Consider the following 72,089-nt stretch of genomic DNA (forward strand, 5'->3'; position numbering starts at 1 on the left):
AGAGAGAGAGACCCAGCTAGAGAGCCGTGGCTGTTAATTTTCACCTTTATGCACGGGTAAAATCTCACGTTCCATTGTCTCACTGCAAAGCGAACAGGATACCAGAGCATGTGTGCTTAAGAAATGTTCCTCAGCATATTTTCTTGCAACCATATCACCACAAACTTTACATTGTTCTAGATTCCGGGAGCAATGAGCATAGTGCAGATCAATATTTGAAGAAGGAATAGCTCTGTCACAGTGACTGCAGATGCTGGAGGTGGCCTGATCAGAAGCTATAGCCATGTGGAGACTTTAAAGCTTTACAGAATCAAAAGTCACTTTTGATTGAGGGAGAGATTGTGAGTGTTGGTTTGGATGAAGAGAGAGAGATCTGTGTTGTGGTGTGTGTGGATCAATTATAGAGAGAGAGAGCCATCACCCATTCATTTTGGTAAGATGAGAGAGAGTTCAGCCGTGTGTGGTGTGTCCTAGAGAGAGGAGAGAGAGTTGTGTGGTGTGCTCAAATCAAGGGTGGTGTGAGTGTCGATGGCTTTGGCGAGGCAATGGGAATGGCGGAGATGAGTGAAAAATGGAGGCGTGGCTGCCAAAGCTGTTGCGGCATCAATGGTAGCCACAGTTGTAACCGCCGATGGTGTTGACGGAGCGAAGGAGCTGCTCGCGATGAGTGGCAGCATCCAGTGTGTTTCCTGCTCCGGCGCTGTTGGTTCTGTGAACAGGTGATTTGGGCGATGGTGTGCATCTCACGCACTGCATTGCGTGTGGGCAAGGTAGTCTGGGTTATCCCACCCTCTTGGGTTGAGTGTGGTGCATGCGTAGACCCGTGTAGTTGGCTTGATATTTTGCAGGTCCTAGCACGTGGTTGTTGTTTTGGATGGAGTTCAAAATTCTCTCCACTGTGGACGTGATAGAGATGGTGAAGAAGAGTGAAGAAGAAACTGTTATGGAAGAAGAAATTAGGAAATTGGGGTTTGTCCGGCGGGCGGCTAAAGTGAGGTTGCCACCCGCCGGTGAAGCGGAATTATTAAGTTTTTAATCTAGCTCTGATACCATATTAGAATAATGTATAGAGAGGTAGAATAGATTGTATTTATTCATATGGTTAGGGGCTCCTTATATAGGAGACGATTTACAAATTGTAATGATGAAAATCTAAAGCACTAACATTGCACTATACATAAAGTCTAAACCACTAACATAAAGCTAACACACTAATACATAAAGTATAAACCACTAACATAAAGCTAACACACTAACAATCATAATTGAGACTCCATTATTCTGATATACCCATTACCGGACCAATAATATCATAGCTACTTAGTTGAGATATACCCATCCAGATAACGGGCATAATATACTTTTTGATATATCAGAATATTATTTGTACAATATTACTTTGCATTATATCCAAATGCATCAACGTTATGTAGTATACTTTGTATCTCAATCAGTTATTCTCAATACCATGGGTTATGATTTACTTAGTCTCAATTATGGGTATAACCATCCATTATTACTTTGCATTATTCTGATAATTGAGTCTCAATTATCCAATAATGGGTATATCCATACTTAGTTACAATTATACTTTTTTTCAACATAATATATCCTACTCCAATATTCTGATATACCCATTGATATACCCATTATTCTGATAATTGAGTCTCAATTATCCAATAATGGGTATATCTATACTTAGTTACTTAGTTACAATTATACTGATAATGGAGTCTCATAAGACTGTATATATTGGATATACCTTATTCTGATATACCCATATTCTGATATACCCAATATATACAGTCTCTGCCCTACAATTATTACTTTGCATTATTCTGATAATTGAGTCTCAATTTTCCATAATCTATGAAGCACGGGTACTTCAAAAATAGTGCCGTATTGGAGTCTCAATTTTTTATTTCACTATTTGATTCAGTTTCTGAAGATGTTATACTGTGAATGAATAGTACTCATTTTGGAGGGTTTACATAATATAATCAAATAAATTCTCTCTTTAAAATTTAAAAAATAAAAAAGTCTGTCAATCTTATTTTCCAAGAATTTCAGCTCATAACTCTATTTGATTTCAGTTTTCAGAATTCACTTTTCAGAAAATTCTACTTTTTCGTTTTCCATTTTTTTTTTGGTTTTCATTGAATTTTTTTAATATCTTAACTATTTTAATATATTGGAAACTGAACGCATACATGTTTGAGGAACTAAACAATGCATACATAAAAACTTGATAAAATACATAGATTGGCATATATAACATAACTAACAATATGAAAAACCCATTAAAAAACTCTGCAAATAAAGTGGGTGGAGTGGAGGAGATGAGGCCATTATACTTTTGATACAGGGCATCTGCCCTGAGTTGCATATGCATTCTAATGGATTTTCAAACTAAACACATTTGGTTATAGTAATCAGATTTTGTAATATCTAACTTTCATTTATGATACAACCACAAAAAATCATTGTGACTTAGAGATGCATAATCTACGAAGAAAGATGGCCAGTTAAAGGTGGAGTAGTTTCTTATCATTGGAAATATTACATCCAATAGTAAATAATAAAGGCGACTGGTACAAACTGGGATAAAGTCTGGACCATTGTGCCGTTTGAATTCTACGCTCCATTTGTTTCGGCAAAAAGCGTTTTACAAGAAAAAAATTTCAAATTGTTTTCCGTACAAAACATTTTCCTATGGTTGAGACTTTCAAACTAATTTCCGTTGTTATATTAGTGGTAGGATTAGTGGTTGTGGCAGTAGTAGTATAGTAGCATTGGTAAGATTTTCTCCGTCAACTTTTATTTTTCTTCGAACCCAACACCAGAAAATACGAAAAAATGTTTTCCCTTGAAACAAACGGAGCGCTAAAATCAAGAATAATCCACCTTAGGATTGATGCTCAACAAACTATCAAAAGCTCAAGGTTGGACCCTAGATGCAATTAGATGCAATTGAGCAAGTTTTGAAGAACAATGCAATGACAAATTTTGTATAACCCAATAACCACATAAGCAGCAACTAATTAAAAACGTGCAGAAATGTAGGTATTAGTATTTTTTTTCTCACATAATCAATTTGTCAAATAGTTGGTTCACATCACAAAGCAATAAATTGAGCAAGTTTTGAAAAACAATGCAATGTGCAAACCTTTTCAAAAGCAACAACTAATTTAAAAAAGTGCAGAAATGTGGGTATCAGTATTTTTTTTTCTCTCATAATCATTTTGTCAAACAGTTGGTTCACATGACAAAGCAGTGGTGTTCATACACTTAATGATGATCTTCACCACAACCATATAGACAAACCAGTTCAAGAACAGGAAATAAACCTAGATTGAGAGAAAGAATGGCAGCCCAAATTAATAAAGCATTCTAAAAAAAGAGGAAATAAAAATAAACCCCAAATTAAATGACCCACAAAGAATTGAAAATACCAAAAAAGAGGAAGAGAGACCGACCTGAGGAGACTCTGTCTTCAAAATTGAGGAGAATGACAAAAGAATCAAAATGGGTAGCTTTTGCTTTTGAACAATGAAGTAAATACATATATGTGTGTGTATAAACATATGTATAACAAAATTGTATCCAAAATTATGAGAATGACACTCTAAATCGCTCATAACAAACTGTAAGCAACTCAAATCAACGGCTCGTTACTCGTGATTTGACAAAAGAATCAAAATGGGTAGTTTTGCTTTTATATATATGTGTGCATAAACATATGTATAGCAAAATTGTATCCAAAATTATGAGAACAACACTCTAAAATACATCATAACAATAGAATATACAAAACCTCAAACTATATTAAAAAAAACATATCATTCAATTACCATAAGACTTCCAAGCATGCCTTAAAGATATAATTATATGATTGTAGTGATGCATGAAAGTGGATAAAGTAGTAGTTCCTTGAAGAAGCTGGTCAGGAAGTGTAAACATACCTTGGGCAATTATAAGGATTAGAGAAGATGAGCTCGGAGAGTTCACACTGTACGAAATATTTATTTGAGACCCCTCATTCAATATATACACCCAATCCTATAACAAAAAGAAAAAGAAAAGAATTTACTCCACCACCTTTGACTTGAATATCTATGTTGCATAACAAAATTAACTAACTTGCCTTGTAAAGATGAGCTGGGATATAGGTGCTCTGAGTTTCTGACCAAGTAGTTACAACATCACGTGGTGGCTCTTTGTAAAATCCATATAGAATAGGTCCATTGTTTGCTTCATCTAATTGCTCCACCTAGTATATTTAACCAACCCAATTCAGGTACCGATCCCGAAAAACAACCATGAAAGAGAAGAGAATGAATGCTATCAAATTACCTTTATAGACTCCACAAATAGTGGATTAGGTGTTATTAGAAGAGAACAATTAGAGCCAAGTTGTAGATTGACAGCACCGTATACCCCCAAAATCAAAGTCATTGAAACTGAAATAAAAAAAACAGAACCCAACACCAAATTTAAGATCTATCAGACTCTCAAGCTTAACAACACAACCAGCATTCAGAAAATCTATATTTAATAGCATTTCCAATCCTTCATCAAATTTGAAAAAAAACATGCTAAAATCTGATCCACCCATTACATCAAATCTATATCAAAATCGAGGGGGGGGAGGGGGGATTTTTTCACCAAAGCAAGGATGAGCGAAAGTAGGTTGATTTGACAAAGGAATCAAAGTAGGTTGATTTTGCATTTGAAGAATTAAATAAATACAAACATAAAAGTAGAGAAAATTTCAGAGAGAGATGGAGAGACGCAACACAACATTATAATTGATTGGGTGATCTTCAATGGTGGCGAGAGAAGGGCAATTTCAGTGTTTCTTTTTCTGAATGCTGATCTTCAATGGTGATCTTCAATGGCGGCGATCCAACAGCCAAAAACAAACACAGAGAGAGAAGGGGAGACGCAACACAACATTAAAAAACACTGAAATTACCTGAATGATGGGTTTGAAGGGAGCCTAGCGAAGAGGGAGGGGTGCGAGTGCGAGTTCAAAGGAAGCCGAGGAGGGTGGATGTCGAGGAGCTGAGTTCGATCTTCCTCATTCAAATCGCATGTTTCCAACCTTCTCTCAACTCTGCAGCAGTATTTGTCTGACCTTCATTCACATTATATTTTCTACAAAATGGTATAGCCAAGCCAAGCTTCACATCTCATCAGAGAGTAGGAATGGGAAGGTAGATAGAGGGTATGGGAAGACAGAGGGTACGGGGGAGACACAGAAATGTGTTGGGCGGGAAATGTGAGCCATCCAAAGTAAATCTAAACCATTGATATAAACTTGGGATTAATCTCAGCCATTGGATCAAAATGTATTTCACATACATTTTTGACATAAATTCAAAAACGTTTGTGACTTATTATATAGATATATTAATATATATTATGATATTATTAATTTAAAATTATAAATCTCACTTATTATATAAATTATAAAATTTAAAACTTTTAAAATTATGATATATTATCTATTAATATACTAATTGATATACTAATTAATATGTGTGATTTATTCGTCAGGCCATATTGTTCTTCTTATCTATTGGCCTTTGGAGCGTAAAAATGGCCCGCGGTCCGAAGCCTTTTAGAGGCCCGGGGTGGGCCCTGCCCGTTTAGGCCTGAGCCCAGCTCGAGACCCTAGGTCAGGGCCTGGGTCATCATTTTGAAGTCTGGCTTGGCCCATCGGCCCGTTTAAAGTCCACTCAAGGCCCGACTTGCCCGAGGCCTAGTGCCGTCTATTTTTCTAGCCTGTAAACTGGCACAACCTGAATTTTAACGGGAACTTACGAGACCCAACATAGGTCAACTCGGGCCAAATTTACATCCGTAATTGGCCCGTGTTTATTATCTCTCTTGAGCAATCAAATTGTCATTCCTATCTACTGGTCCGTTTCTTCAGCATTTTTTCTCTCTCTCTCTCTCTCTCTCTCTCAACCCTCTTTATCTCTATTCCATATTTATATACAATATAAGTTTGTTTGTTTGTTTTTATTTTTTATTTTTTTTATTTTTATGGATAATGAAATTTTTATTTAGTAAAGATTTTTTTCACATTTAAAAAGATTACATTTATTCCTCTAACAAATTAAAATGATAAATTTATTTCTTAACCTTTATACATATAAAATAATAAAATAATACAGATATTTTATTCATGTCATTCAAGAGAAATAACAATAATTTTCTTTGATTTAACTCACAACTGAATTTTTTTTAATAATTTAAATATATATTTTTTATTTTTTAGATATACCTAATCTAAATATACATAAGAAATAAAATATTTTGTGATTTTTTTTTTAAATTCACCAAATACAAAAAATATAAAATATAAAAATTCAATACATTATCTTATTTTGTTGTATTCAAAGATTTTTTCAAAATTTTTTGTACAAATTTAATACTTTTTAAATATATCTAGATTAAATTGATCTAATCTAGATATAATAGTGGAAATAGAAATGAAAAATTATATTCACATATAAAATTTTATACAAAACATATTATAAAAATATTGTGATAGTAATATTGTTGTAAATATAAATCATGTTTATAGGTGTTTTGTTTTAAAGTGAAAGGTTACTATTAAGTTATATCATTGTGTTTAAAAATTTTATATAAAATTTATGTTTGTATATCATCGCTTAATAAGAATATGTTCAGATATAATTTAATAATAAAAAGTTATAAAATGTAATCATGATGATAGAAAGAAAAAATAGTAAGAAAAATGACAAGATGGTCATTTACAAACTTTTAGGTCATGACATTAGCAATCTAGGAATAATTTGTAATGAGATTACAAATCTCAAAAAGGAAATGTAATTTTCAAATGAGAGGGGAGAATTTGTATTAAATAGAAATCTCAAGAGGGGTCAGTGTAATTTATTTATTTTATTTATTTATTTATTTATTTTAATCGCCTACTGGCCGAAGCCACCCTTGTTGCCATTGTAGTCTTCCTTATCAGCTTCGCCACGGACCTCGGCGGCGAAGATCAACAATAGCACCCCACCACCACCACCACCACCACCAGCAGATGTAGATCTCTAGGTCCCGACACCCCCACTAGGCAAGACTAGGAGATCGATCCCTTCACATCATCAAGATTGTCTTCGCTCACGGCACTTCAACACCACTCATCGCGGTGTCTACTATGGCCAAGACTTCGCAAGTCTCTTTTTCTCTCTTGTGAAGTGACTCTCAGGTGCCCATTTTGTTTGAAGGAGGCTTTTTCTTTTTGAATTAGTGAATACCCATTTTTGTGTTTCTCATTGTTCTTTCGAATTGACTGGTGATTACTATATTAGTCTATGTGGCAATCGATTTGGGTTTCAATATGTACCGCATCGTTATACTTTAGTCGACATATATGTCTTTGTGTGTATTCTGTTCATGATTTAGAATGGGATATTGCTGAAATGTTTGATAGAGTTGAGAAATTTTATAATGTTTGATAGGAAGGGGGTGCAGGATTAGAGTGGTAGAAGATGAAGATGTAGAAGAAGAGGAAGAGGGTAGAGTTGAGGAGAGACACAACTATCTATTCAAACTTTTTCTTTTTCTTTTTCTCATGCCGTGTTTGAATAGATTAGTTCAAAAAAATTAAAACAAATTTTGACAAATAGTGGGTTTTTGGAAAGGGACAGAGAAAGTATTCAAATAATTTTGATAGATAACGGGTATGTAGAGAGAGAAATAAAGACAGAGTTGGGTTTTGAACAGATAAAAAAATGATTTTGACAAATTGGACCCCTCTCTCTCTGTTTGCATGTATTAGAATTTGAATAAATAGAATAAAAAATTTAACAAATAAGAAAAACAAAGCTTAGTGAATTCCAACAGATATAGGAAAATAAGCTTTGTGAATTTCAACATATAGTGAAAAAGTAGAGTTGGTGAATGACAACAGATAAATATAAATTTGAACATATAGGTTTAAAAATTGAACAGATAATTTTTTTTGAACAGATAGGTTAAAATAAAAATTTCAACAGATAGATGAAAATGTCATTTTGATCAACAAATATCCTTTTGACCAACAAATTTTTAACTAATATCCTTATGGCCCCATTATTTTCATCCTTGTCCTTGATGACTTATAGGGGGTGAAAATATGAATTTATCACCAGTTTTTTTTTTAAAAAAAATTTATTTTTAAAAAGAAATAAAAATATTAATCGAAATACCCCCCAAAGTTAAAAGTTAATTAAAGAAGGCAATAAAAAAACTAAACAAATGTTTGAATATAAATAATGAAGATGATCTGTGTACATCTAGATGGAAGTAATATTTCATTCCACATTAGACCAAGGAATAACATTTATAACCACATTCCATACTATATATGAGTTTTATGTATCAAGTTAGATCCTACTTGATGTCATCAATTAATATTAGAGTAAATATGCACCATATTCCAATTGAGATGTTAAATGTTTTCTTCGAAAATACCTTATGCATTTTTGGTTGTTTGGTTAAGTGAAGTTATAGTCTCCAAAATGACTTAATATTAAAAATTTTGTAAATTAATTTTAAAAAGGTTCACTTGCATTGCAGTTTGATTTTTCCAAAGGTGGAAGGGCGACTCTTCGGTGGCTTTGTTTCTACCCAATACATACACTAGAAGATTTTTGTTACAAATATCAACCAAACCTGAAAAATAAATAATTTTATTGGATATAAAATCAATTTATATGACAAATATTTTACGATAACACAAACAGAGATGATGCCCTAATCATATGATCAGCACACGATCGATTCATTTCCAGCAAACATAACACAAACACTGCCTTCAAATCATGACGCCATATTATTACTGTACTGACTTCAAATTTTCAAAGAGTTTCTTCTCTCTAGTTCTATGACATGACAAGAAACTTTTGACCAAAAAAAATAATCCAAGGCATGAAGATATTTGCCTTTTGGATTGTTCCTTCAACCAAGATTATTTACCATATACAGCAAATGAAACCAAAATAAAAAACAGAATAAAACACAAACAATCAATTCATTTGGCTGCAGCTTAGTTCCCTCCTATATATACGTATATTTTTTCTTTCCCTATACATTTTCTTTTTTTTTTGGAAGTTGGAACTACCAACATTCGTTGTGTATATGGAAATCGGAAAACTGAGCACTTACCGATGAGGTTTCACTACAAATGCTCTTGTGCATTTGCACAGAAGATAGCCTCTAGCCAAGAAATGCTTACTGGGGCGCATTAGCTCAACGGTTTCAATTGCACCACGTAATCCAATCCTATGGTGAATCAAACTGACAATCTTGAACCAGTACAATAACCCAAACTCAATCCTTTAGTCCAATGCACTTGAGCAACCTGGTCCAAAGACCGTCCTCTGACATAGGTTGTTCTACCGGTTCTTTAAAATTCGCCTTCTCGCTAAGCTCTTCAAAAGAATTCACAATATTTTGAAGCCTTGCTACAAACTCAATCAAAAGGGAAGTAAATGTTGCAAACGATAGTGCACTCGCACTCTCATATGTCCTTACCTCACGTTCATTGAGAACGGTATCCCCCAAAAGTGAGAGACGTGAAGGCCACATTACCTGTTTGTTGAACATATCCTCTGAGGAACCCCATTGTGGAATGGAGGGGTTGATGCTCATGCTAGGATTCTGTGGATCAAAGTGTCTTAACGTGGACGTTGATCTTAGGTTGAGAGCAAATTCACTAAGTGAGTGTATCACCGTTTGTTTATTTTCATTATCCTTCACTTCAAGATTATTGGGATCTTCAAATTCCTTGGGCCGCTTTGCACCTTCCCAAGTTGCCGAGTTAACAAGAAGGTACGATTTTTCGTCTATCTTCATTTGTAACTCTTCTGCAGCTTCATGCACTTGAAGGAGAATGTCTCCAGCACTTAATTTCTCCATCTTTTCTACTTTGTTTGCAAGCTCTAGCAACGCTTTGGCCCCTTCTGAGCCAACCCTCTGAATCTCATGGCAAAAGACCTGTCTCAGTTCCGGTGGAGCCTACAAGAAAAGAAAATTTGAACCCATCAATACAAAATTCAAACAATAAACTTCTAAAGGCTAAAATGCAGTGTACTTGGTCAGTTGTTGCTAAGAAGAAAAGAGACAAGAAAACAAAATCTGGATCTCTCAAATATTTGGGGTCAGAAAAATGTTGTTGCATGATTCTGTATAAGCATTTAACAAAAAGGATATAGAGGTGCCATTGTTGCACGGTCTTGGATAGAACTCAATCCCAAAAGCTAGTTGTTGAGGTGAGGGTGCCCTCATGCTTATCTACTGCACATTACTTTTGTACACAGGCGATATGGGACTTTGCTTCGCAGTTCTATCACATTTTGGGGGGTTTAGGTAAAGGTTAACAACAAATGCACAACCTACATCATTTGTTAACATACATAGCTTGAATCACACTAAAATATGTAATTCTAAAACAGAAAAGGATGCAATGATTGCTGTTGAGAGAATTTGATAAGTTGCTCTTCTTTGATCAAGCACGTACGAAACTTCAAAACTCATATACACACATGCAGAGAACAAGTCACTGCAACTCAAATTTTGTTCAGAACATAAGATGGTGACGGGGTGTCTTAATTTTAACTAAAGCCAGATTCATTTCCAAAGCATGACAAGTTTATAAACTCAAACAACACTGGCAGAATCTAAGCCACATAGTGTCAAATAAAAAATGTGTGAATTCACGATAAAAATTAATTATATCCAGCAAGTGAATAGCAAAATGTTTGCAGGATTTCTGTCCCCATTAAACTAACATCAAATCCATTAGATGACACAGATCCCTTTTCACTCTTCATTTGACAAAATAATACAGCTAAGTGGGGGAAATAGATCCATGCAGCTAAGCCCAATTGGACAAAGACTTGTTGAGTTAACAAGATTTTATCTTTCCTAAATTCAATTAAGCAAGATGAAGATGAATGGTTGATCACATCCGTGATTAATGAATGTGTGAATGTGTGTCATGAATGTTAAATCAACTTGCAATTTACCCCAAATGAGAGTAAACAGAAGGCTTGACAAGACTTACAGAGTTACCAGAAAATTCAAAAACAAGGATATGCGAGTGTTGGCAAATATGATTGAGGAAACAACACAGTATACCACACAAGAAAACCGATTCATATCGTTGTCTTCTACTGAAACACCGGACATCTAATGCATGGATCTCCTAATTCAGCTGTTGCGTGCTCTCATGCATATTGAAATCTATGGACTTCAAAGTTTTTTGGTAATTAACTGCGCCACTCCATGGCATCTACTAAGCTTGCTCCGTGCACTTACATTACTTAAGCTACCAAATGATCAAGACAAAACAAGACCAAACACATGCTATACATGTTAGTTTTATAACAAAAAATGAAAATGAAGTCTACCACTAAATAATTTGGGGTTATATGCTAGTTTTATCAAAAGAGTAGGGAAGTGCACACAAACCCTAAAAGGTGCATGGTATGCACGTAAAATTCCAGTCACAATAATAGTTCATAACTTCTACCAATTAACAAAATCAAATTGGTTCATAACAAAAAAAACTACAAATGTTTCATAATTAATACCACTTTGGTTCATAACAAAACACCACAAAGCCTCATAACCAAGGCCACTTTGGTTAATAATCAAACATCACAAACTCTCATAACCAAAAATACCACAAAAGGCCCATAACCATCACAAAGCTTCATATCATAGCCAAGTTCACCACAAATTTGACCACCACAAAACCTCATAAGTAAAATCCAATAAGATTTATAATGAAGACCACAAACCTTCATAACTAAGACGTATGATACACACATTTTAAGGTGAGTATACCATAGAATTTTCCCTAAATGTAAGGCTCCATTTGCATGAGTGGATTTGAACTGAAGGCATTTGAGGTAAACTTCCATATATATATATATATAAAGAGAAGCTATTGGAGGTAGATTAATAATTGTAAAGTAGAGGATTGAATAGCGCTAGAAGAGATGCATGTTGTTATTCTTGCACAAGTAAAATCATTCATAAAAGTATTTCAAGCAACTATATTCACCAAGTTATTTCAATTTCATCAAGCTAAAGCTCTCAAATCCATTTTTTGAAATCTAGACCCCCCCCCCCCTCCACACACACAAAAAAATATATATATTATTAATTTAAATGCTATACTCCTTGAATGGGTGATGTCAAATCCATAAATTTAAAATCCATAATTCGAATTGAACCTAAATGACAATAAGAATAAGAAGCACTAAAATAAAGGCTACAGCCTAGAGGTATCTTCTCTTAAACAATTTTAAGGCAGTGGCATGAGAATACGGTAAGCAATACTGTGTTACAGATTATTCTCTCTCTGGTTAGTGCTACTACTCTATGAAAACTTGAAAAGCCTAGAAAGGGAAATATATTTTTCACCTGTATTTCTGAAAGTACACAACCGTGCATTGCCATGACCATGAATGCACAATGCCTTAATGCACCACTCAATTTGACATATAAACTCCAAGGATAATTGAACATTTTATACCGGCCATGAGGTGGTTCCCAGACAGCAAAACCCAACTGCACATAAAAGAATAAGTAAGAAATTTGCCTTGGTTTCTTAATACAGCATTCTGTGAAATTTAACATCAGGTACAATTAATAAATAAATAAATAAAGTCACACCAGAGAGTCCTCTTGACTTGTTGACTCTACAGCAGTTCTGTACCCACTATACATTGGGTCATCAGAAGCTTGGTAGGTAAGAATTTTTGAAGGAATCCTCTCATATTCAACACATTGTAAGTATCCATTTACACAGCCTGCACAAAAGCTCAGAGGTATAACTAAACATATCATAGCTAGTGCACAAAGAGCACATATATCATAATATGAAATTTTAAGAAAGAAAGAAAAAAAAAAAATTTAACCTTCCAAGGAAGTAGCAACACCCTTAAAATTTTTCACTACCAATTTGTGCAAATCCTCGCCTGACCAAATTGGGTAGATACAGATATTTACAACCAAACAAACGGCAGCCCCAACAGCAATTAACAGTAATCGAGATATCGCTGTTTGGACAAATTTTGAAGTCCCCGACACCAGCACAATACAATAAGTCAACAAAAACACCCGGAATCCATATTCGTATTGCTTCACTGCCGGGTACTGTTTCAAATAGGTAGCACAAAATCCTAAAACTCCCAAAAGGACCCAACAATAAGATACGAAGTAGTGTAGTTATGCAACAGAGAAAAGAATGAATAACATAATAGGATCAGTTTGTACAAATGGTCCCCAAAGTATGCAGTCTGTTACAATTTAATCCTCAATATTTTGATTGTTCCACTTTTGTCCCCAAAGTACGCAATCTATTACACTTTAGTCCTTAGCATCAGCACCATTCAAAATCAGAAACAGGAGGAGTATTTTCAAAATTTACACACAAAAAAATAAAAATAAATAAAAAAATAAAAAATAAAAATGCAACAAAATTAAAAGATTGGTGACAAAGATACAAGAAAATGCATACTTGGTGACTAAGATGAAACAAAATGCATGATTTAGGAACCAAAATGTTACAAAATGCATACTTTCAGATAATGTGTGTATAATCATTTAGATTTTGTTAAGGCTTCATGTAGAATTCTTTAAAAAAATCTCTCTTCCCGTTACTGATTTTAAATGGGGACTAAAGTTTAACGGAATGCATACATTGGGGACTAAAGTAGAATAATTAAAAGATTGAGAACTAAAGTGTAAAACAATATATACTTTGGGGATTAGTGTAATTAACCCTTAAAATTTTTAAGTTCAAATCCATTAGTCGGTATTTGTTGATTTAACAGCTTACACATTTACCTGCAAGAAAGATACTAATCACAATGAAAACTTCTTGGAATTCTCCAGCCAGCTGAGATAGTTCAGCAATGCCCAGAGCAAGCGCTCCAGCTGATAATGTCCCCAAAGCACGGTTAAATCCTTTGTTAAGTGTTGCTCCTAAAGAATCAAATTTAACCACTAAGCTCAACAAAGTACATCAAAATTAATCGCAATCCAAATTAAATCACACAAAATTCACCACACTCTACTTGGAAACTTAGGAAACAAAAGAAAAGAAGAGAAAGATTGTAATTTCTCTCTCCCTCTTATTTGTATAAATAAGAGAGAAAAGAAGGGGAAAAACAAATGATGATTTGATTTCTCTTTTTCATTTTATATTATCAAAATAGCTTTTTATAGGTGTCAAATTTCTTATTTTTCCTACAAAGGGATAGTTTTGGTATTAAAAAAATAATTAATTGGTTTTTTTTCTCTCCCAATTCCTCCATTTTCAGAGAGATTCAACATAAGGGTTACAAAAGAAATTAATTTCATTTCCCTCTGTTTCTCTCGATCTTCACTTATCCAAACAAGTGATATGAATCAACATAAATGCATTTTGTTTTCTTTTCTTCCCAAATCACCCAATCCAAACAAGGTGATTGTAATCAGTTTCAGTCACGTTAAAATTTCAGTAGATTATAAACAAACAAATAGCAAAAAAAAAAAAATTTGAGGAATGGATCTGAAGATTACCTATGCTAAACTCAAAGACCACAACGACAGTGAGGATTGCCCAGATTGAGTATTGACTCATATAACTGAGTGGTTCTTTGAAGAAGATGAGTATGGAGACGAAAGCGAGAGACAAACCCATTTTAGCAGCAAAAATAATTTTCCGAGGATCAGAATGACCCATTTCATAAGCCTTGGTTGCAGTGATTCGAACATTAACACACAAATTGTCCAACTTATCGCGAAGTGATCGAACGTCGCTACGGTCCTCAGATCGGCCAAACCCTAGCTCCAAGTAGTCTTTTCTAGAGAGCAACCTTTCCTTGCTTCTCTCTGCGAAGCTGTGCTTCAGTGATCCGAAATTGGCTGCCATTTCTTCGTCCTTACCTACTATACTTTTTCAAAGCATCAAAAACAGGAACAATATTGAAGAACAAAATTGCATAAAAACACTTTGTATATGTGTTTTATTTGCTTTTCAAAGCATAAAATACAAGAGCAATCTTAGAGGAAGAAAATTGCATAAAGACACCTATATGTGTGGTGGGTGTGTGTGCGTGTGCGTATGAGAGAGAGATAGAGAGAGAGAGAGAAGGAAACATGACTAGCATGATGAAGAAGAGAAGATTGGAGTGCCATTATTAAAGTTTGAAAGCGGTGAATTGAATATGTAATTACAGGTAGAACTGTTGGATCAATAGATGTATCCTACGTGTCGCTGGTTGGCAATTTAAAAAGGGGGATTTGGTGATCAACAATGCTAGGTATCATGAAAAGTCTTTCATGAAAATGATCATGAAAGATTTGTGACCTTTAGATTATACTTAGAATTAAACACCACACACTAATCAAGGTAATTTAAGGGTCACAAATCTTTCATGATCATTTTCATGAAAGACTTTTCATGATCCTTAACATTTTTGATAGACTAAAACTAAAATTTTGTTATGTATAAAAGTAAAATTTTACACTAAAAAATTAATAAAATATTAGACTCTATACAAAGTAAAATTTTACTCTGTATAAAAGTAAAATTTTACTTTAAAAAATGAGCAAACTGTGAGATTCTGAAACTAAAAACGAGCAAACTGTGAGATTCTGAAGCTAAAAGTAAAATGTTACTCTGCACAAAAGTAAAAAAGCGAAGGCAGTGTTTGTGGCGGCTGAAGTGTTTGGTAATGACCACCTCTTGACAATAAAATTTTACTGTCATTCTAACACCAGAGTAAAATTTTACTCTAATTCTCTAAAACAAAAAACAGAGTAATAGAACAAGAGTAAAATTTTACTTTCATTATCTGAAAAAAAAAACAGAGCAATAGAACCAGAGTTTTTACTCTGGTTTTGTCAAATGAAATTAGATAAAAAACAATAAAAAAAATCAAAAAAAAAAACAAAACAAACAAAACAAAACAAACAAACAAATAAAAACAAAAACAAAACAAATTAATCAACAAATCAACATATCTAATTGAGAAGAAAAACTTCTAAAACTCAATCAACAATCATAAATCTCAATGAAAAGAATACATGTGTTCAACAACACTCATACACACACACACACACACACACACATATATATATATATATATATATACATATATTCAAAACTCAAATCTGTGTTTAAAAAAATATGTATAACCAAACAACTCTACCAAACATGCCTCAATTTAGAGATGATCTGTTTCTCCTTGTAGACAATCTCCTTCGATTCCGACACTGGAGGACAATTTTCCAGCCCGTAGTTGATTTCGTTCCCGATGTTCTTGATGAGTTCATCGTAGAGATCGGTTTCGGCATTGTTGATCGCCGGAGTTTCGCTTGATAACTGACCGAACTTGGCTAGGAGAGTGATGACGATGGCGTTGCTATCATCGCCGGAGAAGAAGAAGTTGCCAAAATTGTCGAGAAACAGAGCTTCAGATCTGGAAGGAGGAGCACGTCGGCGGAGAACAAAGTCAGAAGGGAAAGAGGGAGGAGAGAGACAGAGAAGGTGGGGAGAGAGTGGGTGGAAAGGGTGGGAAAATTTAGTTGAGGATATAATAGTCTAATAAAATATTTAAATAATAAATTTTGTCCTTTATGCAAGACTTTATAATTATGAGGGGGTTTAGAAAGTATAATTTTTTTCTTAGTTCTTTTAACAATGAAAGGAAGGTAAAGGGGATTTATAGCCAAATTTCCCATTAAAAAACCATGCCCCTGGGCAATGTCTCTATTGGTCTCCCTCTTTAAGATTTACTTAAAAAAAATTTAACGGTTCAGATTATTTTATTAAAAAAATTAAAAATTATTATTTTTTATTTTAATAAAGCGATTTGGACAATTGAATTCTCTTGAGGTGAATCTTAACCGTTGTAAAGGAGGACCAAGTAGAGAAAGTAAGGAGATGATCCTTACTCATGCCCCTCCCCTCTCGACCCTAATGGGATAGATTTTGAGTGGTTGAATACAGTAGAATTGAATTTGCAAAAAAATTTGAAAAATCTGATTGGGTTCGAGTCGAGGGCAATGTGGAGGGATAAAAACATTAACTCAAAGCTCAGAGGTAAAAATATTAGCCCAAAGTCCAAGCCCAGCCAAGCAGGACGAATCAAGAGAAAAGTCCAAATCATCGATAGGTCCGTCAGATGGAGAGATAGTGTCACGTGGCCAAAGCCTAAGTAAAATCACCTTTTAGGAGGAGATTTACAGAATGCAGTGATGCCCTTAGATCCATTCATAATCAACGACGATGATTGCAATCGTCAAAGATAGGGGCATAGACCCAACGTACTTAAACGACACAACTATCCAATGAACTTAATTGGATGGATGGAGCAATCGGCAAGTTGGCCACTAACGCCTGATATAATCTAAGCCGTACACAACAAGATGATCCAACGACAAAGGATCAAAGCAACCTAGCCACTTGCCCGACCAAAGTCTGGTAGTAACCAAAGCCCTTAGATTAAGATGCTAACCAACGGTTGATGCCCAAGACAATAACATTATAAAAGGAAGAGTAAGGAAAATCGAAGCAAGTAACACAAAAGAAAAATGAAACTTTCTTCTTAACTAAATACTATATGGCTAGTCATATTTTTGACTTGATCGTCGGAGAGTCCTTCCGGCCATCCTTGGTCGGGAGTGATCATTGACAAGTTGGTTTCTTTTTGCAGAGTAAAAGAAGCACCACCTCATCTTGCTTTTCCTGTGGAAAAAATTTCTACCTTCCATAATTAGCGCAGGAAATACAAAGAAGATGAGTACCCATCCTTCCCTAGAAGAGATACTAAGCGATCATCAAAACGCACCAATCGGGAACATAGCTAGTCTAAACTTCGGCCATGATTTCGATGTGGCACTCGAAGACTCAAGAAAAATAATCCCCCTGCCAGATGATGACAATCAATGAACTCCACTCGTAAATTGGTTGGTGGCACAAGTCGAAGCCTTTAAAAAAGGACTATGCTTGGCCCAAAGTAAACTTGATGCCTGAGTAAAGACATTTGATAATTGTAGGAAGATTGGTCCTCATAGAACCGCCAGCGAAATAGCCAACAGCTACCCTGATTAGACATAGAGAAAATTCCAGGTCACCGTAAGAGAGGACTCCCATGATTACTAGAAGAATGACTTGCGGAGCTAGCTTGATGGACGAACGGGGGGACAATCTTAAACCTGTTTGCAGAAAGCTCTTCATAAAAGAACTAATTTCGCCTTTCTCTCAAGAAATAGAATGTGTCAACCCACCGAAGAGGTTTATCCCACCAAAACTCAACCTATAGATGGTAAAGGGGATCCGACTAGCCATATTCAGTATTATACTCAAACTATGACATTATGGAGCAATAATGGTCTAATCATGTGTTGAATGTTCTCTTTGAGCTTAAGTGAAATGGCACTTCGATGGTACTATAAACTGGAAGCCCGATCAATCAATGTCGGGAAGCAATTGCAGCAAATGTTCATCTCACGCTTTATCACCAACAATCGACTGCCGAAAGTAGTAGATGTACTCCTCACAATGAAAAAAAAAACGACATGGAAAGCCTACGAGAGTATGCCAGTAGGTATTGGGCGGGCTATAACGAGATTGATAACTGCAATGAACAGTTAGTAGTTACCTCATTCAAGTTAGGATTGCACCCTACAAGTAAGCTCTGACAATCCTTAACAAAAAAGCCACCTACTGACATGGGTAGTTTAATGAGGCGAGTGGAACAACATTACAAGATCGAAGATGACCTACGAAAACCCGAAGACCTAAAACCTGTTCTGGTCCCGCCAAGGATTCTAAGAAAGGACGAGAAGGAGTCTCCTTATATCAAAAGAAAGGAATCAAACGCCATGGCCAAACAACCAAAACCAAGGAAAGAGGCTTTTCGAGCAATCGTCACCACCTTTACTAAGCTAATATATTGTCTGATGGCAAAAATCAGAATGAATCCTACATCTCTTAGCCTCTAAAGATGATCGAGGATCCATCTCTTCGAAATCATAGGTTACGATGTTTCTACCACAACGATTATGGACATCTTATAGAATATTGCAAGGCATTGAAGCAATTTATGGAAGAATTGGCACAAAACGGGCACCTACGATCTTATATTGACAACTCCCCTAATCAAAAAGTGAAATGAAAGGACAAAGGTAGTGACGCGCAACTGATGGCCACTATCAACATGATATATTCAGTCCCCCTAAAATAGCAAACAAGCCAAAAGATAAAAGAAGTAAGAAAGTCGACATATCATGGGGAAGTGATGGCTTTATCAGAAGTCCCCACTAAAAGAATGCGGTGTTCCAAAACAAGGATTACATTCTCCAACGAAGATCTAACTTGGGTTCACCATCCCCACAATGATGCTTTGATGGTAACCTTGCAGATCAAGGAATTCATTGTTAAAACGATATTGATAGACCAAGGAAGTTCTTCGGAAATCATGTATTATGAGTTCTTCAAAAAGTTGGAACTATCCCCTAGAGCCCTACTCTCAGTTGATTCACTACTCTATAGTTTCAATTCTAGCCTAGTTTTTCTCTTAGGGACAATATTTTCTCCAGTAAAAGCCGGAATAACAGTTCAATAAATTGAATTCAAGTGGTAAATGTGCCGTCCCCATATAATGCCATAATGGGAAGGACGCGGCTCCATTAAATGGAGGCCGTCTCATTCTCATTCCACCAGGCCGTGCACTTTCCAAAAGGGGACAACATAAGGGAAATAAGGAGAGATTAGATAAGGACAAAATAGTGCATAGCTGTGTCTACCACGAAGCAAATAATTCAAGAAGTTTGGATACATGAGTTAGAAGAAGAGAAGGTCGGCCCCCAACCTAGTGATAAAAGCGTGGAAGAGCTTGAAAAAATACTAATCGACTCCACAGATGAGGAAAGATTCTTTCTCGTAGGAAAGGGTCATGCCTTAGAAGAAAAGAAGCAATTAATCCACTTCCTACTTCATTACAAGGACGTTTTCGCATGGACCCAATATGAAATGGAGGGAATCAACCCAAGGGTGATGTGCCACTGTAGACACCCCATTTTGACCGCTCTTAAGACTTGGGCGCTACTGATGGTTTACTTGGTGATGGAAGTTGTGCAGTGTAAGGTTCGATTTCTTTGGCAAGAGGAGAGTCAAATCCTAACTTCATACCCCTTTTGGACTAAAATGATCTTGATCAAAAGATTTTAGACCTTGAAACCCTCTCTTTCAAAATAATTTTTGAAAAATGATTCTACGATGTTCCGACGCTTGCATTTTGTTGGATGTTGCATTTTTCGGTAAACCGAGCAAGGACAAAGTGGAAATGAATGAAAGAGAGCTGAAATATTTGAAAAATATTTCAAAACACCTTGTTTAGGGGCTTGGATTTGAAGAAAAGAGGAGAGGAGAGAAGAAAACTAGTTTGGGAGAAGTTCGGCATGAATCCGGGAAGGACCAAAACTGAGCGGCTTCACTAAAACAGGCATAACTTTTTTTATAGTTGGAATTTTGATACAAGGATGCCACCATTGGAAAGATTACTTCTGGGGCTTCAATTTGGACACAAGATTGACCTAAAAATAGTCCAGACGAAGGAGTTATGCCCATTTGAATTTGGACCTGGAAAGCAGAATTTTGCCTGTCGACCAGAAAAATAGGTTGTTGACCAAAAAAGTAGCCAGTCGACCCAAAAAGGTGGTCGGTCAACCAGAAAAAGTGGCTGACCGACCACTAAGGTCCCAAATTCAGATATTTAGAAGATATTTTCCCTCCAACTGTCTTCCACAACCTCCAACTGTCCTATAATCAGATATTTCGACCCAACTCTTGTATATTGCTATATATGAGGCATTTCTCCCATTTTGCAAGAGAAGAACATTGAAGCAATTTTGGGAGCCTCTCTCTCTAAAAAAATTCCTCTCTCTCTAGAAATTTCAGAGATAAATTTCAGCCTTTCTCTCTAGTTTGCTCTCTCCCTTGCCCTTTTGTGCATAGAAATAGAGAAACATGCCTAGTTTGCCTATGCATCCTCCATCAAAGTTGCCTATCTTTGGGAGGAGGTTACTTGAAGCTTACTTGGGACTTTGTTTGAGCTCCAAAAGGTGATTTGAGCTTAGATTTTTGCCTGCTTTGGTGCTTGGCTGCAAGAGGTATAAACTCTACCCTTTAAACTTGTTTTGCATAGCTTGTTTTGCCATCTTCTTCAACTACTTTGGGGCAGTTTTTGGGGTGTTTTTGAACTGAAAAAACCTCTATTTTTCAGTCCTCAAAGTGGTGGTTTAAGCCTTGTTTGGCTTGGGGGTGTTACCTCCATTTTGCTCATTGGCTTGTAAAGCCTTTTGAGTTATCTTTCAAGCTTTTGAAACAATCTTTGTTTGACCTTTTAACCACTAAAATCCAGTGTATTTTTAGTGGTAGAAATGTGGTTTTGAGGTCCCAAATGGGTGGGGGTGGTCCCCCATCCTCTTCTCTTGTTTGCATGTGTTGATGGCCCATCAAAAGAGCATGTGTATCTACTTCTTAGTGGCTTTGTTTAGGCTCATTTTTGTGACTTTTTAGACCTTCCATAACTCTGTTTTTGGCTTGTTTGATCATTGGTTGCATGCTTCATGCACTTGTAGTGTAAATCCTCTTTGCTAGCCTTGCATGCCTAATGAGTTAGCTTGTTATTCTAGCATGTGTTGGCTTAGTCTCAGCCCATTTTTGGTGTTTTTTTTGTCATGCTTTAACTTTGAGTTTGGTTGGTGAGTTCACATCTTGCTTGGTTTATGCACTTGTGGTGCAATCTTGTTCACTAGCCTAGCATACTTGGTGTTTTGGCCTATTGTTCTAGTTTGTTTTAGCTCTAGTTCAAGCATGTTTTTGGTGTTATTTTGACATGCCATAACTCTAATTTTGGCTAGTTTGGCCACCTCTTGCATGCTTCATGTACTTGTAGTGCAAATCTCACTTACTAGCCTTGCATGCTTGATGTTTTGGCTCATTATTCTAGCATATGTTGGCTCCACTCCAGCATGTTTTTGTTCATGTTTTGGCATGCTCTAACTCTGTTTTGAGTGGTCTTCATCACTCAAGCTTTTCTTTGTATACTTGTAGTGCAATTGTGCTAAATTGCCTAACATGTGCTATTGTTTTGGCCTCTAAATCTAGCCATTCTTATCTTATTTCAAGCATGTTTTAGAACTCCATTTGGGCTGTTTTAGGACTGTTTTGGGCTGCCTTGGTCATATGACTCATGTTTTGTATAGCTATAGTGCAAATGCCTTGACTAGTCTTGAGTTTTGAGGCCCCTACCATGCTATACTTGTGATGTTTGCATGCTTTGGCATCATTTGTCACGGAATTTCAGAGCTTATATCTTTGTCATACTCCCATGTTTATCACTCTTTAATTGTGTTTAAAAGTTGTGCCTTTATGCCTTGTTTGTGAGCTAATACATGAGCATATCTTTCTTGCCATCTATGCTGCGAGTTTAGCATGTTTTTGCTACTATTTCGACCTGCCTTAGGTCTTTTTTGAATGGTTGAGGCCATTTGAGCATTGCTTAGTATGGTTGTAGTGTAAAGGGGCTTGACTAGTTTTGAGTTTCGGGGCCTTTAACATGTTGTGCATGTGATGTTTACATGGTATGGAACCACTTGGCATGTAATTTCAATGCATGTAGTGTAGCCACATTCTCATGTACTTCACTCCTTCATTGCTTTTGAGGGTTGTGTATCATTCCTTGCTTGTAGGCCAACATGTGTGCATGTTCTTGTAACATTTTGAGGTTTCATTTCAACTCATTTTAGCCATTGTTTTGGCATGCATAAGGTTTGTTTAGGGCTGGTTTAGTCCATTGAGCATTGCATTGCATGGTTCTAGTGTTGTGTCCTTCACTAGTTTTAATGCTTAAGCCTTCTAGCATGTTGTACATGAAGTGTTTGCATGATAGAGTCTTGCGCATGTCACTTTAGCATTGAAGGTTGATCATCTTGTTTGCGTTGCATGTGTTTGGATTGGACGTTAATCCAAACATGAGGAATGTCACACGTTTCATACTCAAAGTCATGAAACGTGTAGCATTTCTTGGTTGCCAATCCTCTAGATCATGCATGATAGAGGTGGAGGCTCTTATGTGTTTTTTGTGCATTCATTGACTCGTGCAAACTTGGTTTCTCGACCATCGTGCATTGTGATGCATGGTTGGTGGCCCGAGAGTCGAGAACCACACTTCATTGAGCCTGAGAAATGATAAGGAGGGTGGTTGTGCACACATATCTTGTAAATACACTGCTATGACCCTTGTTGTTCTCTATTGCAACAAAACTGGAGTATGGCAAATCAGCTAGTCGACCGACCACAAGGAGTAGTCGACCGACCAGTAAGGGTGGTCTGCCGACTAGTTTTTCTGGTCTACAGCCCCCTTTTCTGGTCGGCAACCACCAGAGGGTCCCTGTGTTGGAGCAGAAGCAATCTAGAAGTTTGTGCAACTTTCAGAAATCAAATCAAGTGCAAACAGAGGCAATTGGTGGCATGGCAATAGATTTCCGAGCGAGGCAATTGAGCATGCATATCTCCCTCCCTTCGATGCCATTTTAACTGCTTTGTTTAGCTAGTTAATTTGCTGATTTTGTAATTAATTAGTTAATGTATTTAGCTAATTTATTTCATCTTTGTAATATTCTAATTAGCTTAGTATAGCTAGTTTCAATTCGGTTTGTTAGCGTAGCTAGTTAGTTGATTTATTCGAACCCTCCGTCGAGAGGGCAAATGCCGTAATAAGTGTGCGTGTGTGTGTGAATGTCTTCCAACCCCACGTCTTTTTCCTTTTTATTTACCATCTTTTGATGGTTAGTTTTAGAGCATGTTTCAATTAGCATACTTATGTTTGCATACGTGCATCATTCATTTTGTCTTGCATGCACCAGGCTCGGCGCATCATTCAAACTGCATTGTATTTCAATACACTTTCTTGAATACGTGTTTCAAAGCATATTATCAAGTGTTGCATTCATATGCCATTCTAGATAGCCGAGCCTATTTTAGTTGCATTTTTGCATGTGTTGCATTAAGCATCTTAACATAGCTAGGATCATGCATGATTTCTAATTAGCTTCTGTTTTGGCTCAGAGTACACTGTGAGTGTTTACGCTTTAGCATCCTTGCATGTGTGTAAGTGACTGCTATGATAGCATGCTTGCCATGAGGCTATTTTCTTAACTGATATAACTGCATGAATGCCTGTGGATGAAGGCTTCACTGTTTGAATTGGAACAATTCATCAAAATGTGCGTTTTAGGCCTACTTGAGAGTGGCAAATCATGTTTTCTAAGTCCACTTGAGGGTGGCAAATCCGCGTCTTAGCCTACTTGAGGGTAGCATCTTTCAAACCATTTTCGAAAAACAAACATGAGATGTTTTGTTCCAATTCTTGCGATTGAGTCTATACTTGTATGCTGTGCGCATCACGTAGTAATGTTAGCTAATAACCGGAATAAGAACACATGTGTTTTCAAAAATAACATATCATGTTAATAGAGGCCGATCTTTGATCGGGCGAGCGGGGGTGCTCATTTCAGGACCTTCCCCTCTCATACCCAAGTTCCCTAGCCGAGGCAACTTTGGTGATGACGGACACGTGGCCTTAGGCACGAGTCAGGGTTTCCTAAATTTCCCAAAACAAAATATTTAGGTGGCGACTCTGAAATCTGGCAATGCAGTCCATGTTTGACGCTTTTTTATTAAAATTAATTTTCCAAAAACAATTGCCGAATTTGGACTCTTTGGTGATTTATCAGTCTCACATTGCACTTTGGAGATTAGATTCAGAACCGTGACAGGAGTCCGAGTTGTAATAGCTAGAACTACAATTCACGCCCTCACACGAGGAGCGGAGTTCCGGGCGGTCTACAGCCACAAACTCAACGTAGATCCAAGCTTAAGGTTGGTTGTGTAAAGGAGTAAAAGATCGGCACCACAGCATGTGGAAGCCGTAAAAGAAGAAGTCACAAAGTTTCTCGAAGCTAATGCCATTTGCAAAGTACAATACCCGGAGTGGTTATCTAACACTGTTGTCATTATGAAAAAGAATAGAAAGTTGAGAGTTTGTGTAGATTTCACCGATCTGAATAAGACATGTCCTAAAGACAGTTTTCTCTTATCCAAAATTGACTTTCTGGAAGATACAATGTCCGGGTACAAGAAGATGAGTTTCCTAGACATATATAGAGGCTACTATCAGATAGCTATGCATCTGAACGACCAAGAGAAGACGTCCTTCATCACCCCCTTAGGACTGTTCTGTTATAAGGTAATGCCATTTGGATTAAAAATACAGGGGCTACATATCAATAGCTGGTTACAAAGATGTTCAGTAAACAGATCGGTTGAAAGCTTGAAGTCTACATTGATGATATGGTTATCAAATCACAGGATGCCAAGAATCATCCAGCCGATCTCCAAGACGAATTTGGGGTACTTCAAAAATACAAGATAAAGCTCAATGCAGCAAAATATGCCTTTAGGGTTGGATCTGGAAAGTTCATCGGATACATTGTTACTCATCAAGGAATAGAAGTTAACCTCGACTAGATTCAAGCGCTACTCGATTTAACTCCTCCCACACCAGTAAAAGAAATCCAAACGCTCACTGGAATAGCAATGACACTCAACAGATTCATCAATCGATCATCAAACTGATGTCGATCGTTCTTCCAATTAACAAAGAAGAAATCTCGATTTGAGTGGACCCTAGAGTGCAATCTTGCATTACAAGAATTGAAAGCCTACCTGGCCAAACCACCTATGCTCACAAGCCCTGAGTTAGGGCAAAAGTTGTATGTATGCCTAGTTGTATCCGATCATGTTGTAAGTTCGACACTCATCAAGGATTCTTCGAATGGGCAATCGTTGGTCTTCTATATAAGCAAAACATTGCTCGATGTAGAAATCAGGTATTTGCCTTTGGAAAACTCTTTTTGGCACTTGTCGTAACACCAGAAAATTGTGGCATTACTTTTTGGCCCATCCCATCATTGTTTATTCTGAACATCCACTTAAACGAGTCCTCCACAAGCCAAATTCATCGGAAAGAATTTCCAAATGGGCTGTCGAGCTCGGGTAATATGACATCCAATTCAAACCCCGAACTGTAATTAAGGGACAAGTCCTAGCAGATTTTAGGGCAAAACTCTCCCCAAAAGAAGGAACCACAATTAGGGATGGGTTCTCGTCAGGAGCATCATGGACCATGCGCTGTGATGGGGCCTCCAACAACAAAGGTACATGAATAGGGTTTGTACTAACCATGCTCGACAAAGAGGCAACATAATTTTTTGCTCGGTTAGACTACTCGGCCACCAAGAATGAGTGTGAATATGAGGCTCTCATTAATGTGCTCACCATCGCAAAATTGCTAGGGACAGACTCTATGTGACACCCAAATTTTTTAATTTAATTCAATACCGTGATTAGATCAATTACTCATGAATAATAATAATAATAATAATAATAATAATAATAATAATAATAATAATAATAATAATAATAATAATAGTGGTAGTGATAGTAAAATAAAATAATGAATGTTGTAAGTGATAAAATGTAATTTAATTAGATTATTAAAACATAAATTTTGGGCCAAAGAATAATAATATATATATATATATATATATACAGCTTGTCACCACCCTAGCACATAGGGTGGTGAATATGCATACATAGCTAGAATGAGTCAAGGAGTAATTGGCATGAATTAAGTTACACGTGGTGGCAAATGTCATGAATTAAGTGACACATGGTGGCAAAACTTGCCACTTGACTTGCATATACCCCTACAAATAGTGCAATCGCTAAGCTTTGAAAAGGAACAAAGTGAACAAAGTATACATAGAGAAGAACAGGTGCAGCATACGTAATAGGGACTCAAGAGTAAGAAAATAAAGGTTAAGGGTCAATAGTAAGGTGAGTTATATTATACATTAAGCTACCATAAAATATTTTACGAATGTTTTGAGTTATCACAATTTATTTTATATAATTTATGTTTTATGATTATGTTAATGTTTCAATTACGTGGATTATTTTCTGAACTCCATTTGCTTAAATTAAAACCCATGGATATGTTTGTTTAAATTTTAGAAATTATTTGACAATGATTTTGTGAACAATTATTTTCTGTAAGTACCATCACGGGAGTCCCATGCCTTGGGGGATTTAAATAACCATTGCCCCCCTTGTTAGGCTACTTTGTGGTCCTCTGTTTGTCATGGATCCATTAACTCCTGTTCTGATTGTCACTCCAGTGACCCCTGTCCTGTTTTGTTATGTACCGTGGTTATAGTTATTTACGCAATTTCTGTATTTCAGTTTTTGCCACTTAAATAATTTGTTTATTCAACTTAAATTATGTTAATATTTTAGCTTAAATAACTATCCATGGCTATTTTGTGCCCCTATACTCACAGTATAATATTTCTTACTCTGCTATGTGCTTATAACTGTAACTCTTTTTAGGTGACGATATTTAACGAGATCAAAATGGGGGATAAATCACAGTGCTTTTTTTTTTTTTTTGTACTATCTGTATTTTTGATTGGACTCTTTAAATAAAAGCCCAAATGACTATTTTTGTTTCTTTTTAAGAAAATTTTGGTACCCAATTATTTTTATTTAATTTACTCGTTGTGCTACTACTACAGAAATTTTAGAATTATTTTTTATCTTGTTGCGACGCCAAACCTTTGGGTACCGAGTTTGGGTTGTGACACTTTATAAGCATTCAATGTGACTCACAGTTGGTCACAAAATAGATGAATGAGGAATATGCAGCCCATGAAGAAATAATGATAAAATATTTGGCTGCAACCAAGAATGCAGCAGAGCAATTTTCTTCGTTCGAGATTCACCAAATAGAACGGGATCAAAATAGTCATGCGGACACATTGGCTAGCCTAGATACGGTGATTGATCAAACAAAAAGCCGAACAATTGAGCTCGGAACCATCGTTTCCTCCAACATTGTGAAGGGAGACGTGTGGCACATCTAGCAAGGTGAAAGTTAGATGACCCTGGTCGTCCGCTCTCTGTCTGAAAGAATACTATCAGTCGACAAAAAAGAAGCACATCAGATTCGGCTCCAGGCTATGCATTTCTGGATGAATGAATCAAATCAGTTGTTTAGGAAGTTGTATTCTGGTCCCCACCTCAGGTGCATCTACCCAAATGAGGTAACAAGCATATTGAAAGAAATTCAAGAAGGGTCATGCGGGGCTCATGCTGGAGGTAGATCTTTGGCGCATCGAACCCTTACCCAGGGTATTGGGGGCCCTATATGTAGACAGATACCCAACAATTTGTACAATGATGCTCAGCATGCCAGAGATATGCATCGATCATGTGGCAACCATCCAAGGAACTCAATCCAGTTGCGAGTCCTTGGCCATTTGCACAATGGGGTTGGATCTAGTCGAACCAATGCCTAGAGCCCCAGGTAATTTGAAGTGGTTGGTCATAGGCACAGATTATTTCACGAAATGGATAGAGGCTGAACCACTGGCCAATATCAGGGATGTGGATACCAAGAGATTTCTATAGCGTAACATAATTACCAAGTTCAGTATTCCAAGAGTGCTCATATCTAACAACAGCACGCAATTTGACTATAATTATATAAGGAATTGTATGACCAGTATGGAATTAAAGCTTACTACTCTACACTAGTTTATCCCCAGAGCAATGGGCAAGTAGAAGCTTCGAATAAAACTATCTTGAATGGGATTAAGAAACGGTTAGAAGCTTCCAAAGGGAGGTGGGCCGAAGAACTCCCAATGGTCTTCTAGTCATATCGAATTACTCCTTGACGTTCAATTGGAGAAACACCATTCTCCTTGCATTCGTAATGGACGTTGTCATTTCATTAGAAATTGATTTTCCAATAGGAAGAGCTAACTTGCTGGAAAATGACATAAACGAAAGTCTGATTTTGATGGATCTTGATCTGACTGAGGAGAGATACGAGAGGGTGTCACTTCGGCTAGCGAGATACCAATAAGAAATAGCTCGAGCCTACAACAAGCGCGTGAAACATCGACGGTACATGATCGGCGAACTAGTCCTAAAGAAGGTCCTCCAGAGCAACCGTAAGGCGGTCGAAGGGAAACTTGGGCCAAACTGGAACGGACCATATCAAGTCACAAATCTGGCAAGGAAATGGGCATATGAAATCGCCGACCAACTGGAAAACGTGCTCCCGAGGCCTTAGAATGCGATGCATTTGAGGAAGTATTACCATTAACCCTGTAGCTGTTATGTAATAATGCTTGGACATAAAGCATAATGAATAAACATAAGGTTACATTATTTATTTTTGAAGGATATTTCTGTTTCATTAATTTTCAAAAATTTTACAACTAGTATGAACGACATTTTACAATAGTCAAATAACCGATAGCTCCAAAACAAACAAAAAAAAAAAAGAAAAAAAAATACACACACACATACAAAAATAAACAAGAAAGGCAACCTAGGACTAACTAGGACTTTGCAAACTGTCTAGTTCGGCCAGAATAGGGATATCAGGGTTTGGTAGGGGTACTTGAGAGTATAATGCAGATGATTCGACTATTCTTACCTTCTTCATCGCCGCCCTTCATCCCTCTATAAAGAAAAAGTTCTCCAGCTTGTTCATTTGTACAAGATAAGCGACGTTCGCATCATTCCATGTGGCCTCAGTATTTGCCCTTAACTCTATGTCTCGTTGGCTCTTCATTGTTTCTATAGCAGCTTTTAGAGCCTCATGATCTGACCTCAACTTATCAAGTTGCTAGGTCGCAGCCACCAATTTTTCTTCGATCGATGTCTGACTTGACTCTACTGCCGCAACCCTACTATCGGCCCATGCCAAGTCATTTTGAAAACGATCCTTTTCGGCTGCCATCTGCTTTCTTTTCTCAGTAATCAATCTTCTCTTTTCTTTGATCTTTCGTTTCTCTTTGTCCTGATGGTCTTTTTCTAGTTAGCCTGACTCTTATCTCCATGAATTGATTTACCACATGCATCATAAAAAATGCTTATCATATCATAATTACAACTATGCCTAAACTCAAAAAGTGGTAAGCTGTTATCTTACCATAACTAACTTCTGAATCCCATGACCAAGAATCTGTTGGTTGGATTGTCCCTCCAAATGATAAATGTTCTTTGAAATCCACATACCTCATGCCATGGCTAAGGCAACCCCAGCGTCTGAAAACATAAAATCTCTTGTGTTGAGCGACCGATCTCCTATTATTGGATGAAATACATACTTGATCGGACCCTCATTGGCATCTTCCGTTTGTTTTCTACTTGCTCGGATACGTGGGCGACTTGATGACGCGGTGCTTTTCCAGGTGGATAGTCTGCCGATCTGTGTAGGCCATGTGAACTGACCTCCTAATGAGCTCTCTATGCAGCCTCTGATTACCTCGTCAGACGACGTTTCCCTAACATTTCTGGTGCCGAAGATTCTGATGACTTCGTCGGCACAAGAATCGCTTCTGGTTGTTGATCGTTTTCTCCTTGTTAGTTCACTACTCTCAATAACAGGGGTAATAACGACCTTCCTCTTGAGGCTCTTCGGGCACCTCCACAGCAAGGCTGAAGACAAGAGGAGGTAACAGAGTAACAACTACTCAGGGAAGGAATTGATTTATTAGCACTTCGGCTGATCAGGAAACCACGGCGGTGCACATGCAAATCATTTGTAGACCTTGCAAATTTATCCCCTATGACTCGTTATGCTGATCTATATTTATAGAGTGATGATCTGCAAGCACAAAGAAAATTTGTGATTAGTATGACAAACACAACTACGAAAGATTAAACCATAAGACTCTTTGGGATAATGCTCACCTGTACTTAACACTTGGGGCACAGTAGCAGCACCATCAACACAAAGAGGGGATGAAAATTCCTAACCCTTTAAAAGCATAACTACATCTTCCGTTTCTATGACATAGATTATAGGAAGTAGTCGAACAAACGACCTATCCCGATCTTAGTGTTTAGATGCGAGAAAAAATGCTCCCGAAGGGGATTGATAGAGGATGTAATAGTATTGCAGCTTTTTCAAGCCTAAATCTAGGTTTAGCATGTTGTTTAAGGCTAGCATCCCATTCACAATTTTGAGAAAATTTGTATTAAGCAGAAACAAAAAAACTCCATAGTGCGGCAGGATCTCGTGAAGACAAGAATGAAGAGAAAACCCAACCCCACCATCTACTACGGCCGAAACTAGCCAAGGAACCCTATCGTCACTTGGAAACAAGAAATTATCATTTGGGCGAGGAGGTTCTATATTCACACTATCAAGAATGTCACAAGTCATTCGAAAGTGAACTATATCCTCTGGCCTACTAAGCAAGTAGGTATATTTTCCCATCTCTACGCGAATCAATGGATGCTAAAATAACAAGAGGAGAAACAAAAAAAACTTATGATAGACAAAAGAGAATACCTAAAAGAGGTGTTTTGAACGATGGCACGAGAGTAGATGTCAGCACTAGACGTTGTTTTGGTCGAAAATGTTGTCGAAGCAAATATATTAAATATCAATGCAAATGATTTGTACCTTTATAAGTGTAAAGAAATGAGAAATGGCGCACCTTTTCGACACAAATATCGCTTCGTTCGAATAACGTGCCTTCGCATTTAATGTCGAGTACTAATGGACGTTTCGAATCACTGACATGTGCCCAAGTGACGTAAGCGCATAAAAATCAGGAGCCCCCAAAACCATAAAAGACCTATCTTAGGGATAGTACATCGACTAAAAACATGTCGATCTCTTGCTTAAGAACAAAGAATAGACCTATGAGGGTTCTCCTAAGAAAACCTATCCCAAGGATAGTACATTGGCTAAAAACGATATTGATCTTTTACTTAGGAGCAAGGAACAGACCTATGAGGGTTCTCCTAAGAAAACCTATCCTAGAAAATGATACCGATCTCTTACTTAGGAGCAAGGAAAGGACGTTTAAGGGTTCTCCTAAGAAAACCTATCCCAAGGATAGTACATTGGCTAAAAACGATGTCGATCTCTTGCTTAGGAGCAAAGAATAGAGCTATGAGGGTTCTCCTAAGAAAAACCTATCCCAAGGATAGTACATCGGCCAAAAATAATGTCGATCTCTTGCTTAAGAGCAAGGAACAGACCTACGTGAGTTCTCCTAAGAAAATCTATCCCAAGGATAGTACATTGGTTAAAAATGATGCCACTCTTTTGCTTAGGAGCAAGGAACGGACCTATGAGGGTTCTCTTAAAAAAACCTATCCTAGTGACAGTACATCGGCCAAAAAACGATGCTGATCTCTTGTTTGGAGCAAGGAACAGACCTATGAGAGTTCGAGTAAAAAACCTATCACAAGGATAGTACATTGGCCAAAAAAGAATGTCGATGTCTTGCTTGGAAGCAAGGAATAGGCCTCTAATGATTCTCCTAAAAATTTTAGAAATATTTCAAATCGACAATAACTAAAAATAAGGATACCAATTAATGCTAATAAAGACGTAATTTAAACTACATTCATACAATAAAAAACCGTTCATAAAACAAACCAAAGTTAATCCACGAAATCTTAAAAGAACTCCAACAAGTATAAAAAAAATATATATATACATTTATAATAAATAAATAAATAAAAGGAAAAAAAACTGGACGAACTCTTCATCACTCTTTATCACTCTGCTACAGCCCCTTCGGTAGTCTCTCCTCTTGGCTTTTCTAAAGAAGCTGGGCACGGATAAGGGGTAAGTTTGGACTCCACTAGAACATTAGGAGCTTGAGGTGCAGACGTCCAATCGTCTTCAAACAACATGTTCTCCAACTTGGCGAATTGCACTTCATAAATGACAGTGGCTTCATTTTATCCCTCTTCATTGGCAGCCTTGACTGCATGTGAAAGACTTGTTGTGAGGCTCCTGAAAATTTTATTTTCTTAAAATTCCCCTAGTTTTAAATTATTTCTTTGAAGTCTCTTAGTTTCTTAATTAATTTCAATTTTAACCCTAGGATCAAATACTTGTGCCAATTGAAAACTGGCAAACCCTAATCGATTTCGGTAACTTAGGAATTAATTTTAATACCCTAATACTGATTAATTGACTCCCTAAATGTGGAATTACCACTTGAAGACCCTAGATTTTTTTGGTTTTCATTACGTTTATTGGTTGATCGCCGTTTTGTTCGAAACAAGAAATCCAAACCGAATTAGACTCTCCAACCCTAATTTAATTTAATTCTATACTAAATAAATGTTCTAAATCATAAATTAAACCCAAAGCCCTCACATTTTTATTAAATCACAAATTGACCCCAAACAAGTACCATTATATATATACACTTGTGCCCTAAAATCTATTTTATACATCATACTTTACAATTTCCAACATGAGTACACAAAAACATAATACATTAAGTCCATCAAATCACCATTTATGGCTGGCCATAACCTGTATAGATACAATGAGTGTACTTTTGAGACAAATTTGCATAAATTAAGGAAAATATCTTTGACGTTAGGTACAAACTTATATATATATATATATGTATGTACTTGTAACTAGGTTGGTTTGATTGAGATAAAACCCTAACTAGATCATGCTTAAGTACTCAATTAAGGCCTCTAATCTTCCACTATTCCATTGAATTCAAACTAAATCTAAAATATCTAATCCAATTCCAACCAATGAGCAAAATGGACCTTTTACACCAATTTTCCTATAAAAGAAACCTCACCCTTAGCATTTTGCACACAAGAAAAACACACACACACCACACCACATGGTTGGAAAAGAGAGAGAGAGAAGAGAGTAAGCCTGGTGGAGGATAAGAGAGAAAGAGAAAGTTGATAGCAATTTAATCAAGCCTCAAGTAAGCCACAACACAACTCTCCCTTTCATTTTTCCTTTCAAATACGTGCTCTTAGAGGTTCAAAAAATTAATTTCAGATGTGTTTTAAATGGTGTTCTTGTGTAAAAAAAATGAAAAGAGTTGAGTCTTGTTCCCCCCTTCTTGTGTTTTCCCTTAATTAGTAACAAACTATTTTCTTCTACATCGTTTTCTTAAAATTTTCAAAGACACACCTTCAATTAAAATTTTTGAGTTTAATATATATTATTTAGCATATTTTCATCACAAAAGAAGTGAAATTTTTTCCTTAGTTGGCCTTTTTTCTCACCAAATCTTCTTACGTTGAGTATTGTGCATGAAAAATCTGTTTTACATCCAAATTTCAAAATTTCTATAAAAATGTAGAAAAATCATCTGGACCTCAGTTTTACGTTAAAAGATTCCTTAAAGAGTTAGCTTTCAAGAAAAATTAGTTTTATTCAAAAAGAGTAAGCGATTTGTAAGAAAATCAGATTTTCGTAACGGTCGAAGAATCTGGACGGTGCTGGAGTGTTTCTTAAATAACTGAAAATCCAGAAAAGCTATCACATTTTCGAAACATGTTCTGAAAACTAGATTAAATTCTCTACGAACCATAGAGAGGCCAAGTTGGGAAAAATCTAATAGCCCTTTTGAGTATAATCTTTCGGTAGTATTGAATCTGAAAATTTTGTTTTATTTGTGTTTTATGCTTTTGTGTTCATGAATATACTTATTAATATATGATCATGTCTTGGTATGATATTACACATGTCATGGGTGTATGTATTTTATTTTAGGCCTTCGATGATGCTCACATTATGCAAATTTATTCTTTTGTTACTTGCTTGTACTAACTAACTTAAAACATTATTCTAAATGAAAAACTTAATAGAGTGGCTAATAGGGTTTCGATCGCATGAGTATTATTATGAGATGGAGTTATGTTCAAATTGAATTGGTTAGCAAGACGTGTTCCCTTTTGGAAGTAAAATCTTGCACAATTGGTTTTTGGAACCCTTAAAATGAGCGGTTGTATTCGGAACCTAAGTATTTGGTGTGAGGAGGGATTTGGGAAAGGCCCATTATTACCGTCTCTTTTGAGGCCCTGCTGTTGGCGCTACACAGTATGTAACCGTTGGTAGGCATCTGAGGTAAGTTCTGCCATAAATTAACGAAAGAGGGGGCATACCGAATAATCCGCGTCTGATTCTTGTGGTTGGGAGAATGGAATCTCTTTGGGGGATTTTTAGACTACTAACAACTAACCTTGTAACCTGTGCTATTTACTTGAATGTCATGTTCTTTTCTCCTATTGTTGTAATTACTATTGTGTATTAGATTGGGAAAAAGAGATGGGGTGTGTGTGCATTTCTTGGGAATTCAAAGCTCATGACGTATCATGCCAGGTGCCAAAAAAGATCTCATAGCAGAAGACTATGAGCCAAAAACCTTCGAAGACTTTTGGCTGTCTTAGAGAAGTTAGAAATGTTCTTTTGTGTTTTGTATAGTCCATTTGAAATTTTATTTTGGGATGTAATGCTGATGGAACTAATTTTTGTAACTAAGGATATTTGTAACTATTCTATTATTATTAAGCACTTATATTTCAAACACCAATATAGTTCCCTACGTTGTTTATGAGCCATAATGCCTTTTAAGATATGTCAAAAGGGTAGTGCACTACCTAAGAAAGCTGAACTTAGAAGGGAGGCTAATTTAACTCCTTCGGCAATCTGGGATCTTACTTGGTTATTGGCCATAGGACTCATTAGTGAGTTTCCCTTGATTGCAACCCGTAGTGTTGATTTTGAGGCGTCACAACTTGGTATCAGAGCCTAGGTTTAACCCTTAGCCCGCGCAACCCAATACGCGACTCTAGAAGCCCTTACCCATGTACATTAGTGTATTTTACTATCACACTATTATATTTATTTAAAAGAAACCAACAATTAAAATCTTTTCCCTCCACTCTAGGATGTTATCAGAAAGCCGCCAAACAACCGACATCAGTCTCGACACGTGGGGAGCATTTTGCATACAAGGCAGGAGGGTCATGTCCCTTAATACCTACTTCAGCCGCCTATGATGTGAATTCATCGCCGAAGAGATGATTATCAAGGAGATAGAAAATGTAGAAATGGACTATTCTTACTATACAAGGGAGAAAAAGAGGTCCTTGGTTCAACGACACCTACAATACTTGAGTCGTATAGCAAAAAGTGCAGTCCGAAAAGAGCAAGATGTCCAAAAAATGGACACTCTGATGTGCTGAGCCTTGGCAGGCAAATCACCACACCAATTCCTAGTACAAGTGGAAAGTGGCGAGTCTCACTACCCTAGATAGAACAACAGTCAACCAATGGAGATAGAACAACCACCGATGCAGCTAGGAACAACCCCAGCCTTCCCAATCGAGGTGTCCTCTAAGCACGTCCCCCCTTTGTCAATATATACACCCCATTCTCCTGGCCAGGCAATCGACTTGGCGAATGAGGATCCTGAAGAAGACTTTGACTGGTCTGGAAATGAGCGTTAATCTAGGGATAGTAAGCTAGACTTTTTGTAAGATCTAATCATGGTAGGGATCCTTAAGATGTATGTAGTGACTTTGTGACTATGCCGTATGTAATGCCTTTTGAATGAAACTATGATATGGAAGCCTTCTGTACTAATGCCTAATGTAAGTATATGAAATGATGATTTGATCTATATCTGTTGACTGTTACTTGTTTTAATATTCATCACACCCTAAGAAAACTAAACCTTAATTTCAAATCTAGTAGAAAGATTACCTCCAGCTAGAAATCTAGAAACCAACTTATCCCGTAACACGAATAGAATAGTAGATATGCAAGCTAATGACTACTTGGAGACTAGAAATAATGCTTGAAATCGTCCTAGAAATCAGCATGAACCCGTACCCGTAGGAGCCAATATCTCTAATAATCTTGGGCATCAAATTCTGGAAGAACTAGGATAACTAAGCAACAATTGGCAAAACAAGAGGACCTGACTCTTTCTGGAGTTCAGAAAACAAAGGCCCCCAAAATTCACAGGAGTACCAAACCCGAGAGTGGCCAAGAATTGGCTTCGGCAAATAGAGAAAATGCTGGACACTATGGGGATAACTGAAGATGTTGATAGAATAGCCTTGGTAGTATTTGAGCTAGATGACGAGGCCGATCATTGGTGGGAACTAATCAAGAATACTTGTGACATTGCAAACATGTCATGGAACCAATTTAAGGAATTGTTCCTAAATAAATAATTTCCAAGTATAGTTCGGCGAGAGCGAGCTAAGGAATTCTAGAACCTGGAGTAGGAGAATATGACTGTAACTCAATACACTGCAAAATTTGAAGAGTTAGCCCATTACGTAACTAGATATGTAGCAAATGACGAGAGAAAGCAAGGATGTTCGAGTGCGGGTTGGACCTTATAATCAAGGGAAGAGTTCTCCCACAATGACTCTACTCATATGCTGAAGTATTGGAGACGACATGAGAATCTGAAAGGGAAATAACCGATGCTAGGAAGACTTGGAACAAGCAGAAAGGGGGTCAGACATCTGTTGGACCTCAGAGGAACCAGAAGGGAAATATGGCTCCGAAGCCCTACTCAAGACCACAACCACAACAACATGGACAACAACCACAATAATAGATCCAGAAGGGAGGTTATCAACCAAGACAGGTAGGACGACTCTAGTGCTTTCATTGCCAACAGCTAGGGCACAAAAAAAGTGAATGCCCCTAACTCCCTCTATCAAAATACTAGGGAGGAGGCTCCGGAGCAAATGCACAAACATTGGATGGATAGAAGCCCTAGATAAACAAGACAGGATCAACCATGTAGTAACACCAAAAGAGTGAAGGAACTCAGAATGCCAGGACCAGTGGCAACTAGAAGGCGACCGATAGAGTCTTTGCCTTGCAAGAAGATAAGGGGGACTCGTCCGTAATTGAGGATAATTTAGTACTATATAATTCTTGGGTGCATGTTTTATTTGATACTAATGCATCACATTCTTTTATATCCTCTGCTTGTGCTAAGTTATGAGAACTTGTATGTGAACCCTTAAAAACTGCCTTAAGTGTAATATCACCTATGGGAGGGTGCGTTCGAATGGGGTTGATTTGTAAGGATTATAAGATAAGAGTCTTGGACCTACGTCTGAATTGTAACCTTCACGTCATGGAGTTGTCAGACTTCGATATCATTTTGGGCAAGGACTGGTTGTCCGCTCATCAAGTGGTGATCGATTGCTGTCAAAGGAAGGTAATGGCTCATGCGCCTGATGGAACACGTTTCCGGTTTAAGGGGGATAGGCAAGATTCCCTAACTTCAACAAAACGTAGGACGCAGTGGCACGATCAACTTGCGGGTAGGGTAGCAAGTTTGATTTTAAATGAGGAGGGCCAAGCAGAATTAGAACTTTCGCGAGTAGTATGCGAATATGTAGATGTGTTTCCTAAGGAATTACCGGGATTGCCACTAACCCGGGAGGTAGACTTAAGTATTGAGCTACAACCTAGAACTACTCCAATATCCATGGCCCCATATCGTATGGTACCGGCAGAACTATGAAAATTAAAGACGCAATTGCAGGAGTTGCTTGAAAAATGATTTATTAGGCCAAGTACTTCACCATGGGGGTGCCCGTTCTGTTCGCTAAAAAGAATGATGGGTTGCTGAGATTATGCATCGATTATCGTCAACTTAACCGGGTCACAATCAAGAACCGATACCTGCTCCCAAGGATTGATGATCTTTTTGATCAACTTAGAGGCTTAAAGTATTATTCAAAGATCGATCTCAGGTCGGGTTATCATCAACTATGAGTCAAGGATGTGGATATACCAAAGCATGCCTTTCGAACCAGGTATGGTCATTACGAGTTTGTAGTAGTGCCTTTCGGACTAACCAACGCACCAGTAGTATTTATGAGCCTAATGAACAAGATCTTCACACCATATGTTGACCAGTTTTTAGTGGTGTTCATCGATGATATTTTAGCATATACAAGGTCTGAGAAAGAGCATGAGCAACATTTAAAGATTGTTCTTCAAGTTCTTAGAGATAATAAGTTGTATGCCAAGGCAAGCAAGTGTGTGTTCTGACTACAAGAAGTGAAGTTCTTAGGATATGTAGGCCTTGTTTGATTTAACTCTCAAAACACAATTTTTAAAAAAAAAAATTCCAAAATTTTGTTTGGTTGAAAATTTTTTGAATTTTTTTTCAAAATCACTTTTTCTCTTACACACATCTATTCAACTACAACAAAATATCAAATCATCCCATACTCCCATACTATAAAACTATTTCCAAAATATACAACCAAACAAACCAAAAAAATTTGTAAACTTTTTTCCCAAGATTTTTTTTTGAAAATTTATCTCCCAAAACCAAACCAAACACACCCGTAGTGTCTGAGAATGTGATTGTGGTGGATCTAACTAAGGTAGAAGCAGTTTTGGATTAGAGACAACAGAAACCTGTATCAAAAATTCGTAGTTTCTTAGGATTGACTGGTTAATATCAAAGGTTCATCCAAGATTTCTCCAAACTAGCCAGACCAATGACTCGTTTGACGCAGAAGGGAGCAAAGTATGAGCGGGATAAAGCTTACGAAAAATCTTTCCAAGAGCTAAAGAAAAGATTAACTAGTGCGTCAATTTTGATCATCTTAGAACGAGAAAAGGGGTACACTGTGTATTGCGATGCGCCAAAGGAAGGGTTAGTTTGCGTGCTCATGCAAAATGGAAAGGTAGTCGTGTATAGATCCAGGCAGTTGAAGCCACATGAGCGTAATTACCCAACGCATGATTTGGAATTAGCGGCCGTAGTTTTTTTTTTAAAGCAATGGCGACATTACTTGTATGGGGAACCATTTGAGATTTTCACAGATCACAAGAGCTTGAAGTATCTATTTACACAGAAGGATCTTAAATTGAGACAGAGACGATGGATGGAGTACCTTGAGGATTTCTAGTTCACTCTATCATATCATCCTAGTAAAGCCAATGCAGTGGCAGATTCGCTGAGTTGCAAGAGTAGGGAAATGATAGCTAAATTAGCCAAAAAGGAATGGGTTATGGTTAAGACACTTGATGAATTTGGAATTCAAATAGAGGTTCAAGACGCGAAAGTATACCTTGGTGCACAAAAGTTGATGCCTAAGTTAATAAGTGAGATCATGGAGGCTTAGAAGCACGATCAAGAAGTAGCCTATGTTAAGACACGTCTGGAGTCAGGAGAACCAATGCCCGATTGGGTAATTCACCCTGATGGGAGTTTAAGATATCAAGGTAGATTGTTTGTGCCAAATGACAAGTTGCTTAGGAAAAAAGTACTTAAGGAATGTCATCAGTTTGTGTTTGCATTACATCCAGGAGGAATTAAAATGTACCAAGATTTGAAAAGGCAATATTGGTGGAGCGGAATGAAGAAAGATGTGGCTAGATGTGTTGCAAGGTGTCTAACGTGCCAGCAAGTGAAGACAGAACATCAGAAACCAAGAGGAACGTTGTAACCCCTGCCAATAGCTAAATAGAAATGGGAGCACGTGAGAATGGACTTTGTCACCAGGTTACCTAGGACGCCCAAATGGCGTGATGCTATATGGGTAATAGTGGATCGCCACACTGAGTTAGCACATTTCGTACCCTATAAGATCACCGGCACTTTAGAGTCCATGTGCAAGCTCTACATTGGGGAAATCATTCAACTACACGGAATTCCGGTATGCATTGTATCGGATCGCTATCCACGATTCACCTCTTGTTTTTAGGGAAGTCTGCAAGAAGCTTTGGGCACTGAGTTATGTTTTAGCACCGCTTTTCACTCACAAACGGATGAACAATCCAAGCGCACAATCCAAAAACTTGAAGATATGTTGAGAGTCTGTGTAATGGATTTTAAAAGAAGTTGGGATCGACACCTACCTTTGACTGAATTCGCCCATAACAACAGTTTTCAAGCTAGCATTGGTATGGCGCTTTTTGAAGCATTATATGGTTGACCTTGTAGATCGCCAATTTGTTGGACTAAAGTAGGTGAAGCAAACCTAATAAGACCCGAAATTGTCCTAGAGACTACTAATAAAGTCAAATTGATTCAACAGCGGCTAAAGACTGCTCAAGACAGTCAAAAGAATTATGAGGATATGAAGAGAAGGCCAATGATGTTTGAAGTAGGTGACCACGTGTTCCTAAAAGTGTAACCTAGGCTTGGGATTATATGTTTTGGAAGAAAGGGAAAGCTATCACCACGGTATATCGGACCCTTCGAAATATTAAAGAAAGTGGGTGAAGTGGCATATTGACTAGCTCTACCCCCGTAGATAGCAGGGATACACAACGTCTTTCATGTATCTATGTTACGGAAATACCTCGCCAACCCATTGTACATCATCAGTTGGGAAGGAATCAGTCTCGACAAAGATGTTACCTTTGAAGAAGGACCCATAGCAATATAAGATACTCGACAGAAGAATCCAAGGGGCAAGACGGTTCATTTAGTAAAGGTGCTTTGGCATCATCGAGAAATCGAAGAGTCTACTTGGGAATGCAAGGATTGGATAAAGGTAAACTACCCCCAACTGTTTGAAAATGATGTATAGTTAAATTTCGAGGACGAAATTGTTTTAAAGGGGATAGGTTGTGATGCCCCTGTAAATTTTATTTTCTTGAAAGTCCCCTAGTTTTAAATTATTTCTTTGAAGTCCCTTAGTGTGGACACCCCATTTTTGACGGCCGTTTAAGACTTGGATGATCTTGTAGGTACATCCAGTGGCGAGTCTAATTGCTCACCAAGTGCTTGAAGTCCACGGCGGAACGCCACAGGTTTGAGTTTTCCAAACCCTGCATCTTTTTTGCCTTATCTTTGGACCATGCTTAAGTCCTTTCAGATTGAGGCTGGCGATGGCTTGCCGCCCATTTTTGAGGGCTTCCGGCCATGGCCTTTGGCCTGTTGGCCATTGATGGGCCTGGCCGACCATCAATGTTCCAGCAGATATTTTCTGATATTTTGTGCCAGCTGTTTGCACAGATTGATGCATCTTCTAACATGTGTGTGGCTGGATCTTTGTGAGGGGAATTTGCATCTTCTATATATAGGACCCCCTTTTGCATGTGGGGGGGTTAGAAAATTTTGAAGACAAAAATCCTCTCTCTCTAGAATTTCCTCTCTCTCTTGTTATTTTGTGCCTTAAGTTTAGTTTCTCTACACTTTTGCACTTGAACCCTAAACCGAACACTCTCACCTTGGAACTGAGGTCTCTTGAGGTCCTTTTTGAGCTCTAGAAGAGGATTTTGACTTGATTTAGCTTGTTTTGTTGCTCTAATTACATCTTGTCTTCAAGAGGTATAACACTTGCATTTTAAACTTCTTTTAAATACTTGTTTTGCCATCTTTACATGCTATTTTTGAGCTAGTTTTGACCTCCTAAAATCTCTATTTTTATGGTTTAAAAATGATGGTTTAAGGCCCCTTTTGAGTTAGGGGTGGTTCACCTTTGTTGTTACTTGGCTTGTTAGGCTTTTGTGCCTCTTTTTCAAAGCATTTAAATCAAAATTTTTGGGCATTTAAACTATTGAATCTCGAAGTTTTATTAGTGATAAAAACCATATTTTGAAGTCCAAAATTAGAGGGGCTAGGCCCCCCTTCTTGTTGTCTTGCTTGCATGCCTAGTTGCCTCACAAGTTAGCATGTTTTTGTAGCTTATCTTAGCCTATTTCTAGCATGTTTTTTACCTCTGATTTGGGTTGGTTTGGCTCTGTTTTGGGCTGTTTGTGTTGCATGAGTAGTGTTTTGCATAGTTATAGTGTAAAGGGCTTCACTAGCTTAGTGTTTTGAGCCTTTAAACATGAATTGCATGAGTTGCTTGCATGTTTTAGTGTCATTTCGCACTCCATTTCAGCACTAAAATCTCTATAATCTCCCTATATTCTTCACTCTTTCATTTATTTTGAAAGTGGCTTTTAGCCACTTGTTGGCTTGAGTGTGAAATTGAGTCATCCATGCCTAATGGTTTAATTCCTCCGGAAGTTCATTATCAACGGCATGAGGTCTCTTTCATGCTCAAGGTGCTTGTGGTTTAAGCCCATTTTCAATTAGAGGACACTCACCTTTTGGACTAATCAATTACGGAATGGATTGGTAATCTAAAATGAGTAAACAAAAGTTATAAGTAAAACTTGAGCAAGATAAGGAAGCAGGCATATGTTCAATCGGACGTTAGATTGAACACAAGGAAGATTGGAGCATTTCATACTCAAAGTGATGAAATGAGCCAATCTCCTTGGTCTCCATTGCCCTTGATCACACATGATAAGGTGATGGCCTTGAGTCTTGTTTTTGCATACAATGAAATTGTATTTCTTGGTTCTTTGGCCATTATGCATTGAAAATGCTTGGTTGATGGTTTTGGAGCCAAGAATACCACTCCTTGGAGATGTTTTGATGATAAGGAGTGGTATACAGTACATGCAACTTGTGAAATTACTTCTTTCCTGCCCTGTGTTGTGCTCTTTTACAGCAGAATAAAATTGTTCATCAGTGGCTGACAAGCCACACACTGATGGCAGGTAGCCTTTCACTGATGGCCGGCAGCAGGCATATGGCCGGCAGCCTCCATTAGTGGCCGGCCAGCCACTGATATACTCTCAGAACAATGCCCTTTCAGCATACCAGAATTCAAGTGTGCAAATAGAGGTAGTCAGCAACAAAGCAGTGGCATTCCGGGTGGAAAACAATCTCGCGCATGTGCATTTGATGCGTCTCAAGTTTAACTAGCTAGAACAACATGCCTATTATTATTTTTGAGCTGGTTTTGTACTTAATTAATTTAGTTTAGTTAATTAGCGCAACATGTATTTGATTAGCTTAGATTAGTTAATTGATTGTTGTAATAATTAAGTAGCTTAGCTTTAGCTATTTCTTTATTTTGTTTTGTATTAATTAGCTTAGCTAGTTAGCTTCATTCGGACCCTCCATCGTGAGGGCACAATGTTGTAATAAGTGTGTGTGTGTGTGTGTGTGTGTGCATGTCTTCCAACCCCGCGTCTTTCTCCATTTTATTTAATCGCTTTTGATGGTTAGATTGGGGACATTTTTGACTAGCATACCTTATGCTTGCATGTTTGCATCCATTCATTTGTCTTGCATGCACCGAGGCTCGGCGCGTCATTCAAATTGCATTGCAATTTCAATAATTCTTTGAATACATGTTTCATCGCATGTTATCAAATTGAATCATATGACATATTAGCAGCTGAGCCTATTAATTACATTATTGCATGTGTTGCATTAGGCATCTTGTATAGTTAGGATCATACATTTTTCTAATTAGCTTTTGTTTTGGCTTGGAGTACTTGGTAAGCTTTTACGTTTTAGCATACTTGCATGAGTGTGCATAATGCCATGATAGCATGTTTGCCATGAGGCTATGTTCTTAAATGATTAACTATATGAATGTCTGTGGATGAAGGCTTGTTGTTTGAATTGGAACAATTCAACAAATGTAAGTTTTAAGTCCACTTTATCGTAGCAAAATTTTGTTTTAAGCCCACTTGAGGTGGCAAAATCCGCATCTTTAAGCCCACTTGAGGGTGGCAAATTCAAACCATTTTCGAAAGCAAACATGAGTTGAATTGTTCCAAGTCTTGCGACTAGTCTATACTTGCTTGTGTGCGTCACATAGTAATGTTAGCTAATAACTGGGATAAGAACACATAAGGTTTATAAAAGAACATATCATGATTAGTAGAGGCCGATTTTTGATCGGGCGAGCGGGGATGCTCATTTCAAGACCTTCCCCTCTTGTACCAAAGTTCCCAAGCCGGGGCAACTTTGGTGATGACGGACAGTTGGCCTTTGGCACGAGTCAGGGTTTCCTAAATTTTTCCAAAAATAAAATATTTAGGTGGCGACTCTATAATCTGGAAAAGCAGTCCAATTTTGGCATTATTTGATTTAAAATCGATTTTTCAAAAGGTTTGCTGGATTTGGACTCTTTGGTGTTTATCAATTTCACATTGCACTTTGTGAGACTAGATTCAAAACAGTGGGAGTCCGAACTGTGAGGCCTTCTTTTCAAACCCTTTCCGAAAGGCGGGGGTGAGGAAAAAGACGAGTCCACACTTAGTTTCTTAATTAATTTTAATTTTAACCCTAGGATCAAATACTTGTCCCAATTGAAAACTCACAAACCTTAATCAATTTTAATATCCTAATACTGATTAATTGACTCGCTAAATGTGGAATTACCACTCGAAGACCCTAGATTTTTATGCTTTTCATCACATTCGTCGGTTGACCGTCGTTTTATTCGAAACAAGAAATCCAATCCAAATTAGAATCTCCAATCCTAATTTAATTTAATTCTACACTAAAATAAATGTTCCAAATCATAAATTAAACCCAATGCCCTCACATTTTTATTAAATTACAAATTGACCCCAAACAAGTACCATTATATATATACACTTGTATCCTAAAATCTATTTTATGCATCATACTTTACAATTTCCAACATTTGTACACAAAAAACAATAAATTAAGTCCCTCAAATCACTATTATGGCCGGCCATAGCCTATATAGATACAATGAGTGTACTTTTGAGACAAATTCGCATAAATTAAGGAAAATATCTTTGACCTTAGGTACAAACTTATATATATATATATGTATGTATCTATGCATTGTACTTGTAACTAGGTTGGTTTGATTAAGATAAAACCCTAACTAGATCATGCTTAAGTACTCAATTAAGGCCTCTAATCCTCTACTATTCCATTGAATTCAAACTAAATCCAAAATATCCAATCCAATTCCAACCAATGAACAAAATGGACATTTTGCACCAATTTTCCTATAAAAGAAACCTTACGCTTAGCATTTTGCACACAAGAACAACACACACAGCACAACACACGGCTGAAAAAAAAAAAAAAAAAGAGAGGGAAGAGAGTAAGCTTGGCGGAGGATAAGAGAGAAAGAGAAAGTTGTTAGCAGTTCAATCAAGTCTCAAGTAAGTCACAACACAACTTTCTCTTTCATTTTTCCTTTCAAATACATGCTCTTTGAGGTTCTAAACATTAATTTTAGATTTGTTTTTAATGGTGTTCTTGTGTAAAATATATATATATATATATATATGAAAAGAGTTGAGTCTTGTTCTTCCCTTCTAGTGTTTTCCCTTAATCGATAACAAACTATCTTCTTTTACATCGTTTTCTCAAAATTTCCAAAGACACACCTTCAATTCAAAATTTTGAGTTTAATATATATTATTTAGCATATTTTCATCACAAAACAAGTGAAAAAGTTGGCCTCTTTTCTCACTAAATCTTCTTACTTTGAGTATTGTGCATGAAAAATATGTTTTACATCTAACTTTTGAAATTTCTAGAAAAATGTAGAAAAATCATTTGGATCTAGGTTTTATGTCAAAAGCTTCCTTAAAGTGTTAGCTTTCAAGGAAAATTTGTTTCATTGAAAAAGAGTAAGCGGCTTGTAAGAAAATTCGATTTTTGTAACAGTCAATGAATCTAGACAGCGCTGGAGTGTTTCTTAAATAACTGAAAATCTAGAAAAGCTATCATATTTCTGAAACATGTTTTGAAAACTAGATTAAATTTTTTATGAATCACAGGAAGGCCGAGTTTGGAAAAAAATCTGAAATAGCCCTTTTGAGTATAATCTTTAGGCAGTACTAAATCTGAAAATTCTATTTTCATTGGTGTTTTATGCTCTTGTGTTCATAAATATGCTTATTAATATATGATCATGTCTTGGTATGATATTACACATGTCATGGGTGTATGTATTTTATTTTAGTCCTTTGATGATGCTCACATTATGCAAATTTATTCTTTTGTTACTTGCTTGTACTAACTAACTTAAAACATTATCCCAAACGGAAAACTTAATAGGGTGGTTAATGGGGTTTCGATCACATGAGTATTATTATGAGATGGAGTTATGTACAAATTGAATTGGTTAGCGAGACGTATTCCCTTTTGGAAACAAAATCTTACGCAAGTGGTTTTCGGAACCCTTGAAAGGAGCGGTTGTATTAAGACCCTAGGTATTTGGTGTGAGGAGGGATTTGGGAAAGACCCATTATTACCATCTCTTTTGAGGCCTTGCTGTTGGCACTATGCGGTATGTAACTGTTGGTAGGCATCTGAGGTAAGTTCTGTAACAAAACAGCAAAATGGGGGGTATACCAAATAATCCGTGTCCGATTCTTGTGGTTAGGAGGATGAAATCTCTTTGGGGAATTTCTAAACTACTAACAACTAACCTTGTAACTTGTGCTATTTACTTGAATGTCATGTTCTCTTCTCCTACTGTTGTAATTACTATTGTGTATTAGATTGAGAAAAAGGGACAAGTCTGTGTGCGTTTACTGGGCATTTAAAGCTCATGGTGTATCATGCCAGGTGCCGAAGAAGATCTCACAACAGAAGACGACGAGCCAGAAACCTTCGAAGAATTTTGGCTGTCCTGGAGAAGTTAGAAATGTTCTTTTGTGTTTTGTATAGTCCATCTAAAATTTTATTTTGGGATGTAATGTTGATCGAACTAACTTTTGTAACTATGGATATTTGTAACTATTCTATTATTATTATGTAAGTTGTTTAGGTGGTCTTGTGTCAATGCCTTTTAAGATATGTCGAAAGGGTAGTGCGTTACCTAAGAAAATTGGACTTAGAAGGGGGGCTAGTTTTACTCCTCCGGCGCTCTGGGATCTTTCATTAGTGACTTTTCCTTGACTACAATCCTTAGTGTAGATTTTGGGGCATCACATTTGCCTTCGAGGCAACAAGGGCAGTAAAGAGTTGTTCTTTCTCATCTTTTAAACCAATGATCTCTTGCACCGAAGACTTTAGAACAGAGTCCATCGTTTGAAGCTTCTTCACAACCTCCACCACCTTAACCTCCAAAGCTACCAGTCGAAGTTCCAATTCCTTTACCCTCTCGTCTTGTCACTTAAAGTCTTTAGCTTGTTAGTAGCCTTGATTATTTCATAATGGACACCATGGCCTCATAAATCGAGAACAGACCTTGTAAAACAAACAAAAAAAAGTTTAAGGTTGGCGAGAATTCAAAAAACACCTCGTAGCAGGGTGATGATAAGCATTTACCACTAGAGAAAAGTGTAAAGCTTGTGAGAAGACTGCTATATCTGGCTGTTTGGTGAACTGAGGGGCATCAGTAAGGAGAATGTAGCTACGGATAATTGTAGAAGCCACTTTAGCATTGCCTATAGGCATAAGAGCATTGGTATATGCTGATCCTTTAAGGCGGGCATGAGGATGATCGTGGAGCCGATGACTGCTATTTCTGAGGCAGAAGCTAGAGAAGAAGTTGCAGCAGCAGAAGAATCTGATCGGATCTTTTTCCGGACCTCTGTTGGTTGGTCAGTGGGATGCTTACCCAATCTTTGACGCAAAGATTGGAGAAACGTGTTATCAATAGTAGCTACGACAGGAAAAGGAGGGGAATCATCTACCACTACAATTGGTGATCGTTGGGGCCAATCAGAGGCAGTAAAATCAAAAACAACCTAGGAGGCTGAAGCTGATTCACCAACCTTTTGGCGTTTTCTGGCAGTAGCAATCTCCAAGAAATTCTTCGGGGGCATGATGCATGAAATAGTAGCCTCCGAACTAGATGACTCTTCTTGAGGTTGTTTTTCTTCAGGTGCTACTTCCTCAATATTCTCCCAAAGATGAGGAAGGATGTAAAAATCAAAGCCACTATTAGCACCAAAGTATATACCCTTAGTCGCGATCATGGTATTGTAGTAGGGGATGTAGGAAAGTAGCACGTAGGTTGCCCGACCTTAACCTTGTTGTTCTGGTGGCCCTCTGTACGACCAAGCTTGTTGCAGAAGAGAGAGGTTCACTTGATCTTCCCACTCGCTAGGATGAGAAAAGATCGTAGGAGCTGCAAAAAACAATGGGAAAACATTACTAGACGGAAATCATAAAAGATGATATCATAGGAAAGTGGAAAGACAGAGGATAACCTGGTTGGCCAATGACCTTGGGAATACGTCTGATCCGATCAGTACCATGAGGAAATTCTAATTCCCCTCTACTATGACAAACATATCGTTGACATCTTGCCAGAATCAGGAAGCATCTGAACAAGTTGATGCTTCATTGATCTGGGCTTGAAGTAAAATTTCAACATTTCTTTGGTAGTATATACAAAATTATAGCAATATCTAATCTTGAAAAGGCCTAAATTGATCCTTAACATATTGTTCAAAGCAATTACACCCATAACTATTCTAAAGAAATTAGGCAAAAGTTGGGAATGAGGTACCCTATAGAAATAAAGTACCTCATTGAGGAGAGGATGTAGGGAGAATCGAACTCTCCTCTGGACTATGCTAATCAGAGGGAGAGGAATTCGTTCCTTTGATCCCTCTGTGATACTATCATCAAAAGTAGGAAGACAGACAACAACGTCATCATGAATGCTATGTAGAGTTCTAAACTTCGTAATACTTTCCTCGGACTCAAATAAACATTTCAGGCGATTCATGGTGAAAATAAAGGAAAAACATCAAAAGAAGAAGCAAAAAGAAATTCAAAATCACAAGAAGCAAATGAGAGAAAAAAATTACAAGGATTATAGACTGGAACTTTAGGCGAAGGAGAGAGAGGAATGTGTATAGGGTTTTGAGAGAATGATGAGCAGAGTGGCGAATGGCAAGGGACAACTCCTCAATTGATATGTTAGAAGCGAAATGGCGCATTGAATGACGAAATAGCAAGCACCATCATTAAATTTAAAACCACGGAAAGGACGCGTGTCACGAGAAGAGACGACGACTCGGATTCCAATTAGGCCAGCTACGATGTGTTCGGTAATTCGCCTCGAAAGATCAGCGAAGAGAGGCAATTATGGAGGGGTAAAAACATTAACCCAAAAGCCAGAGGTAAATTTATTGGCCCAAAGCCCAAAGCCCAAGCCCAAGCCCAGCCAAGCAGGACGAATTAAGAGAAAAGCCCAAATCATCGACAGGTCAGTTAGACGGAGAGACAGTGTTATGTGACCAAAGCCTGAGTAAAATCGCCTTTTAGAAGGAGATCTGTAGAATGCAGGGATGCCCTTAGATCTAAACATAATTAATGGTGAGGATCGCAATAAACAGAGATAGGGGCATAGGCCCAACCTACTCAAACGACACAACCATCCGATGAACTTAATCAGACAGATGGAGCAATCAGCAAGTTAGCCACAAATGCCTGATATAATCTAAGCCGCACACAACAAGATGATCCAATGATAAAGGATCAAAGCAACCTGACCATTTGTCCGACCAAAGCCTAGCAGTAACCAAAGCCCTTAGATTAAGATGCTAATCCAACAGCCAAGGCCCAAGACAATAACACTATAAAAGAAAGAGTAAGGAAAAGCGAAAGAGGTAACACAAAAGAAAAATAAATCTTGCTTCTTAACCAAATACTATATGGCTGGTGATATTTCTGACCTAATCGTCGGAGGGACCTCTCAACCATCCCTGGTCGGGAGTGACCATTGGCGAGTTGGTTTCTCTTTGCAGAGTAAATGAAGGAGCACCTCATCTTGCTTTCCTCGCGGAGAAGATTTCTACCTTCCACAGGTGGGGAAGAGTATTTTTTTTTATCTGAACTCTACTCGACCAACAAATATAATAATAAAAAAATAATAATATTACATTTATCTATAATATATTGTTGAATTTTTATAATATATATGTAATACCTATTGAGTTTTTATTATGTTATATATATATAATATAATTAATATATATATAATATATAACATTTTTTAATCATAAATAATAATTTTTAGTTTTAATTATTAAATTTTAATATTATTGTTAAATTTCTTATTGAGTTGCGAATCAGATATGATTGGGGGTGGGGGTTATATTTGCAGGTTTGGATGGGAATGGAGATAGGGATGGGAATGAGGGTGGAAGAGAGTTTGTTGAGGGTCAAGTCGGGGGTGGAGGCAAGCGACAAAAATGGGAGTGGGGGTAGGGTGGGGACCCCTGATCCATACCTTACCCATTACCATTCCTAACTACATCTCACCAATTTTGGAACCACTACAAGAAAAGTAGGCTTAAAAGACGGAAGCATTTGCGACAGCACACTTGCCATCTCAAAAAATGACTTTTTGCAACGGCACAACTAGCTGTCGCGAAAAAAATGAGTTTTTGCGACGACACAATTTGTTGTAGCGAAAAAGATAGGTTTTTGCGACGGCACAATTTACTGTCGCGAAAAAATAGAGTATTTGTGATGGCAAAAAATGCTGTCGCGAAAAAGGAAAGTATTTTCGACGGCATAAATTGTTGTCGTAAAAAAAAGAGAGTATTTGCGACGGCAGAGATTGCTGTTGTGAAAAAATAGAGATTTTGCGACGGCACCAGCTGTTGTCACAAAAAAAAAAAAAAGAGTGAGTTTTTTGCCACTGTAATAGGTACCGTTGCAAAAAAAAAGTAAAAAAAAAAAATATTCAATGTGTTTTGTTTCAATTTTCTGAAAACTGAGTTTTTTTTTTCGTATTTTTTAGTTTTTAGTTAATATTTTTTAAATTTTAAGTAATTTTTTTTTACTTTTTTAGATGCATCTTACTTAGATATATCTAAATAGTAAAATATTTGTGAAAAAATATTTTAAAAAATTAATAAACACACAAAAAATACGAAAAATGTACTAAATTTTCGTTTTTTTTTTGTATTTTTTTGGTACTTAGTGTATTTTTTAAATATTTTTTTCACAAATATTATATTTTTTTAAGTGTATTTATGTTGGGTGTGTCTAAATTTTTTTTAAAAATTGCTTAAAATATTAAAAAAAAATTCATTGAAAATATTAAAATACGAAAAATAAAAAAGTAGAATTTTCTGAAAATTATTTTCTGAAAACTGGAACCAAACATTATGGCTTTGAGACGGCTTCATATATATACAATCACAAAATGGTTTGAATAAATGTAAAGGTATTTTTCTGTCGCAAAAAAAAATTAAAAAAAAAGACGTTGTCTTACTCTTTTGATATAATTTCTCTTTTCACCCATTTTTTCATCTTCCTCTCTCCCTATTTCTGTCTCTGTCTTTGTCTCTATCTCTCTCTTCTCTTTCTCTCTCTCACTCATTCTTCTTCTCTCTCTTTCTCTCTCTATGTGTCTCTTGCTCATCTCTCATCTCTCTATCTCTCTCATCTTTCTTCTCTCTCTATCTCTTTTGCTCATCTCTCTTCTCTCTATCTCTCTCTGTCTCTCTCACTCATCTCTCTTCTCTCTATGTTTCTCTTTTTTTTTTGCTCATCTCTCTTCTCTCTATCTCTCTCTGTCTCTCTCACTCATCTCTCTTCTCTCTATGTTTCTCTTTTTTTCTATGTCTCTTTCTCATTGATCTCTTTTCACTCTCTTTCTCTTTCTTTTTGTCTACCTCCCGCTCATCTCTTGTTTCTCTTTCTTTTTCTATCTCTGTCTATCTCTTTCTCTCTCTTTCACTCATCACTCTTCTCTCTCTGTCTACCTGTCTGTTTGTCTGTCTGTCTCTCTCCTCCACTGTGTTCACCTTGTTCACTCTCTCCCTCATCTCTTCTATATTTACCGAGCTCTCTCTCGATTTATCAATCTACTACAAGAAAATGCACTTTTAGCGATCACTTTGTCTCTCTCTCTCTCTCTCGCTCATCACTCTTTCTCTGTCTCTTTTCTCTATCTATCTTTCACTCATCTCTCTCTCTCACCACCTATCTCCTTTACTATTTTCACCACTACTGCAAATGCCATTCCACTACCACCACTACTATCACTGTTGCCACTCTACCTATATGACTACCATTACTACCACCATCGCCACCACTCCACTACCACCACCACCATTACTGCCATTATTACTACCATTACCTCTCCTCCATAATCGCCACTCCATCTCCTCTACCACTACCACTACCACTACCACTACCACAACTTTACCTCTAATCTCTTTCGCCATCACCATCACCACCACCACCACCACCACCACCACCATTACCTATTATCCACCACTTTCACCACTACTGCCGCTCCCTCTCCTCAACCACAAAAAATTAGTTCCTAATTTTTAGTAACCAAAAAAAATGAGCAGCAGAAAAATATTTTTCATTGACCACAAAAAATTAACTTTATTTTAACGAAAAATATTTTTCATTAAAATATTACCTCTACTTCTACCAAATAAAAAAAAATAATCATTAAAAAAATGAAATGAAAAAAAAAAAAAAATCATTAACTACAAAAAAGTAAATTTATTTTAATAAAAAATAAATAAAATGATATAGTTCACACCACCTATCCTAAGGCCCCGTTTGGGAACAGGCTAATTTAGTAATTTTTTAGCTATTTGGTTAAAATATGAGCTAAAAAAAACTAGTATATTTGGGATGACTTTTTGACTTTTTACAAAAAGATGTGCAAAAAGTAGAGAAATTTTTTTTTTTTAATTTTTTGGTATGAGTTGTTAATTTTTTTAATTTTTTAATAACCTTTTAACTTTTTTAACTAAACCGGCCCTTCCCAAACGAGGCCTAACTTTTTGACTTTTTTCGATTCTCCTAGGTCCCCTCCATGTACGTCCCTCCAATTCAACCCGTCGGCCGTGGTGCTTACGAGATCGTTTGGTAACCCCCTCTTTCTCTCTTTCTTCTTCTTCTCACTCTCTCTCTCTCTCTCACTCTCACTATATATATATACATGTATGATATATGTGTGTGTGTGCTTGTGTAATAAAATGAAAGACAACTCGGTTTGAACAGAGGGTATGCGAAAATAAAAAATTCGGGGAAATTGTGATTGTAAATATAATTTTGTTTAATTAAAAATTTTAAAAAAAATCTGTAAAACTTCAAAACTCATGTTCATTCTGCTTTACTGAGTTTTCTTGGCAACCAAACTGACCGTATTTGCTTCGAAATGCCAATTTGTAACGTGACATCGAGGTTCAGTTGGAATTTTTTGTTTCTATTTTGGATTTAGTATGGACTGAAGAATAGAAAAATGATCTCTTTTCCGTTTCAACTTCCCAAGTTTCTTAGGGAGTGAACAGAGCTTAAATGATTCAATGATGCTATTTTCACTTCCAAGTTCCAAATGCCATTTTGAGATGCGATTTGATATAATGCCAACATATCGGTTTAAAAAGATAAAGGTAACTCATTCAGTTATCTCATTATAACTCTACTTAAAGATGATATGGTAAGTTAAATCAAAATTGCTCTTCTTAGTGTACAATGGTTATGCTTGACCTTTTTTAACCAATACCGTTATAGTTTTGTTTAAGTTGCATACTTAAATCTAATCCATTGGTCAATACTACAATCGGTGAGTGTGATTTTGAAGCTTATTACCTATTTAAGATGCAAGGAATTGTGTTATTTGTTGCAGAGACATACAATTCTAATGGTCAGTGTTTATATGCATCACACCCAAGATGTTTCTGCCTCAGTATTTACAAATCTCTTTTTCTCTCTACAGATCCTCTACAAACTATGCAATCATAAATTGATGCATTTCATGCCAAGTTTGTGTTTAGTTTCTATTTTAAAACATGATCAATTATGTCAACAAAGGCATTAGCCATTGTTGTGATAAATAACTCAAGATTTATAGAGGAGAGTAAGGAGAATAAATGTCAGACCCCTATTTTCTGGATGCTTTTATGTTTTGCTATGAGTTTGAGATGATTTAACTGACTACTATTGTGTAGGTCATTAAAATTAAGGCTATTATACGGCCACTAGAGAAAGATGAGTTCAATGATGTGTATATTGCATATGAACTTATGGATACCGATCTACATCAAATAATACGCTCTTCCCAGGAACTCACAGATGATCATTGTCAGGTAGCTTTTTCATATGATTTACTCTCTCGTAAAAGGTGCTCACTATTGATTATTGAGACTTGTGAACTATGCTTGTAACTCTACAGTGTGTTAAATTCAACACATCCAGATACAATAAATCACATAAAGTTAATATTATATATATAAACATGTACCATGTATCTGAAAATAGGGTGAGATCTAGTTTCAGATCCTTTATAAGCCTATCTGTCCAATAATTTTTCATTTGAGTTGCACGAATCCATCAATTCTTGTGTTTGTGCAACTAAAATTAAAAGTGAGTTATGTCTAGCAGAATTGACCTGGAAGGCTAACCATGTAGGCTGTAGGTGAGGTCCAGCTTACTAAAATATATATCATGCAACATTAATGAGGTTTTTGTCATAATTATTGAGCAAGTTGCTTTACTGCTCATGAAGTTTCTCTATGTAGGTGTTCTTGTTTAATTTGTTATCACTACAAGAATTTACACATTTGCCGATCACTTTTGCCGACCAAAAAAATTTTGGTCGCAAAAAAATAACATTTGCCGACCAAATTAAAATTTCGTAGCTAAAATTTTTTTCTATTACCGACCAAATTTTTTTTGTTGCAAATAAGTAATTTTTGGCGACCAAATTACAAATTTTGTCGCCAAAAATCTGGGCAGGAGAATAAAAGCTGGGCTGGAGCTGAATGATCTTTCAGCGACCAATATAATTTGGTCGCTGATACCAAAACGACGTCGTTTTGGTATCTAAATTCCCATACAGACATCAGCCGACCAAAAAAATTGGTAGGGGATAATTTACTAATTCAAACACATAAATCCTAAAATACGCGCCTCTTTCACACACCTCAGTCGAATTCGATCAAAGCTCAGTTGCGCCAATCGACCTTGCCGTCCGTCTGCGCCGCCGTCAGTCTTCGCCATTTCTGATTCATCTAGGTATTTTTTTTCAACTTATATCCGTCAAGGTGACGATCGATGTGGAACAGAACTGTGTTAGTGTTTACAACAATGGGGATGGTGTTCCAGTGGAGATTCATCAGGAGGAAGGGGTTTATGTGCCCGAGATGATCTTCGGGCACCTCCTGACGAGTAGTAATTACGACGATTTGACGAAGAAGACGACTGGTGGGAGGAACGGGTACGGAGCAAAGCTTACGAATATATTTTCGACGGAGTTTGTGATCGAGACTGCGGATGGGAAGAGGCAAAAGAAGTACAAGCAGGTATATACAGATTTGTGATTTTTTTTTTTTTGTAATTTTAATGGCCGTTCTTGGTTTTGAAATCTTGGGTTGGGTGTATTGATTTAGGGTTTTGAGTGTTTTTGTGTAATGGATATATATGCTGTTTTAGATTTTTTAATGTGGCCCTTGATTGCTTGTTGAATTTGAGAAAGGTTATTTACAGATCTAGGGTTTTGGTAACTTCAGGATTTGGGGTTTTATTTTCGAATTATAATTCTTAAATCTTTGTCTGCGAATTACTATTATTGATTAGGGTCACTTCAAATTTTTCTTTGTTGGATCTTGGGGTTTTCCTGATACTTTGAGGGATGCTTTGCAATTATTGATGTTTGGATGTTTATCTATACAATGCAGGCATATCTTTACTTTAGGGTCAATGAAGATGGCAAGTTCTATTTTATTTTATTTTATTTTTTAAAAATTCTGGTTATTGATTATCCTATCCGATCCAATTCAATAGAAATAAACTAGGGACTTTGACTACAGAGCACTTGGATTTTTAATTTTGAAGTTTTTCATGTGGAATTTAGGTTTCTGTTAGGGTTCTGTTATTGGTATGTTGTTCTAATGTGTCTGAAACTTAGAATGTGGCATTTCCTTACCTTTCCTGTTTCCAACTCTCAGCTATACCACACAAATTTTTCTGATAGATAAGATTTAGCTCATAATTTTTTTGATAAATAAAGATTACACTCTATTCAAAACTAAGACATATAATTTAGGTCATAAATTTTACACAAATGTCAATGTGTAGTGGTTAAAAAATTTCTTGTCCTAAGGAATACTGGATACGTAAGTTGTCCATCTTCACTACAGATGTGACTGTGTGTGGCATCTTCATCCAAATTCACTAATCACCTTTTTCTTCTTTACTGGACCAAGTCTGTGAAAACCAGGAAAGTTGCCAGAAAAAATATACAAGAGCCAATTATGGTTACTATGAAATTCTAACTTCCATCTTAGAATTATTGAAATGTGCTGTTCTTCCTTTTTTTCTCCTCGAATATTTGTGTGCACATCCATGGTGCAAGATAAGTTAAGAAATTAAAGAATCAACAAATGGTATGAACAAAATATCAAAATACACCAATCCCATGTGCAACCTCTCAAGAAATTGATACATTAATTCTATGAATAAAAAGTACAACATATATAAAATACCTCAAGTAGCATGTGAAGAAGTAGAAAGGAAAAAAAATCCCAACAAATTGAGAGAGCCAACAACTATTGGAAGCCCTTCCCATTACTTCAAAAAGAGAAGAAAAAAAAATGCTTACCACTTATTGCTAGTAATTTTGTACTAATAAGCTTGATTGCTTCAAATCGCTTATATAAGCACATTAATTGTTCAGGCAATGATAATAAGAACAGAACAAAATATAGCAGCACTCTCAACCCATGCCATGATAATTTATATATGTGCACATACATGTATGTATTTATAGATATATACCTTCACATTTGTGTGGCCGGTGAATGAGTGAAGAGGACTGTCAAGAACCCGGGATGAGGCCATTGACAAATCCCAAGCTTCAGTGTGTTGTCTGTCGATGCAAAAACAAGATTTGTTGAATCTATGAACTTCACGTAGCTCACAGTTTTGTTGTGTCCAATCATTGTACACAGTGGCATTTTTGTGTTACGGAGATCATAGTAATAAATTCTATGATCTGCTGAACCAAATGCAAGGTAACAACAATCCATCAACTAACAACAGTAGCTGAAATGTTGAAGGTGATTGCTCACATCTGTGGGTTTTAGTCTCAACTCAAAGGAGTTAGGGATAGAAGGAAATAAATAATATCTGACATCTGGTGAGTGATTGTGTTCATCAATAGAGGTTAGTTTTAATTCACCTACTTGGGAATACCGTGCGTGTAACTAAAAGCAGAAGGTGGCCGACTATAAATTGGTCTTTTTATGTGGGTTTCTATAATTTTTAAAAGGGACCACTTAGGCCACATTAAGTAACATTCATATAGTTATATGGGCTTATAAGAAGTGGGTAGCATTTCTAAATTTAGATAGTAATCGTCTACGAAGCATGGACACGACCTCATTAAGTAACATTAAGTAACATTCAGTAACATTAAGTAGGCCACATTAAGTAACATTCATAGTAATCGTCTACGAAGCCATCGACCTCGACCTCCATCCAGTCGACTTCGACCACCGTAAGCCTCTCTCTCTCTCTCTCTCTTGCCTTCCCTCTCGCTCGCGTCTCTCGTTCTCTCTCTCTTGCTCTCCCTGATTAATATGTATAATATATATATATATATATATATGTATGTATTTATTTAATATTAATAAAAAAAACATCTTATATAGATTGAGAGTCTTAATATTTTTGGCCTTTACTTCCCCTAACTGATAGCACAATGGGTTGTCATTAGCATGACCCCAATCTGTTACTATTGATTTGCAGATACTGTGCGTAAAGAAGCAGCCACAATAACAGCTGTATTTCCTTCTCCGAAAGATGTTATGTCGATTTTGGTTCAGGTATTCTGACAAGGAGTCCCTTCTTTTGTCCTTTATGGGTTTCATGACAGTGGACTTGGATGAAGTTTAGATACCAGGATCATAATTGGTTGGCAGTTTCATAATTTTGACCAGTTTCTGTGCTTGTATGCAGCGAGTTTTGGAGCAGCGACTTACAACACTTCTTGACAAATTGTTGATAAAACCATCTCTCGTTAACCCACCTACTATGGAAGAAGGCGGACTTCTATTGGTGAGTTGAATAATTGTTAATGTTTTTGTTCTTCCTTAACCCCATTGTCCATTTGAAGATAAAGTTGGATTGTGATTTCATTTGTATTCCCCTGAGGTTACAGTATCTTAGAATGCTAGCAGTGGCATATGAGAAGACACAGGAACTTGCTAGAGAGCTACATGCTGTTGGGTGTGGTGATTTGGATGTTGAAGGTAAGAATTAAATTAAGCAAAACACTGTTAACTTTCTTTTGTATTGATCACCTAAACTTCTTGTTCAACGCTAGATTGCAAAGTTAATTAAGTAGTGATAAATAGTAGGAAGCTTTCTCGATTGAATTTACAAGAAATCCTCAGTGATAGAACCCCCTGTGCCAGGGCAACTAGTACGTGGACAAGCAGAACACCCCAATCCATTGACTTGTCAGGGGTCTGACCTTTTCATCCCTCTTCCCTAATAAAATATAATGGTGAGAATTAATTGCTTTAAGTTCTTTGTGTTTTTCTTTATGCATAATGGTGACTATCTGTTATACTTTCATATTTTGAACTTTCCAATTCCATTTGTTGACTGCAATTTTTCATTTTTATAAAAAAAAAAGAGGATGTTACAAACATCTTAAATGCAATGTTTTATACCCAGAAAGTTGAAGTCTGGTTTAAAACCCACCTTCACTTGTTAATATCTATCCATTGCCTAGCATGCACTTTCATATGCACACACTGAAAGAAAGAAAACAATGTTGTACATGTACAGTGTCTTAAAAAGGTACAGGCACCAATTTATGGTTTATTGTATGAACTTGTGCTCTTTTCCTTAATAGAACAAATTGAAAAATTCACACTTTAAAAAGAAAGGAGCAAATTTTATACCCCAAAACTTGCTTAATATGAAAATCCACTTAGAAAGATTTGTTCGTCGATTCTTCTTTTTAAGTTTAAAATTTGAAGTTTTTATGCGAGTATTCTCGCAGTTTGACCTTAAAACCCTAAATCAAGTGTGACTTATATACTTGTAATTTGAAAATTCTGCTTCAAATAAAAATCAATTCATGATTTTCATAATTGTTCTCCAAAGAGTGTGGGTAATAAAGGAGAACTGGAAAAAAGAAAAAGAAAATGGGTACTAAAAATTGGAAAACAAAACAAACAGTGTGGGTAAAGGAGTTTCAATTTTGTGTATTGCAAATTTTATTGAATGTTAGTGCTCTTGGAAATTAAAACATTTATCAAAATCCAAGTTGGCTTTATATATTAGTGCTCCTGGAAAGTTGTTTGTAACTTTTGTTTGGGTCTTTAGTCACTTTATTATAGTTAAATTATTAAATAAATTCAATAATATAAATATTGACATATAGTTTTAAATGTTAACTTCAAAGTATTTTAGAATGATTATGGTGAAGTGAAATAGTGGATTTTACCATGTATATGTATGTATATACACATCTCTACTGGTTTGAATTTACCACATGAATTCAAGTTGAAATTTTCTCGATTTTTGCTTTTTCTAAATTAATCAATGTCCAACATGTAATTTTCTAAATGGCAATTTGGATTTCTTATTTAATCATTACATGATCTTACCAGTTAATTTTATCCATAAAGGTGCATTTTATTCGCTAAATCTTTAATTTTATTGTTATCTTATATATATATATATATATATATGTATGTATATGTGTGTATGTCTCTAACTATGCATCTGAATATGATTGTTTTCCTTGTTTTGATGATTTACATGATCATAACAGGTTACTCCATTCATGATTATAAGTGCACATTTCTTTCTCATTCCCATTCTTGTGAATTTTCTTTGCTTTTATGTTTTTAATATTTTCAAAAATAGACCCATTCTTTGTTTGTAATTTGCATATATCTGCAATGAAGGAATTGAAAGGTCCTCGTTCTAGAAATCTATAGGCCTTGATAGTACATCAAAACCCTTGGTATGTCTTCTTTGTGTGGTGTCATTGGTGCTACTCAATTGTTTTACATTCTTCTTTTTCATGTACTTTTGCCTTTCTTTTTCCTTGGTTGCTTTAAATTCAGAACCTTACATTAGCTCAAAAAGCAAAATTGTGTATGAGGCTTACTCTTTGTTTAGTTTTTTTGGGTGTCTATTTTATGTTCTGACGTGGTTGCCCATAGAAAGGCGAGGCAAACTAGTTCTTTACAAAATTTAGAATTCGAGGTGTTGATGCTTTAAAATCACCAAACGGTGTCGGATTAGCACGAAACTTGGCACGCATGACTGTTTAGGCATGAGAGATTTGTGGGAGAAGATAGGACTCGAATCGGGTTCTCGGTTTGGGAGTTAGAGTGGAATTTTGGTCTAGGCAAACTAGTTCTGTAAGAAACTTAGAATTCGAGGTGTTGACGCCCCAAAATACCAAACGGTGTCGAATTAGCACGAAACATGGCACACATGACCCCCTTGGCACGAGAGACTTGTGGGAGACGATGAGACTCGAATCGGGTTCCCGATTTGGGAGTTAGAGTCGGATTTCAGTCTAGGCAAACTAGTTTATTAAGAAACTTAGAATTCGAGGTGTTGACACCCTAAAATCACCAAACAACGTTGGATTAGGACGAAACTTGGCACACACGACCGCCTTGGAACGAAAGACTTGTGGGAGAAGACGGGACTCGAATCGGGTTCCCAGTTTGGGAGTTAGAGTTAGATTTCGGTTTAGGCAAACTAGTCCCTTAAGAAACTTAGAATTCGAGGTGTTGATGTCCCAAAATCACCAAACGACGTTGGATTAGCATGAAAAATAGCACACACCACCACCTAGGCACGAGAGACTTGTGGGAGAAGACGAGACTCGAATCGGGTTCTCGGTTTGGGAATTAGAGCTGGATTTCACTCTAGACAAACTAGTTGAAACTTAGAATTTGAGGTGTTGACGTCCCAAAATCACCAAACGACATCGGAGTAGCACGAAACTTGGCACACACGACCGCCTAGGCACGAGAGACTTGTGGGAGAAGACGGGACTCGAATCGGATTCTCAGTTTGGAAGTTAGAACCGGATTTCACTTTAGACAAGTTAGTTTCTTAAGAAACTTAGAATTCGAGGTGTTAACGCCCCAAAATCACCAAAGGGCATCAGAGTAGCAAGAAACTTGGCACACACGACCGTCTAGGCACGAGAGACTTGTGGGAGAAGACGGGACTGGAATCGAATTCCCGGTTTGAGAGTTAGAGCTGGATTTTACTCTAGGCAAACTAGTTTCTTAAGAAACTTAGAATTCGAGGTGTTGACGCCCCAAAATCACCAAATGGTGTCGGAGTAGCACGAAACTTGGTATACATGACCACCTAGGCACGAGAGACTTGTGGGAGAAGATGAGACTCGAATCGGATTCCCGATTTGGGAGTTGGAGCCGGATTTCACTCTAGACAAACTAGTTTTTTAAAAAACGACGTTGGAGTAGCATGAAACTTGGCACACACAACTGCCTAGGCATGAGAGACTTGTGGGAGAAGACGAGACTCGAATCGGATTCTCGGTTTGGGAGTTAGAGTCGGATTTCACTCTAGGCAAACTAGTTTCTTAAGAAACTTAGAATTCGAGGTGTTAACGCCCCAAAATCACCAAACAGTGTCGGAGTAGCACGAAACTTGGCACACACGTCTGCCTAGGCACGAGAGACTAGTGGGAGAAGACATGACTCGAATCGGATTTTCGGTTTGGGAGTTAGAGCCAGATTTCGATCTAGGCAAAATTATTTACTTAATTATCTTTATAATTGTGTAGTAATTAAATTTTTATATTTTTTTGTAATTAACATATTAACACATAATTATATTGTCACTAATTACTTTTATTTTTTGTTTTTAGATATTTTCCGAGTAGGAGTTTGCTTCTTGTGGAATGCATGTATGTGAAAAATGCGACTAACTTTTGTTTTTGTTACCCACGGAGAATGATGAGGAAAACTTTTAATTTTGGTTTATGTCATTTTGAATTATGAACAACGTTATGTATTTAAACATCATATATGTATTATGGAACATTATGTAGTGGGGTAATTTTGTTGTTGTGTAGTTATGGATGCAAGAATGTTTTTATTATGGAGAAATTGTTATTCTATACAGGAATTTTTATATTATTATGCAATTACTGGTTTCTTTTCAATTGTTTTTCATTTAATATAGGTAATTTTAATATTTTTAATAAGTATATTGCAGTTTTTTTTTTTTTTTTGACGGCACCATACCGTCGCAAAAAAAAAAAGAGGGTAATTTTAATATTTTTAATAATTATATATATATATATATATATTTTGCGACGGCACACACTGTCGCAAAAAAAAAAAACACAATTTGCGATAGCATTACTTGGGGTCTCAAATAAGACTTTTAGCGACGGTAAAATATTGCCGTCGCAAAATTTCTCACTTTTTTACATATTATTGGCGATAGTGAAATGCTGTCGCAAAAAACAACAATTGCCGTCACAAAAAAAAGGTGACGATATCATGCCGTCTCTAAAAAGTTTTTGCAACGCCCTCTGTTGTAACATCCCTTTTGCTGTTGCTAAAAGTTTTTTGAGACGACATTAGGAGTATTAGCGATGGCATTTTGCCGTGCCGTTGCAAAAACTTGAATTTTTTTGTAGTGAACTTTAATACCAATCCTTAATGACATGACAAAAATTTATTGGATAATTTTTATATTTTAATGGGATTCCCAATTGATGTGACTTAGGATACATCAATAGGGGTTGATTTGGGGATCCAAAATTAGTGGTCGAAAACATTTTCTTTTAAAAACTAACAAAATATGTAATTTTTTTTTAAAAATTTGGTAATAAATTTAATTTAAGAATTGTTCAAGGCGTTAGGTCTCATGGATATATATATATATATATATTGAGAAAGTACACTTTTTGTGACGTATTGTGGTGATAAGTACATTTTATTATTTTGGAGGGTATTTTATTTTTAGTTTTGCCCTTTTAATTTTTATTAATAGCTATCTGTTGAAATTTTTATTCTATCTGTGTGAAATTTTATCTATGTGATTCTATCTATTGAAATTCTATCCATATGAAATTTTTATCTATTGGAATTCTTGTCTTAATTTTTAAAGTGCTGTTATTAGCATCTACTTTTTTACTCTGGCCCCCTAATTCTTTAAGCCCCCACCTAACAAAATAAGTCCCCATCGTTTCTTTTTGAATCCCCACTTTAATACCAACTATATCCTCACCCAAACCCTAGCCTCCACTCCTAACCACCACCTCCGGCACCACTATTGTCGCCGCCGGCAGCCCACCTCCGGTCTTTTTTCTTCTTCCTCTTCTTCTTTACATCCTCTATCTTAACTCCGGCAAACCACCATTGCACCACCGTGATCTAAAAATCATATTCCTCTCCACAGTCGCTTTCATAACCACTAACCCCGCTACTTCATCCTCTTCTATTCCTCTTTATCTTCTTCTTCTTTAGATCACAACCCAAATCGCGACCTAACTGCCGTCAAAACCCTTGATCGTTTCTTCTTCTTCTTCTTTCCTCAAAACCTTAGATCTGAAAGTGGAAATTGAGTCGCGATGGTGGTGGGCTATGACAATGGTGACAATGATGACGAGGTATATCGCAATGGCTTGTAGATGTAGAGTTGCGATGGCAATGGTCAACGATCTGTCTCTCTTCTTCTTCTTCTTCTTATTTGCGACTCTCTCTCACACACAGACACACACACACACACACAAGCACACACACACATACACACAAAAAATTTCTGCGATCGATTATGGCGGCGATCCATCAGGCCATCGGTGATTGCAGAAGGTAGCGATGATGAATGGTAATAGCAGCGCCGACGATGATGGGTGGTAACAACGACGCCGACGATGATGGATGGTAGTAGTGATGCCGGTGGAATTAGGGTTAGGGTTTTGAAAAATTAGGGTTAGAGAGTTAGGGATGAGGGTAAAATTGTAATTTTATATTTGGATAAAATTGGAATTAAAAAATAAAAAAGATGGGGGGTCCAAATAAAATAGGACAGATATTTGTACAAAATTTTTTTTTGCACAAATAAAATTTATACGGATAAAAATTGAGTGTTGCTATATAAACCTCCCTATCTTTTATATTTTTTTTGGACCCCCATTGACAAATTTCAATATTCAAACAAAATATTAAACAAAGGTAATAAGACAAAACAAATAAAATCATATCATATCCATCATTGCAACACATAAAAATGCATAAAAAAATTCACTGCATACAGATTCAACAGAACATATTATTGGTGATTTACCAAGTATGATAGAGATTACGATTGATGGGGTAAAAGAATGTGTGATGAGATTAATTTCACCATTAACGCATGAAAAAGAAACAAATAAAAAGGGAAGGATGGAGAGTAATGGAGAGAAAGAGAAAGAAAAGTCACTGCGATGGTCTATCTAAATCTGCAAAGAGAAATTGAGAAAAATCAAGAGCTCTTCTTCTTCTTCATTTGAATCTGATTCTTGGCATCTCATCAGACATGGTTTTCGAGAGCGATGGAAACGAAAACATAGTCGAAGACTTTCAATGATTGTAATGGGAGGGAGGGAGAGAGAGAGAGAGAGAGAGAGAGAGAGATGATAAAGGACGATAGTGAGGTTGATCTTTGACGGTGGCGCTGATCTTGAGCCCAAGGGCGTTGAACCAACTTGTAACCGATCGGTGTTCACATATCGTTGGCTTTGGACACAATCGACCTCGGCTGAAAATCATCTCTTCGTTTCTGTTGATGAGACGATGGCCTATTCTTCTTCCTCTTCACGATTTGGACCATTTTCAGTTCGGCGGTGACGGAGGTGGTGGTCAAAGTTGACTAGGGTTCAGGTCAAAAATGGAGAAGATGAAGAGGAGACAAAGAGGGGGGGGGGAGGGGTGTGTGGGTTTGGGGAAACAAACAGATCGAATGAAAAAGAGGTGTAGGGGGGGTGTGGGTTTGGGGAAACAAACAGATTAAATGAAAAAGGAGGTGTATACAAAATATATATATATATATATATATGGGTAATTTGGTCATTCGCCTAAGCATGCTGTTGTGGGCAAAGGGAGCTTCTATTTGCACACACAATATACACTCTTTGCACATCCTTCTCACTACATACACAAAAAAAATTAATTCCTAATTATTTTACTTACTGTACACACGGTTCATTCCACATCTATCCTCATACACACACCCCCTCCCAGACCCTCAAACGGAGCTCTCCCAACGGTGCAAATACACCCATTGAAGCTGCATCTCTCACATTACCCTGTTCACACATTACCCCATAGCTCCCCGTAGCTCCTTGCTTCACACAGCTTTCATCCCCAAAGCTGCATCCATCAAGACATCCCATTGAAGCATTCTAGCACATTTTCAATCCTCATTTGTATTTGGGTGAGTTTACTTTTCAATCCTCATTCCTATTTAATTTGTAATGTAGAGTTTTGTTTTTACCATTTTCAAAACAAACGAACGCCCACGAAGTGTAAACAAGTTGTTCGGAATTGGTTTTCCGAAAGTAAGGAAGTTGTTCGGACGTAGAAATCTGAAAATAGTCATTTATTTGAACAATAGATTTTCGAATTTTTTTCATTATTTCGACAGTCAACTTCCGAATATTTTAAATTCGGACAACATTCAACTTCCGAAATTAATTTTTTGTTTCGGTTTTCAACTTCCGAACAGTATATATACTTTCGGTTTTCAACTTCCGAACAGTTTGTTTGTTTGTTTGTTTTTTTTTGTCTTTTTTGTTTTTTTTTCCTCCCTTCTTTTGTATATTCTTTTTACAATTGTATAGTCATCAAACATATTAATTTTTGTAAATACTATGGATTTTGAATGTCAACAACGTGTCCCATCTACTGCTTCAAATAGACGACGTCGTGAATTGGATGTTGACCATGAACGTGGGCGAGGTTGTGGTCGAGGTCATGATCCAGTTTTAGTAGAATATTATATCCCCAGTGCCAGTCAAAGTTGAAGCTGAAGCCAAAGACGAGTTCAAGGTGATGATATGCCTGACATTGCCGTGGAGGATGTCTCTTTACCCGATTCTCCTATTGTCCATGAAGAGTACTTTACTCATGCTTTTTCAGGTGGACCGACTGATCCATCAATATTGTGGAGTTTCAATAGTTATGTCGCTGCAGCTGTTTGGCACGAGGAGGTAAACATTCTTGAGTAGAAGTGAAATTCATTTGTATATGAGTTTTTTTTTTGTGTGTGTGTGTGTGTGTTGTATGGTAGTTTCTAATGAGATATCATTTGTGCTATAGGAACAAGGGCCCCTAAAGTGTCATAATCACTTTTCGAAGATGCTTGCATGGTCATGGTGGTTAGTAGACAACAACACCAGATTCAAAGCCATTATTGAGCAGTCTGGGCTGTCACAGTTAGCTCGTTGCACTTATCGATTTGTCAACAAGCTTCTAATCTCTAGTTTTGTTAAGAGATGGAAACCTGAGACAAACGCATTTCACATGGCAGTTGGTGAGATGACCTTGACCTTGGATGATGTTGGCACTATTCTTAGCCTTCCCATTATATGCAGATCAGTCAACGTACCAGATGTGACAGATTATCATGGAGTTACATTGCTGGTTTCTGGCTTGGGGATTACTGAACGTGTAGCACATGGAGAGGTTTCTACTGTTGGTGAGAATTCAGTCAGGCTTGAGTGGTTGCGAAGTCAGTTTGCTGGTGTCGCAGATTCAGACCCAGAGAAGGCTATATAGTGCGTTGCTAGAGCTTATTTGTTGTTTCTGTTGGGATGTACGCTCTTCAGTGACAAGAGTGGTGGAAGGGTTCCTGTTGTTTACCTTAGCTTATTAATGGATTTGGGATCCATTCATACTTATGCCTGGGGTGCTGTTGCATTAGCATTTTTATACAGACAATTGGGGTATGCTAGCCGGTCCGGTGTTAAGCAGATGGGTGGTTATATGACTCTTTTGGAGGCATGGATTTATGAGCACTTCCGAGCATTCTGACCTCACCAGAACATGGGCTACAATGAAGACATGCCACACGTGTACCATTGGGCATCTAGGAGAGAGGCGGGTTCCTCCATTGATCATTTGAAATCTTTTCGAGCGAAACTTGATAGTTTGGTGGCGACTGATGTAAGTTTACTCGTCCTGAGATAATTTTAACACTTTCCATTTATCTTACCCTTTATATACTTTAATTCAAAAACACTTTACGTTTACAGGTTATTTGAGATCCATACCACAGCTGTAGAGAACGACATCCATGTAACCCGGTTATGTTCTACCATGGATGCTTAAAGTGCTTAGATGTGGTCGAACCCTATCATCCAGATAGAGTTCTGACGCAGTTTGGCAAGGTTCAAACCATCCCAGATGCACCGCTAGCTCCCAGTCGTGGTGCTCGAGGCAACATATCTGCACGATATATAATCATGTATAGATACTCGGATAGGATCTGGGAGGCTTGGGATAACTACGTGTTATCTGAGCAGCGGAGGAGCACACTAATTCGTCAGCCTTGGGAATGTGTACCGGGTTACATGGATTGGTATAAGAATATCACGCACCTATATGTTGAGTAGATTGATGAACCGCGTGTCCATGACCATCAGGATTTCAGCCAACATGCCGATGTAATATATTATCCTCTTTTATGCATTTGTAACTTACTTTTTATTTTCTGATATGTTCCCTAAAATGTGATATTCTTTTCAAATGCAGCGTATTGCACATGTACTGCAGATTGCACATCCTATTATTCAGGCTGGTTATGAGGACGGGATTCGACATCCTCATCGACTTTACCAGGCTATCGAGGCTATGACGCATGTCCTTGAAGGTCAGCACATTGACGAAGCTGGACCTAGTTCTGCTGGACCTAGTTGTACTGGAGGTCTCTTTTCATCTCCGACATTGACATACAGTCGTAGGCCTAGGCGTAGGCATACAGCTATTCGTGACATGTTATTTGTTAGTTGATGAATTTTTTGTGGTGTTTTTTGTAAGATAACATTGTTGTAATGGTAACAGTGATTAATATTTTCTTATTAGAATGGAATGGCAACAATGGTTGATACCATTGAAAATGACATTTTATTATTAGAATGGAATGGTAACAATGGTCGTTGATTTTGTAAATGATATTTTGTTATTAGAATGGAATGGTAACAATGGTCGATAACATTCAATCCATGCCACAGAATACATCAACATAAAAAACACATCCATTAATTTCTTCCATAATTCTAACATTGTCAAATGCATATATGTATCATGCGACATCAACAACATTAAATGTCTCTCGAGTAGCTACAGTATCATGAATAATGTCCTTGAAATGCTGAATGCGGCGCACATATGCATCATTCCAGTCGACAGCGCAAGGGTGATGATATTTTCGCCAATTAGTGGCTATAGGAGGAACTGGATGGCCTGGCTGCAAAAAAATCTGCGCCAAATATCAATTGAGTTAGTGGTCATACCTCATACCTGCACCAAATTGGCTCTCTTACTCTCTACAAGCAAATACTCTAATGCAAAGATAGACACATTACCTCGTAGCTCCCTGAACTGAGAAGGTTTAAATTGATGTTGCATAATAGTAGACTTTTCTCAAATGAAGCCTTGATATCAGTGTGTTGCAACTCAAGCAGATTGTGTATTTTCTCAAATGATGCTTGAAATGAGACATGACATGAACCCAATTGTCTTTTAAGTTTTGCATGTGCACTCTCAGCCCTGTTCAATTCAATGTAAGTGAAATTAAAATCAAGTACATGGCACTTATTAATAACATATTGAACAAAAATAATTTTACCGGTTGGTTGTAATATTGCCACAATACATACACGTGTTTGTCTATGCCGTCACAAATTTCTCCTTTTAAGGAACCAACCAAGTATCCATGACGTAGTTTACTGCATTCGGATAACTACTGAATTCCTTAAGTAATGATTTAAGACGCTCATCGTATTGAATTTCAAAAGGTGAATACACTAAAGAGTTCCACTCATGGTTGAACTTCTCTCATTTCTGCTGTGTCTCAAACATTTTCTTACATTTGGTTAATATATTCTTACTGATATGCCAACGATATAATAAATGTCTGCCACTCGGGAATATCTTCTATATGGCATTCATCAAGGTTAGCTCTCTGTCAGTAACAATAATTGATGGCAAAACAAAACCATCAATGACATCACGCAATGTAGCTAACACCCACAGATAGTTATCGGCCCTCTCATACTATAAGTATGCGAAAGCTACAGAAAAAGTCATTTCAGTTGATGTCACTCCCACAATTTCAAGAAGAGGAAGACAATATTTATTGGTTTTATATGTGCAATCCATAATTAATATACGTGAGAAAGATCGAAATAAGTCCAAACTAGTAGAATGTGCCCAAAACAAATCTGTCACAGTCATCGTGGACTCTTCACATCGATGGCGCTCAATGTAATTATACTTGGCCAATTCACCCAATAAGTGTTGCATCTGTGATCTTCTAGCTCTCTGTACCACCCTGTTTTGATGGCGTACATTGTAAATGGTTTTAAGTGTGCTTACATTGAGGGCATCTCGCTGTTTCAAGGTTACTAGGATTTCTTTTGGCCGAACCATGCTCTTTGACATATTCATTAACAATGCTTTCTCATCCTTTGACAGCCTCTCCGCATATGAATGTCTCTCAAGGTGCTCTGCAGGTGGATGGTTATGCAATCCGCATACTACGGTCAATGTCCATTCATCATGTGTGGTAAACTTGTGAGCCCTAATATCAAAAGGACAACCACACTTCTTCGTACCGGTTATTCTTGATGAATTGTTGCCATCATGTTTTAACTTCTTTGTCGCTCTATATTGGCCACTCCTCTCACAAGCAAGATACATCTTGGGTCTTTTTTTCCCTCCACCATAGTCTGATGTTTTGATTACAATGACCAATCCATTTCTCTTTCCAACTTCACGTACCCAGTTGAGAAATTCATCCTTACTTTTGAATACCTACAAAGTCAAATAAATATTATCAAACATTTACATTTGTTGAGCAATTCGAAACATAATCATTATAATTTCATAGAGTGAATCTGTTCAGTTGTGAATTCAGTAGTGTAATCCAACACATTATTTGCGCAAACCTGACTTCCTTGAGTTGACACATATTTCTACATGTTTTTGTATAATATTACAAAATTTTAATGGCATTATAAAGATTTATTTGCAATTTGAAACTGTAAATTTGGTATGCAGTTTACAAATTTGGAATATAAAATGGAAAAAAAAATTTACTTCATTCGGAAGTATAGTGTTGAACAAAATTCTAATTTTCGGAAGTAGTTGTTAGTTTTAAAATTTCGGAAGTTGAATGTTGTAAAATTTAACTTATTTCGGACAACAACTTCCGAAATTAAATACTTATTTCGGTAGTAGATTTCCGAACAAAATGATATAATTCGGCTCTGGTTATTCGAATGACATTGAATAAAAAAACAAGACTTTTACATTGCAAAATTCACATTTCCTTGGCTATCTTTCTCATAAACATTTATTTGCTTCTGAAAATCTGAATTTACAAAAAAGATATCCTCCATAACAATGATGAATGAGGATGAGGTTAGTGTGTAAACTAATGGAAATGGAAAGCTACGAATGGACTTAGAGCTTCAATAGCTTCAACAACTTCAATGGACTTGGATCTTCAACAGCTTCAACAACTTCAATAGAAGAAGTAGCAGCTACGAACTTGGAGCTTTAACAGCTTGAACAACAGATGGATGTGAAGTCTAGATGTGTATTGAGACATTTGTTTATTTGAATTGGGTATGATATCTAAAATAGTCATTTCACTTAGGGATAAAATTGTAATAAAAATAAATATCATTAAGTGTGTGTATAGAGTGGATTTGGTATGTGTAAATAGAAGCTCCCGTGGGCAAAGTATTAAGCGCATGGACTTTTGGTCCAACAAAATTCATAGTTTGATGAACCGACCTTCCATTTTTAAATTATATAAATTAAGTTTAGAGTAAATCACGCTTAACTCCTCTAAAATTTCAAAATAATATAGTAAAAAATTGTTTTTGATTTTTGATTTTTTTCGTATTTTGTTGTTTTTAGTGATTTATTTTATTTTAATTATTTTTTTAGATGCAACTAATTTAAATATACTTAAAAATAAAATATTTGTACATATTTCTAAAGATAATTCAATAAATAAAAAATTTATGAAAATGTACTAATTTTTTTTTAATTTTTTTTTTTTGTATTTAGTGATTTTTTTAA

At 36.8% G+C, this 72,089-nt stretch overlaps 3 protein-coding genes and 1 long non-coding RNA gene across 7 annotated transcripts; 2 read left to right on the forward strand and 2 right to left on the reverse strand.

The window, feature by feature from the left end:
* Positions 1-3,961: 3,961 nt before the first annotated feature.
* Positions 3,962-4,491, reverse strand: LOC114270255 (uncharacterized). The gene is made up of 3 exons (XR_003631893.2): positions 4,354-4,491; positions 4,145-4,270; positions 3,962-4,059 (listed from the first exon to the last, which is right to left on the reverse strand). It is a non-coding gene; the product is annotated as an uncharacterized LOC114270255 (long non-coding RNA).
* A 4,340-nt stretch (positions 4,492-8,831) lies between these two features.
* LOC114316580 (aluminum-activated malate transporter 4) lies at positions 8,832-15,280 on the reverse strand. 3 transcript variants are annotated; one of them, XM_028263260.2, is made up of 6 exons: positions 14,599-15,280; positions 13,882-14,019; positions 12,951-13,214; positions 12,706-12,842; positions 12,454-12,600; positions 8,832-10,038 (listed from the first exon to the last, which is right to left on the reverse strand). In XM_028263260.2, the coding sequence occupies exons 1-6, from the start codon at positions 14,948-14,950 to the stop codon at positions 9,352-9,354; spliced, it is 1,725 nt and encodes a 574-aa protein (XP_028119061.1). In that variant the 5' UTR covers positions 14,951-15,280; the 3' UTR covers positions 8,832-9,351. The 3 variants fall into 3 exon arrangements, with proteins under 3 accessions (XP_028119061.1, XP_028119062.1, XP_028119063.1); XM_028263261.2 differs by having other exon boundaries at positions 12,951-13,010; positions 14,599-15,274; XM_028263262.2 differs by lacking the exon at positions 12,951-13,214 and having other exon boundaries at positions 14,599-15,274.
* A 38,273-nt stretch (positions 15,281-53,553) lies between these two features.
* On the forward strand, positions 53,554-62,904 carry LOC114307463 (exocyst complex component SEC10a). 2 transcript variants are annotated; one of them, XM_082885623.1, is made up of 8 exons: positions 53,554-53,631; positions 54,717-54,854; positions 55,696-56,069; positions 58,516-58,592; positions 58,726-58,824; positions 58,928-59,018; positions 59,184-59,275; positions 62,651-62,904. In XM_082885623.1, exons 4-7 carry the CDS (start codon positions 58,575-58,577, stop codon positions 59,261-59,263), a joined length of 288 nt encoding a protein of 95 aa, XP_082741749.1. In that variant the 5' UTR covers positions 53,554-53,631; positions 54,717-54,854; positions 55,696-56,069; positions 58,516-58,574; the 3' UTR covers positions 59,264-59,275; positions 62,651-62,904. The 2 variants fall into 2 exon arrangements, with proteins under 2 accessions (XP_082741749.1, XP_082741753.1); XM_082885627.1 differs by lacking the exon at positions 55,696-56,069.
* A 3,653-nt stretch (positions 62,905-66,557) lies between these two features.
* LOC114290337 (protein MAIN-LIKE 1) lies at positions 66,558-68,857 on the forward strand. The gene is made up of 4 exons (XM_028234217.2): positions 66,558-66,985; positions 67,095-67,940; positions 68,030-68,440; positions 68,529-68,857. The coding sequence occupies exons 1-2, from the start codon at positions 66,833-66,835 to the stop codon at positions 67,551-67,553; spliced, it is 612 nt and encodes a 203-aa protein (XP_028090018.2). The 5' UTR covers positions 66,558-66,832; the 3' UTR covers positions 67,554-67,940; positions 68,030-68,440; positions 68,529-68,857.
* Positions 68,858-72,089: the final 3,232 nt, after the last annotated feature.

This window comes from Camellia sinensis, chromosome 1, assembly GCF_055761805.1.
Source record: "Camellia sinensis isolate YWXY chromosome 1, ASM5576180v1, whole genome shotgun sequence".
Lineage (NCBI taxonomy): Eukaryota > Viridiplantae > Streptophyta > Magnoliopsida > Ericales > Theaceae > Camellia > Camellia sinensis.

Bases quoted from the DNA above. Each gene is read 5' to 3' on its own strand.
- LOC114316580 (XM_028263260.2), bottom strand. From the start codon at position 14,950: ATGGCAGCCAATTTCGGATCACTGAAGCACAGCTTCGCAGAGAGAAGC. The intron at 14,020-14,598 runs GTAATCTTCAGA...TTGATTCTTTAG, and splicing joins GGTCTTTGAGTTTAGCATAG to GAGCAACACTTAACAAAGGA. The intron at 13,215-13,881 runs GTAAATGTGTAA...TGGGAGTTTTAG, and splicing joins GATTAGTATCTTTCTTGCAG to GATTTTGTGCTACCTATTTG.
- LOC114307463 (XM_082885623.1), top strand. The intron at 58,825-58,927 runs GTGAGTTGAATA...CTGAGGTTACAG, and splicing joins AAGAAGGCGGACTTCTATTG to TATCTTAGAATGCTAGCAGT. The intron at 59,019-59,183 runs GTAAGAATTAAA...CCCCTGTGCCAG, and splicing joins TGGTGATTTGGATGTTGAAG to GGCAACTAGTACGTGGACAA.
- LOC114290337 (XM_028234217.2), top strand. From the start codon at position 66,833: ATGCCTGACATTGCCGTGGAGGATGTCTCTTTACCCGATTCTCCTATT. The intron at 66,986-67,094 runs GTAAACATTCTT...TTTGTGCTATAG, and splicing joins CAGCTGTTTGGCACGAGGAG to GAACAAGGGCCCCTAAAGTG.